Source organism: Medicago sativa, chromosome 3 (assembly GCF_051527215.1).
Source record: "Medicago sativa cultivar Bolivia chromosome 3, Bolivia_mono, whole genome shotgun sequence".
Taxonomy (NCBI): domain Eukaryota; kingdom Viridiplantae; phylum Streptophyta; class Magnoliopsida; order Fabales; family Fabaceae; genus Medicago; species Medicago sativa.
In genome coordinates this window covers 64,493,461-64,558,816 of record NC_140751.1, presented here as the reverse complement: position 1 = coordinate 64,558,816, position 65,356 = coordinate 64,493,461, and the positions used below count along the sequence as shown (strand labels likewise).

At 31.4% G+C, this 65,356-nt stretch overlaps 4 protein-coding genes and 1 pseudogene across 6 annotated transcripts; 1 reads left to right on the top strand and 4 right to left on the bottom strand.

Annotated features, from left to right (window-relative positions):
• Positions 1-5,204: 5,204 nt before the first annotated feature.
• Positions 5,205-18,119, bottom strand: LOC146939151 (Rab3 GTPase-activating protein catalytic protein). 2 transcript variants are annotated; one of them, XM_085752946.1, is made up of 22 exons: positions 17,946-18,119; positions 17,812-17,855; positions 17,313-17,376; positions 16,721-16,835; positions 16,566-16,642; positions 16,379-16,476; positions 16,125-16,296; positions 15,376-15,595; positions 14,635-14,746; positions 14,079-14,188; positions 13,856-13,948; positions 12,012-12,140; positions 11,726-11,859; positions 11,311-11,400; positions 11,111-11,184; positions 9,644-9,773; positions 9,473-9,544; positions 8,221-8,260; positions 7,406-7,692; positions 5,911-6,088; positions 5,632-5,843; positions 5,205-5,523 (listed from the first exon to the last, which is right to left on the bottom strand). In XM_085752946.1, exons 1-22 carry the CDS (start codon positions 18,045-18,047, stop codon positions 5,230-5,232), a joined length of 2,847 nt encoding a protein of 948 aa, XP_085609072.1. In that variant the 5' UTR covers positions 18,048-18,119; the 3' UTR covers positions 5,205-5,229. The 2 variants fall into 2 exon arrangements, with proteins under 2 accessions (XP_085609072.1, XP_085609073.1); XM_085752947.1 differs by having other exon boundaries at positions 16,125-16,285.
• Positions 18,120-19,807: 1,688 nt separating this feature from the next.
• LOC146939150 (Protein kinase superfamily protein) lies at positions 19,808-23,739 on the top strand. The gene is made up of 3 exons (XM_085752926.1): positions 19,808-20,528; positions 21,015-22,107; positions 23,225-23,739. The coding sequence occupies exons 1-3, from the start codon at positions 20,140-20,142 to the stop codon at positions 23,513-23,515; spliced, it is 1,773 nt and encodes a 590-aa protein (XP_085609052.1). The 5' UTR covers positions 19,808-20,139; the 3' UTR covers positions 23,516-23,739.
• Positions 23,740-25,793: 2,054 nt separating this feature from the next.
• On the bottom strand, positions 25,794-26,598 carry LOC146939149 (secreted RxLR effector protein 161 pseudogene; annotated as a pseudogene).
• Positions 26,599-38,242: 11,644 nt separating this feature from the next.
• On the bottom strand, positions 38,243-43,177 carry LOC146939148 (uncharacterized). The gene is made up of 2 exons (XM_085752945.1): positions 42,998-43,177; positions 38,243-39,984 (listed from the first exon to the last, which is right to left on the bottom strand). Exon 2 carries the CDS (start codon positions 39,357-39,359, stop codon positions 38,463-38,465), a length of 897 nt encoding a protein of 298 aa, XP_085609071.1. The 5' UTR covers positions 39,360-39,984; positions 42,998-43,177; the 3' UTR covers positions 38,243-38,462.
• Positions 43,178-44,965: 1,788 nt separating this feature from the next.
• On the bottom strand, positions 44,966-53,220 carry LOC146939147 (uncharacterized). 2 transcript variants are annotated; one of them, XM_085752944.1, is made up of 11 exons: positions 52,981-53,175; positions 51,434-51,489; positions 49,505-49,560; positions 49,136-49,241; positions 48,934-49,053; positions 48,740-48,832; positions 48,492-48,565; positions 47,530-47,715; positions 47,017-47,111; positions 46,875-46,940; positions 44,966-45,481 (listed from the first exon to the last, which is right to left on the bottom strand). In XM_085752944.1, exons 3-11 carry the CDS (start codon positions 49,549-49,551, stop codon positions 45,405-45,407), a joined length of 864 nt encoding a protein of 287 aa, XP_085609070.1. In that variant the 5' UTR covers positions 49,552-49,560; positions 51,434-51,489; positions 52,981-53,175; the 3' UTR covers positions 44,966-45,404. The 2 variants fall into 2 exon arrangements, with proteins under 2 accessions (XP_085609070.1, XP_085609068.1); XM_085752942.1 differs by lacking the exon at positions 51,434-51,489 and having other exon boundaries at positions 52,981-53,220.
• Between the last annotated feature and the right edge of the window lie 12,136 nt (positions 53,221-65,356).

Sequence of the window (65,356 nt, the reverse complement as noted above, 5' to 3'; positions counted from 1 at the left end):
TCTTGATACATATATTGATTTCAAATAATTTATATTCTAAATTTAAATAAACGTAAAATTGATTAAAGATTTTATGTATGGTGAGGAATAGGTCTTCTTGATTTGTCTAAGAATCGTTTGTTGTATATCGCTAGATGTGTTCCTTGCGGTGCGGTATTTGGAAAGATGGATGGAAGCGACATAGGAGGTTATTAGTTTAGGAGGAGGATTAAATAGGGCAATTGATGTATAGTCAATATTGATGTTCCCTCAAGACAAAGTATATAACATTTTGTATTGTAAGATGGCGTGGAAGACAAATGAGACTGGAATGTAACATTTTGTTTTCTATGAAAGACAAATGAGATTGAAATGTTTTCCATGTAACGAATACATAGTAAGCGGAGTCTATCATATGTTGTCTATTGTGGATTAGATTAATCATTATGGCAATTCTGATATTGTCTAAAACAAAGACGTCCCTCTGATTCACAATTATCATGTAATTATTCCATCTAACTCTAATACATATTCAAGTGTCTCCGGAATGAATGAAAGCGTCAACAACTTGTTTCAAATGTGAATTTCATAGTAGCAATAATTAGATATTTGATCTACAATTTCATTACATCACAAACATATTACTTTTTCAACACTAATTTAACACTTTTTTCTCTTTATTTCTGATGCATGAGGGTTTTATTACTAATTTAGTAGTATTTATTATTTCAGCTTAATCTTATTATTTGTTTGTTTTATTTTCAGTTTGTTATTTTTAGGCTCATTAGGGTTTGTTATTTCCCTATTTAAGTTTAACAATTGTAGCATAAGAGGATAACTTTTATTCCATCAATAATATTTTAGAGAGTTTTTATCAATTTCTTGTGCATTCCATAACCATATTTTCACAAGTTTGTATCTTGCAAACTTGTTCTTTTCTATCTAAATTTAACGTTTGTTAGCATACGCTTCCGCACTGCGTCAATTTCAATCTTCATATCACTACATCACATTTATTACATCACTTTTTTTATTTTCTTTCAACATATTTGAGTGTCCAAAAATAATGTATTAGATTGAGTAATAGAAGAGGAGGGAAGGGAATAGTGACATACATTTTGCACAGTAATAGCAAATTCACATGGTGGCCCCTCAGAATATGACAGGTTTACCATTCACCACCGGCGGTTCTCCACTCTTTTTCTCTCTGCTCATTTCATTCATTCTATTTCCCCACTCTCACAGTACTGTTTTTGTAATACACGCACTCTTTCTATTGGTTTATTTGTGAGTGTGTGCAACACGAATATAGTGTAGCGTATTGATTTTATTATTTGTTTTATGCGGATTTGATGGGGCAATAAATGGAGGGTCGTAATATGGTCAAATATTTCATGGCCATGTTTAACGATGGATCATGCACCTTGTACCTTCATTTTCGTACTCAAATGTTTTAATTAACACGTCATACTAAAATAATTATTTTTGTAAAAAAAAAAATAAAACATATTTTTCTACATTATCATTAAAAATTTTAAGTTCGTTACGTTAATATATACCGTAAACAGAAAGGAAAAATTGAACTATTTTTAGGGTTTTTTTTCTTCCAAAGATTGTCAAAATGATTGAGGAAACAACCATTTTGATGGTGTGATGTTAAATAGGATAATTATTGAATGAACAACCATTTTGATACATTTAAGGACATATTCAAGGATAAAATGATTATAATAAAATAGATTTTTTTGAGGGAGATAAAATAGATATTTGTAGATATAATTGCAATTTCGATAAGTTTAAGAAATATAAAGATAGTACATCTGATAATTATTAATATATAAAGAGTTTTACACCAAATGCTCGATGGAGATGTAAGATTTTGAGAACAAAAGGTTTAATTATTAGTGTATAAATAGACATTTTTCCTTACAAAAAAAACTGTACATTTTAAAAGTAAATCTTATTGAAACGCAAAGTTTAGGTACGGAATTCAGCTCAACAATAACGATATTTGATGTAGATTCAACATATGACTTACGTATCATAAAAGTATTGTAGGAGGACTAAGCTGAATGTGATGCTTTGTTTTATTTTGTAGGAGAAATTTATGCAATTGCTAAACCATAACGATGTTTTTACTTTTAATCGAGTATCTTTTGCGTACTACTGTAAAACTAATTTCTCAAGTCTTGTTTCATTTTCATGGTTAAATACGAATTCATGACATCTAGTTCAGTCGAAAGATATACATTTTTTAATAGAGTTTATTTTAAAAGAAATTTATGCAATTGCTGAACCATAACGATGTTTTTACTTTTAATCGAGTATCATTTGCGCGCTACTGTATAACTAATTTCTCAAGTCTTGTTACATTTTCATGGTTAAAGACGAATTCATGACATCTAGTTCAATCGAAAGATATAATATCTCATCTAAGTGTTCTTAGATAGTGACTACTATGTACATATCTATTACTCCATTATTTTTCAAATTTGTTATCATATATGTTTCATCGATTATGTCGCAATTTTGCGTATTGATGACACGGCATTGTTCATTGATTCATTCATGTAAAAAAGAAAACTTCCGATTGAAGGATATAATAAAAAGCTTCAACAAAGAGATATTTTTTTTTTTTTTTTAAATGTAGAGAGACATGTTTTCGGATTTTATTTTGGTGACTTTGAGTTTTTGTGATATTAATAACTGTCTCTATCTTTCTTTTAATTAATCATTATCTCTCATCTATATATTTTATTTTAATTATTTATCTATTATTTTCTTTTATCAAAATACATTAAAGTCTTCAAAAACATAAATTCACTCGAATATTTTCTGCAAGAAACATCTTAATTATATATAGGGTCATAAATTCCCTTATATATAATTAGCCCAATGCCGTAAGAAACATATCTTGAACAATTGATGCGTAAGGTATGCGTCGAGTATATGTAATGGAAAAGAAGCTGCCAAAAAATAATGTGGATATGAATATTATATATTCGTAAAGATACCTTATCAAATCTATTGAAATGACATTTTTATATATCTTCAATAAACAATTGATGTGGATTGAACCCTATTTGTAATTTGTACTATATTATTATATTATTATATAAATAAGCAAAGAAATATAAATTATTTTTATGATTTTGCGTCCGTGACTTTTCCATGGTAAAAATAAGTAAATTTACGGTGGTGGGATTATTTCTAATTTTTTTCTATTAAAAAATCTCTTACTGTTGTTCATGGGCCATACTATCTTGTTTTCTTTTGCTTTTTTAATATATGGAGTATTCACTATTCGGTGCCTCCAATCATTGCCTTCGTTTTTTTTATCTGATTTATTCATTTTTTATTTACTTAAAAACCTATGAATGAGAGACATAAGATTTAGATTGATATTTGTTTCTGATTTATTCTTTTTAATTGATTTTTTTTTAAATATAGAGGAGAATTTTTGTAACACACAATTTAAGTTGTGTCATTCGTGGATTTTACATCTTCATTTACCAAGAAAATGTACGTTGTTAACCATTTTTTTAACATGAATTTCATTAACCAAAAAAATGTACGTTGTTAACTAATTTTTTTTAATATGATGTTCGTTAACCATAAAAATGCAAAGCATTGACCATCTATTATATAAATATATGTACTTTGACAAAAAAAAATTAAACATGTAAAATAATTGGTCAATTACTTGAGTTTTTATTGTTAATGAAATAGTCAAAGTGATTATTGAAATTCATGTTAATAAAGTCGTTAACGACGTACATTTTTGTGGTTAACATAATAACATAGTTGTAAATTCGGTTAGGGACACAACTCGAATTTTGTGTTACAAAAATCATCCTTTATAATGAAAATAAAATTGACAAAAAAAAATAATAATATTAGTACTCCAAATGTCCCACTGCTGTCAACTATTTGTATTCAAATAGCATATGTGACAATTTTAAGTCCTTATTTGAGCTATCAGCTAGCTATATATTTGCTCTTATACTATAAAAAATAGGAAATACGAAGTTGTGTATGTTGCTTTTACTTTTTCAATTTTATCTTATATATAAATTACTTTATTTACAATTCAATCATTCATTGTTTAATTAAATAAAAAATAAATAAATGTCTATAGTTTTATATAAAAAGATACTATATGTAAAAAAAATATAAAAAGATATCTACAAAGTTTTTGTGAAATACTTTTATTTCTTCCAATTTCACAATTCACTCGATTTTTTTTACTATTTTATCCTCCTTTACGAATCAAATAATTTAATTTTAATTTTTTTTAAAGCGTAAATTATATAATTTATATTGATAAAAGCGTAAGACAATTACGTCAGTGCTAGAATGCTAATAAGTCCTAATTTATTTTCAAGTCATCTACTAATTTTATAGCATTTCTTTTTATGTTTTTGGTTTCAATCATTGATTTTATTTTAAATATCTAATAAAAATTAATAGTTCTTCAATTCTTTTTAAATTTATGTATGTTACTGAAAAAAAAACAATATTGTTGTTATTTTTCAATCTTTTTAAATTTTAGTCTATATTTAACAATTTTTATTCATTTTCTTATCTTGAAATCTATACTGTCCGATTTCAATCGTCAAGTCGTCAACACTCTGACTGCGTGACTGGCAGTGTTGTTTCCTTGACTACAAAAAAAAAAGGTTAATGTCCTAAATTATAAACTCGTACGAAAAAATGTTCACATCCTAAATTTTAAATGACCTGATTAACAAGCATACTATTTTGGTAAAAAAAAACAAGCACACTGTTAATCAAGTTGTTTCCTACTTAGCCTCGCACGCATTAACAGGAACTACTTAAAATGGAACAATTGTTCTATTACACCATTTAAATATATGTATTAGTAGTGGATCTCTGATTCTCATTACCTATGACTTGATGCATTGTTGAGAATAAAATCAATCTGTTTATCAATCCTTTTAATTTGATTATGATTTCAATAATTAGACTGTAATTTTATCGTCGTCCACTTGTCAATTCATTCTCCTTTAGTAAATAGGTTGTTTTTGAGATTTAATGCAATATATATAGCTTCAATTGCATTTTCATTTCTCTTGCGTATAATTCATAAAACCTCGTACCGTTTTTGGTTTTTATTCACTTGTGGGAGAGGATTTTGCTAACGGTTTGATTAGAGGACTAGATGCAATATGTGACTGATTCCTTAAAATTATTAAAACCATGAGTTTGAGACCAATAAACAACATCAAATTAATCACACGAGACAACCGAAAGTGCAACACGTAGGTCATTAGATGTTCCACATATATACATTCTGTAAGTTTCAATTTCTTGAGAAACACTGCCGCTACGAGCTGCATAGTGATTACCACTCACTCTATCGTGGAGCGAAAAAATAATCTCCCTGAGGATTGGTTCGTGACCATTGAGAAGATTTCCCATGCTCAAAACCTTTCTCCAAGATTGGTTAGCTGTGGGAGGAACAAACATATTTGACAACACTTCTCTTTCATGGTTCCTTACTGCTTGTTTCTTGTCAAATTCCTATGCCAGAAAGATAGATGAAATCCATGTCACTAAAATGGTAAGGAAGACTTATCTGTGGAATATTATCAAATCAACAAGTTGCTTCGAGTTATAGAAGCATTTTACCTTTTCAACAACCTCTTCTTTCAAGCTTGCTCCCATTGTTGGAATATAAAAGTTGTAGTAATCATTAAAAATTTCTCTTGAGAGCCGTGGTGCTCGTATAAGCTTGCGATGAAGAGAAGCTGCGACAGTCAGTAATTTTTCAACACGTTCAAAAACAACACACAATCGTCTGAAGTCTTCAATAGTCTCACTGTCTGCAGACAATCGATTTACTGCAACAAAATGTAAACGAGTTAAAAAAAGTTCTCGCATGAGCGAAATTAACAAATAACTAGTTACCTTGTAGAGGCCTCAAAGCAGATGCCATGGTAGGATAAAGTTGTTGAATCTTAGTCTCCATCTGTTTCAGTTCTCCATAACTAGTCTGACTTAGCGTGTCAGCTGCCGCTCTGAAGGCAGTAGCCACCATTTGTTCAAGCAATTGATGTGGTCGTAAGGTTTCAAGATAATGAAGAACCTGGAAAATTGAGAATATAAATATTAGTCTCTCAAGCAACCAAATACGTACAAGTAGTCCTTTTCCTTTCATTATGGCAGGCAAGCCAACATGGACACTTTTCCCATAAAACCACACATCTGCTTTGCCTTTCTTAATATTTCTAACCACTTATCTGTGCACTATGGCTTTATTAACCGAGCAGGACAGCATTCCAAGACAAATCGTCTTATATAAACACATGGATAGACCTTATTAACTCTTGCGATACCGATGCTACTTCTTATATCTTTGACCCTAGTCACTATTGCAACTAGGAGGTCCGCCCAACAATCACCACGGGGGGGTTATTTATGCCCTGACTGTGTTACGAGTTGTATCTCGAACAGTGGTGGAGCCAGAAATATTTTAATGAGGAGGCATTTGCTAAGTGTATATGTATTTTTTTCAAAATAATGGTTGTGTGACCCTGGTACAACACAAGCATTTTGCAATTTCTTATGGCATTTTAGCTTAAAAAATATATAAAATACAGTTGAAAAGGTAAAAAAAGGAGCATGGCAGGGATCAAACCCAGCCTCAAAGGCGTGCAGCTTAACCACTAGAGTACATCACTCACATGTTAATATGTGTGCAAAGACTGATATATAAACAAATATTTTACTAAAATATGCCTATATACCTATTAAAAATGAATTTTTTGGGATTTTGAGGAGGCCATGGCCTCCCTATGTCCCTACCTGGTTCCGCCCCTGATCTCGATCCAATACTTGATTGAAACCAATCAATACGAATCTCTAGTGTGAATCTATTGGGACACGAATCTCAACTTGAATCCCAATTTGATTATGATGAATGCTGATTCACAATGATGACCCATGACTCATTCTATTGAAATGATGAACCATGACTCATTCTATTGAAACAATACATAGGCTTAGTGTAGCCAACCACTATTTTTTTTTTACAACTTTGTATAATCAACCACTTTTCTTGTCTTTTGACATGTTATATGTTATATAAAATGAGAAACTTAAATTATTTTAAGGTCTATAGATGATATATCAACTTATGATTTTGTTGTGTCAATTGCATTCTTACTTAAAAATGACATTTTTATTGACAATGTATCTTACAATTCATAATAAGACTTATTCACGGTAAGGAAAAAAGGTCTTCCGATTCACAATTTGAATCTTGATTTAATAACCATGAATTTAACTGCTATAATTGGATATTCACCACTTCCCACATTGTTCGTAATTTATATGGTATAACAATATAGCAATCTGTTTCACAATAAAAAATAAAAAATAAAAATTCTTTTAGAATACTCACTTTTTCTCCTTCTCTATTTGGATCAAGAAGAGGCTTCTGTTCCGAAGCAGGAAGAGCAGGTGAGCTATTCCAAATCTTTCTCCACAAATTTCCGTGCTCCGACATTCTCTTAGAAAGCTTCCCACGTGGAGGCCAACTATCTTTCGACTTATTTTTTTCAAGAGAATCAGATGATGCTGATCCACTGCTCTCGGGATCATCATCTGCTTCCCAATCTCCAGGTGAATGCCACCGAATAAAGTCTTCAAAAGTAGCATCTGGATTCGCCGCTTTAAATGCTGACATATCTAATAGCACCAAAGCCATTTTTTGTCTGTCACATATATTATAGTATTGAACAATGTTGGCTTGCACTATAAACTATGAAGCATTAAGGGAAAAGTTTACCAAGAAAGAAAAAACGAAGAGTTTATTATGTATTCTATGTGGATTGGAATCCACTGGCACTAGCACAAAATAAATTTTTCGTCAAACCACTAAACGAGTTTCGTCTCCCAAAACATTCCCTTAAAATAAGTTTCATTATCAAGACCATGCCCTTAAAATTTCATATATTATAAAAACTATTTGTACTTTATCAGTTTATTATCCTACAAAAATTTACATACATAACTATTATAAAATGTCTAATTTTTCTGATATTTAATGAGTATGGTAGCATTTCAATTAGTTACTGGCGTAGGTATAATAACACCAATAAAAGAGTATATACATTAAGATTATTTTTTAATATCTAAAACAGCAGCTTCCAGAAATCAAAATCGACATGTTTAATACTTATATGTTGTGATAACTAAACAATATTAAGTTTTTACCTGAAGTTAGGATATCCTTTTCCAGCTGAGCAGAAAAATTCTGTACAAAAAAGGTGCAATCCTAATTTAAAATATGATATATGAAATAGAACGTATATAATTCAACCGCAAGTTAGAGTTCAAACTTCACAAGCGATGCATGCAAATGATCAACCAAATTCAAATGGGAAAGAAGCTTCAAAATGTTCAAGGATAAAGAAGGCTATTTTTTTTTTTTTGGTTACATAAAAAAAAAAGGCTATTTAGTCACAAAATCAACACACTTTCTGTATACATAATTGAATTTCATTTTCTTTATTTCTTAGTGTCCTTGCATTTTCATTAACCTCAAGACCAGACTTACTTATAGTGCTGTATTTTGCTAAATATTGAAGTGAAATAAAGGGAATCCAACATAAACATAACACTATATAGGTACATAAGAAATTCTTCGGCTTAGTTTCTTTATTTCACTTTTTCAGTCCTAAGAGGTTTAAACTATCCAAAGAATTTAACCGCATTTATTAAGTATATTCAACAATATTTAATCTATGATAACCTATGATACTTTCTATAAACATTTACAGAGCTACAACATCAACGACAACAAGTAATAGTTCCACTTCCACGTATCACTGAGAATTGTAGTTGGTTACAAAGAGGGAAAAATGAAAACTTCATACATGCAGGTAAATGAGAGGGAGGGGGGGATCATCCTTTTTCAAGAGAAGTAAAACCACCTTTTATGAAACAACATTATGAATTTGTAATTATTACAAAATGTTAACTCAATGGTCCTGTCGCGGGGGTGGGGTCATCCTTTTTCAAGCTAGGTAAAAAACCACCTTTTATGAAACAACATTGTGAATTTGTAGTTATATCTTTATTACAAAATGTTAACTCAATGGTCATGTCAGGGAACAACTCAAGTATGTAAACTATAATACTATATACCAAGAAATTGAGTGGCCTGCATCACAGGCACAGATAATTCATACTACTTTACACCAATGCATGTGTCAATAGATTGGCTCAAGTTGGTTGGTAACTAAGTTTAAGAAGCTATACAGCTGAACCTATACCACTGCAGCACCAATTTAATCTTTAAATTTAATATCAATTAACTGCTTGGTGTAACTTCGTTCAGACCCCTATGTGAAATCTGAGAGGTCTATGGGGTCTCTAAGGCTCTAAGATTTTATAGTCAATGATTAATATATATGCAATGCATAATTGAGCTTTCTGTCAAAAATAAATAAAAGTTTGAGCTTACAAATGAATCACCAATGGCTTCAACAGCTTGCATTCTCTCTTCATGCATGTCTTCTGTCATAAGAGGTGGTTCCTGTAGCATAGAAAACAAGATAAAAAGCATTATATTCTGCAACATTGGCGAAGAATACTACACTGACAAGGCCAAATGGTGTCTGGGTGTAGGAGAAACCTGTGTGTACGGGGCATGCATACTTTGATATGACTTGAGAAGCATCATAGAATCAACAATACCAGCTGAACCTCTCCTAGTTAAGTCTGAAGATTTTTTGTCTTTATACAGGTCTGTAACTTCAGGCTTTCTGTTAACAGTGGTTTTCTTCATTAGAATTGTGTAAATTATGAGCAGTTATGTCTACTATAAAGGGGAAAAAAACCAAAATATTTCCAAGAACATGGCACGAGTTTGTAACTTGAATGAGGTACAAAATCCATGATTATTCTTAACAGCAGAACAAAGCAAGAGCTACATAACATGGAGAGTGCACCGGGCACAGTGATTTTCGAAAATTTGGCAAAGGAAATAAAAGGCATACTGGCATATCAGTTAATGCATCATGAAAACCTGAAATATATCATTTTAATTATATTAGGTGCCAAAGATCAAAAGCTTACTGTTTAAGGTAATGTACCTAAATTCTGCTCTCTCTAAATTTGATAAAAATGAACAAAAGAATGGGGCCAAAGAAGCAACAATATATTCAGAATCAGAAGCCATGTTTTTGAAACTGGACGTATCATTAACTCAGTGAGGACACTAGTTCATGGTTCGTTGACTCAACTTGTGATAACTACATTTATAATTTTAACTATTTTACAATAAATTTGGTTAAATTCGAGGTTAGTAGTGGGGTAGCCCTCACGCCAAGAGCTTGCTTTTGGGGTTGGGTTAGGCCCAGTCCATATTTTAATATGGTGATAGGCCCATTAAAGGGAATAAGATGGAGAATGACAAATTGAAGGAGGGGGAAAGAAAAGGGAACATGAATATTGTGAAGGAAATTTGGGGCTAGGTTGAGTGAAGAAGCAGGGTGTTCCTCAGAAAAGGGTTTCAGCTATTTTCTTATTTCTATTATCACACCGTAAGGAGCACTGCTCCATTACATTTTTGTTTCTTGGTCTTTTGCTGTTTTTGTTTTCCATATTATAGAGAATTGAAAGTTCATTCTCTGTTGTGAGAAATTTATTGTTCAAGATTAATGTATTTTGTTCATCCTTTCTGGTTCCTATTAGATGATATGGTATCAAAGCACATCCTATATATGTTGTTGGGCCACCTGATTTTTTGGGTCACTTACTGATGTCGAGTCTGGAAAACTCTACACTAGATGTCCAGTCCTAGACGTGAAGAGGGAGGCTGAGATCTCATGTCGACTAGTAATATGACCAAATTAGTGGTTATAAGTGATGGGCAGCCCTCAGTCCAAGAGATAGCTCTTGGGGTTGAGTTAGACACTCAACCCATATTTTATGAGAAACTATAGAAATTTGATTCAACAACGAAGATTGGAAGTGATTGGTAACATGATAATGGAAGAAATAGCAATAAGAGAGGAAGCTGTTATCTAATAAGCAATAAGCAGCTAGATTCAAGTTATAAATTATAACAACCGAGCAGGTTCTCACTTGCTAAGTTCACCTGTCAACTTTCCCGGAAAAAATCTCACTGGGTGTCTGTATACTCAACAAGTCATCACCAACCACACTTTCTTCCTGCAATTTAAACAAGACCAGTTTACAATAATAACACAAAACATAATATAGAAATAGCAACAGCAACAGCAACAATACACCAATCAACCTAATCACTAAAATCAAAAGGAAAAAATGGTATGTGACCTCAGTCATGGAATCTATATGATCAACACTTCCGATACAGTCCTGATAATCTTCATTCATCTGACACTTCCTCTCAATGCATATTGAAAGCTGAAAAGAAAAGCATAAAATTGCATCACCACTTAGCCTTATCTTTATGTATTCTAGGCCAAGACATCAAAGGTAGGGAAAATTACATAACAAATATATATTTATAACTGTATTCAATATACTGATGAAAAAGAATGCAAGTCATTCCAAAATGAAAGAAAAGTGAGACAAGAATTGTTTTCTTGTAGCTAAAAAGTGGGTTAAAATTGTTCTAGAAAACACAAAAATCAATTTTAACATGAAATTTCATATAAAATATATAAAGCGTACAAGCAAACAGTGAGTAAATTTTAGCAAATATCCGTGCATGAAAAAAATAAATTACCATCTGAAGTTTCTGATTAATCAAACAAGTAGAAAGGTCGATTGATCCGTTAGGTGCCATCCTAGGTAATGGTTGTGACTCTTCCCAACACCACCTAACCTCTCGAACAAACTCTATCCATAGCACAGAAATGGCTGACAAAGAGAACGAAATTAAATAATACAAATGATAAATATACAATACAAATGTCATGTCTAAGAAAATCAATTCCACGTAGGTGATCAGTTCTTTCCTACTCTAGGTTTAGGCTACAGAACAAACAAACCCAAAGTCTTTTGGTACATACCACGTATATTGCAGTTGCCAAACCAAAGAGAATGTAAACAAAATTGTGCAAAGAGTGACTCAAGAGGTGCGCCCTTTACAGATCGCGAAGTCTTATTTCCCTCATCGGCAAAATCTGAGAATTGCACGCCTGCAGAGATTACATCACTTATTACAGTAAAATAATGTAAAAATCAAAACTGAATTCTAACCAGCAAAATATACCAGCATGTCTTGCAAAGAACGCCAAGGAAACATGAAATTCAAAATTATTCACTAAGCAGGTGTAAACCAGACCTTATGTTTTAATGTGATAAAGGAAAGGGCTTTTAAATTGTTAGAAATATTTCCCAGTTTATTTTTGTTTACATGGGAGACAGGCGAGTTTTCCTTTCAAGAACAAGAAAATAGTGCTCATAGTTGTTTTTTCTGGAATTAAGTGGTACCTAATGTTCTTGGAAACCAATGCAAACACATGTATACATGTTTGGTATTCTATTTAAGTTAGAGGTACACTCCCAATATAAATTTTAGAAAATGTCACACAAGAAGAATAACAATGAATATCTAAACAAGTATGTGTGTATTCAGAAATTTTCAAATTTAAAAATATTAAAAAAATAGAAAACAGAATAATATAAATATTCTATTAATATGATAAAGATAAACTCAATAAAATATTATACTAATGGTTTCAAAATATAATCGTAAAAAAGATAATATAATATGATTAAATATAATAATATTTATAATCATATAACTGAATAATCAAATAAAAGTTCAAAGAATACAAACTAATTATTTTTGAAGTAATAATATATGTATAAGTGCTATTTCTCATTTGATGCCGCTTTTTTCTTTCCAGTATGCCGATGGTGGACTTCAAAGTTCCACTTCCCAACATTGTTTTTCCATTGAGAACGTCTAATCAACCACACACACTCCTAACCATCAAAAATAAAACCACACCCCCACCTAAATTTCACTAATATCTGTAAACTGACCCTCCCCTTATCCCCTCTTTTATTTGTATTGGAAAGAACAGAGGCTCTGTTTTTCTGAGATTAACAGCAGCACTAAAACGAAAATACCTAAACTTGGGCCGTCCGAACGTGATTGACTGTTTATGCTCAAAAGTTGACGTGTGGTTGAAATAAATGTTTAGAGTCTCACATTAAATGTGATATGGTCTGAAAGAAGTATTTATAAGTAGTAGGCATCGTTCACCTTAAAAGCCGGATTTGTAGAGTTGAGTCAGACCCAATCCAAGTTCTAATATGGTGTTAATGACTATCGTAGATCTGTTTTGCTACCCATTACTAAACCACTTGGGTTACGTTCCAAATGTCCGGTTCTAGGAGTGAGTGACGTAGGTGTATTGAGACTTGAGATCCCCATATTAGGTGTGAGGTGGCTTGAAAAAATGTTTATGAATGTGGAAATCTTTCACCAAAGAGGGCGTTTGTTTCAGAGATTACAAATATATTGCTGGGAATCTAAGATTGGAATAAAAAATACCTATGTTCTTAGGAAATACATAATTGTTCCCAGGAAAGAATTATTACGGGGAACTTTTTATTACTGCATAGGCAGGAATATGATTCCCCCCTTATTTTTTTGGACAGTGGAAATGTTTCCAAGCTCTTCAAGCAATGATATTTTTCCACTGTCCAAAAAAATATGTTTTACTTTTTGGTGCCTCAAACCAAAATAAATTATATTTCACTTCACTCTTTGGTTCCCTAAGACACCAGTACCTTGTCCCAGTGGCAGATTTATTGAACATATATAGGATGTAACTGTAAGAACAGACTCTAGTGGTTAATAAAACTATCAACATTCAACAGTGTGAGTAACAGCCATTACCTTCAATAAACAGTTCTTTCAGCACACGATCTCTAACAGTCGGTGAAGGTATAACCATTGAGGATTTCAAATTATCGGAACCAGGATTTTCAGCTGCCACAAGCCAAAACAAGGGAAAATGCTGAATACTATACCAAAATTGAATAGTTATACTAACTAAGAAACATAAAGGCTGCATGAACAAATGAAATTTACTATATAATGCACCAAAACAAATTTGAACCTGAAACAAAATCTTCTATAAAGTGTGCCTCAAATGACATTTGCAATGCATCAACAAGAAGATGCAACTGGGAGGCAAATCCAACCCGACTCTCTTTAGAACCTTCAAGTCTGTATACATAACAATAATATAAAGAATTCAAATTGGTTACCAGTTTTCGTAGTAATTGCGTCTGAAATAAACTAAACATATTTATTTTTGCTACCATTAAACTATTGATGCTTTTTTAAAACGTGATATTATACAAGGACCCTCAGTAAATGCTTTTGAAGTGGAAATGAAAGGATGGCGATTAAGTAGATGTATAACCCACCTAACCATTACAATTCACAAGTGTTATATAATATTCAGTTTGACACTGATGAAAATGAAATTTCTGGGTAACATGTAGTTATAAATTGACAAGTGATGTGAACCACATACTGACTCTGATTATTATTTAATCATATACTTCAAGCAGCAGATAATCATTACAAACATAAGAAATAGCAATGAGTCATCATGTTTGGTTTTGATTCTACAGGGGTTTAAGCTTAATGTAATGTTTAGAGTAAACCTTAGAGAGATCAACCACTTCTCAGCTTCATGAGGTGAAGCATTTTCCAGTTCAGCCATTTCCATAGAACTTTCAACCATCTTCTCTGACCATATTGTGATCAGTTCAAAACCTGCATGCAACTTATCCATAAATTAAATGGAACTGGGATTGAAATTAGAAAATCTCATGAAAACAGCAAAGCATGGAGAGCTTTTATTAATTAAAAACAAAAATCTGACATCACCAAAAATGTCCCAAGTCATTAAACAAGGCTCTAAAAGAGACAAACAAAAGTATAGGAATTGAGATCTGTCTGAAAGGCTAGACATACAGAATGGGCAAAGTAGATACAGTATCCTCTATTTTCTAAATATTGATTATACTTCAGAAAATCATTAGCTCCTCGTGGACGAAATCCAAAGGAATCGTTAGACTTCCCCATGGACAAAAAGAACAATAGGTGGGTATGCAAACATTGAAATGTGCAACAAATTTAGCTATTTATTTGAATTATCAACATAATTTTTTAGAAGAACGTAGAAAGCAAGGATGAAAAATAAAATAGGTTTTTTTCTGAAACAAAACTGGGTTTGTCATACAAAGCATTGAGGGGGGTCGAATGTGGGAAAAAGTATCCCTTTCTCAATAACTTCAGAACACTCACAAAATACACATTCTATAGGAAAGAGCTAAAAGCACTTAATGTACTAACCGCTTACAGCTATTTCTAACAGCAAGTTCCTTTATCATAACAATTACCTTTAACAGGATCTTCTGCAGAATACCACTCACTCCAAGAACAATCATCATCCCATTGTGTCCCACTTGATGTCTCACCAGTAAGATTTTCTTCAGATTTGTTTATTTTAGAATCAAAGTCTTTCATATAGTCCTCATCAAAGGGGAGTGTTCTGAATGTTAGCTTCATTGCAATTCGGACTTTGAAATTATGAACAGATAGATCCAATGTGGAGTATGCCTTCAGTATCAAATGGAAATTAATTACAGGCAGAAGTTTACAGGACATTGCAGACAAGAAGTCAAAACTTTACATAGAAGAACAGCCTGGCTCTAGCATAAATTATTAGGTTGAGGTAGGTCATTATGTATGCAATTACAAAGAATTCAAGAAACACATTTGGGTAAAGTAAACCAGAATATAGAAAAGGAAAAGTAGAATACATCATACACAACTTTCTTAAAGAATACAGAGATCTCGGAACAAAATTCCAAAAAAATAGAAAACTGTTGCATGCTCACATTCTCCCCAGTAATATATAATAATTCATTCATATATCCACGTATTTATTTCATCTCAAGATGTCCCTTCCCTAGGGGAGGAAGTGGTAAGACTAATTGATAGACCAATTGTATCATAGCACTGTTGTAAAAGAAAGAAAAGTATGGAAGCATAAAGCAACAAGGGAATATCACATAAAAAATGTATGTAGTCCAACGTCAGAAAATTAAATGAAGATTAAATTAAACAACAAGAGACAGGAACTCACAAATTTGGATACAAATAATTCGTACAGCCCCTCCAAATGCATAAGTTTTATTGGAACCTGACTACCAATGCGATCTGCTTCAAACCTTCTAGTGAATACAGTGCCCATGCTCTGAATTCCAATATAAGCTTTCCGAGAAGGATCGTGAACTGGAACAAATGCTGGCCACAAACTTCGAAGCCAAAGTTATGAGAAAATAGTAATACAGAAAACGTTTCATTCAGTTCTAGCCACAAACAACGAGCAATAGTTACCTTGAACAATTCGACAAAGCAATCGCAACAGCACTCAACAGTTTGCTAGCCTCTGGTGCATCAAGAACTACACCACTTGCACTCTGAGGAGCGATCACCTAATGACATACATGACATTAGTGTTTTCTTATCCTTAGTGAAATCAATGAAATTTCAGTGAAAGTGAAAACACAACATTAAACCATACCAAAAATTCCTTTACACCGAAACATAACTGCAGATCGTGCAAATCCAAATTCCAATTTGCAGGCTTGCCTGCGTCATCTGGATGCCAAGATAGATTTAAAAAATATATATATCCTGAACCCAAACCTCAACCTACTAACCATAATAAAAAATTACCAGAAGGGTTGGTCTCAAAATAATACTCCATGCTGTAAGTTTTCAAGGCATACTTCGTCTCAGATGTCACCTTGTACAAATTGCCAGAATACTCCAAGAGAACTGCCCCTTTTACCTAGAACAAAGTTACAGGATGTCCGTTCAAGTCCAAAAAGAAATGGCATAAAATTATCATTTTTCAAGTTTCAACCAATGTTGTCAATTGCAAATTGCGGAAAAAATTTGATTGTTTAAATTCGGCTACGCAGTAGTGCTATAGCGCCATTATAGCGCCTATTTGATAACATTTTGTACTAAAAAGAGTACTATGCAACAATTTCGGTTTCTTCAAATTCGGCTATGCTATAGCAGTATAGCGCCGCTATAGCTGTGCTATTTAACAACACCGGTTTCAATAGGGACAAAAGTAACTTCAAATACAACATGCACACCCCACTATTTCCATCAACACAACGCCATACTTAAAAACAGTGAAGCAAAAACACAATTGAAGAAACCGCATCACAATTTACAAATATGTTTAGACGATTACAGTAAGATACGTCGGCACCGGCATTTCAATATACGAAATTTCATGACTTTCAATGCTTACCATTAGATTTTTTGGACCATCAGACATCCAAAGCCGGCAAACAGCCTCTATTTCAGAAATAAACCTACAAAAAAACAATTAACAACAAAAATAAAAATCAGATTAAATAAAATTCAAAATATAAGCTAATTCCATCTAAACTAAAGTAATTTAATCGAAACAAATTCAGAATACAAAAATATGAATCGGAAAAATTACTTTAGATCAAATTAATTTCATCAAAAATAAATTCAAACTATGAGCCAAATCCATCCAAACTGAACTTATTTAATCAAAAAAAAAAAATCCGAATAAACTAACTAAAGAACACAAAACTGCAAATTGAGAAAATCACAGACATCCAGAACCTACAAAAAGCCTCTATTTCAGAAACAAACCTATAAAAATATGAACTAACTACATCTAATTCAAATATGAACTAATTCAATCAAAACTAGACTAAATTCAAAACAAACTAAAGAAGAAAACAATGTAAATCACAGAAACATCAAACACGCACCGTTCCCAGGAAGAAGCAAGGGTGAAATCATCAAAATGCTCGAGCTGCATAATCAACAATGAAACAATCAGTTATAAAGTGAAATCAAAATCAAAATCAGAATCATAATTCGATTGGATAATTGAAAAACCTACGTCTTCATCTTCTTCCATGTCTTCAACTTCGGTGTGTTCATCGTCATCAGTAGAATCAGGTAGGATCTTCGTCTTGCCGGTGTTGGTGGAGGATGACGCCATCGAATCTCAGATATGATCGCAACGTTCACTCAATGCGCATCATCATCGTGTATGTACTCTGTGTTGTGTTGTGAAAATGATGATGAAACTTTTTTGGACACTTTAACTATTTTTTCGTTTTTCTTTAGAGTTGAGATCCGAATGTGAATCAATCAATCAAATAATTTTTTATTTTTTTAAAAAAAATATATGTTTTTTTCCTTTATATCCATTTTTCTTATTTCAAAATGTTTATAAAAAAAATTATTAAGTTCCTTAAAAAAAACCCTAAAAAAAAGTTCTTTCAACAACAATTTTTTTTTGTCAACAAATTTTATTAAGTTTTATTCCATATCTTTTATAAAATCGGATGTTTTTTCTTTTAGTAGATAGACAAAATAGCAATAGTCATTGAAACTCATATACACAAGTGGAATAATCGAAATTCAAACTTCAATCATATAACATCTGACTTAACAATGTTGATATTTTTATCAATTCAGTTATGATTAAAATTTGATGTTTTAAATTTGTACATATTGTTTAAAATCATATACATTCAACAAAATCAATGTGTTTCTTTCACCTTTAAAAAATATAGATTTTATGTTGAAAAAATCTAAAGATTTATTTTAGAGATATTTTGAAAATCAGACCATGTTCTCTCACTCTTATTTGTGACTATGTCACCTCTTTCCTTTAGGAAAAAAAAATAGATAAGTGATTTGTCTTTTTAAAAAATGATAGTTATTTAAACAACCATTTGCATGAAAATTCATTGAATAACAATAAAATTATAAATTAGAGTATCTCAGTTGTACAATCAACTATCAAGTACATATAACTTTAGTTGATTCCATTATAGTATACAACATCATTTTAAAACAATCGCTATTTTTTGCTTCATAGTATACAACATCATTTTAAAGCAATCACTGTTTTTTGCTTCAATAGTACAAGGACATATAGACTTGATTCCACAACTCTTTCTCTTACCCAAAAAAAAAACAAACAAAAATAAAAGAAGATAGAGATATAGATAAAATAAGGTGTTGAATGAATGTATGAAAAAGTAAGGTGTTCAAATATCATGATCCTAATTAAATCCTCTCAGCTAAAATTCAGTGACTTTATTCTTTGTTTTAATTTTGATGTATAGTGCTTATTTTTTGTGGGTCGAGTACCCATTTTAGTTCTCCCGATTTGTGGGTCAAACACAATTTGTACTTTTCTCACTATCTAAAAAATTTTGATGTAAAAAAAAAAGTACCTTTACATCGACAAATCAATGCTTCCTTGGATCGTGATAGTTTGTAGTTTGAGATCACACACTATATTGCAAGAGTTAATTTTCAATGTTGATTCGAGATCGGACAATCTATGTCATACAGTCAACTTCAGGTAGTGAAACAATATGAACTATCAATCTAGAGAAATGATATTTGTACAACCATTTTCTAACAACTTTTTGACAACTTTCTCTCTCATACTCACATTATCTTCTCATTCTCTCTTCCTTTTTCTCTCTCTATTATTTTTGACCAATCAAAGAAGAGAAAACCAAAGTTGTCAAAAGAGTTGTACCAAAAAGTTGTTCAAATATCAATACTCATCAATCTATATCAGACGTTTCAAAGTTATAGTTACATGAAGGAACCCACTTATGTGACATCTTACATAGGAACCAAGGTAGGTAATGTTTATTACTGTTACATTAAAACTTAAATTAATACAATAATCAATAATTTTCTATTAGAGAGTTTAGGAAGTCAAAGAAGATTGACTCTGTTGATAGTCGACTTACTTGTGGTTTCAACTATCGATGTCAACTCAAAGATCTCTTCGATAAATGATATGTAAATATCGTTGTTAGTTTTCGCCTATTGTTAGCCCTTGATATCAGACAACTTTAGTAGAAAAACAAGAGTCCTTCACTTGTGACTTCAGATTTCTTACACTCTTTTGTCAGCACAAAAAAACATGTCCAAATTCAGAAATCTGAAACAACCACCGTTTCCATAACCAACCACCACCACCTTCTTCTTCTTCTTCTCCTCCGCACATTCTTCCCAAATCCCTCACACACACACATTCATTCTCACTTTCAAGATCAATGGCTTCAGCATTGGAATGTTGGTCTCGACGCAACAACAACAACAACGAAGAAGAAGACATGGTAGAACAACAAGTCCTAATGGAAACAAACCCATCTTCACAACCCAACAACAACAACAACAACAACAAAGAATCTTCCATCATTCACAAGAAGTTCAACAAACTCACACGCAATGTTTCTGAAGCCATTGCTTCTCTCAAAAACACACTCAACATTAACCTCGATTCTTCCAAACACGACAACAACAACAACAACACTTGTCGGAGTAGCAACAACCTTGTTTGGGGAACTGTTGTGAGAAATCTCACTCAGCTTTATCCTGGTAGCCAGCTTCCTGAGAAGCTTATGTCCAACATTCGTAAGCACTATGATTCATTGCCTCCTAGGTACAAATCTCATTCCTAGATTCGATCTTAGCTTAAGGTTATAGTGTTGTTTTTGTGATGGGTTTTGCTTTTTAACTTTCTAGAACTTATAAAGTTTGGAACTTTTGAGTTGGGTTTGATCCAATCTGAAGACTCAATTGCATTGCAATGTTTTTGTTTTGTTTAAGGTTGTTTCAGTAATGGGTTTTGGTTTGTTTTTGGGGTTTGATTCTAAAATTTTTATTATAAAAGTGTTTCAGTTTGAATGCGAACCAGTGAATGTCAATGTGATTATTCAATTCCATATAATTTTGGTTGTGTTGTGTTTAATGCTGCTTCAGTAAAATGTTTTGATTTAGAGGTTTGAAAGTTTGATTTTTTTCAACTTGGGTTATGTTCTGATCTGAATTTGATTGCCATGTGTGGATTCATTGGCACTGTTTTATTGTGTTTAAGGTCTCTTTAGTACTGAAGTTTGTATCTTTGTTTTGTTTTTATGGGGGGCAGTTATTCTCAGGCCGGATTTGATGTTAAAGATGTGTTTATTCACATCAAGCTGATTGAGCAAGCTTTGGAAGATGGGCAAGCGGCGATTTTGATTGAAGAAGAGTGTGACGGTGATATGCAGCTTCAAGGATCTTTGTTTAAGTTGACATTTGCTTGCAACTCTCCAATTTCATGGCCTGCAATGTCGAGTGCATTGGATAGTTCTTCCATTTGCTGCAAGAAGATTCAGATATTTGAGAAGAAAAGTCTCACCCTTGGAATCGTGCTTCTACTTGTTCTTTCTGGGGCTGGTCAGGATAAGTTGGTAAGGACCAGGGTTGAAAGCGCGCTCAAATTTGCTATGAAGAAGCCTAAAGCCGGTGGTGTGAAGCTTCCTTTTGGGCTCTGTGGATGTCAAGAGGAGAATTTCAAGGGGAGAGAGTTTGGAGAGATTGAAGAAGATGGTAATGGTGTATACTGCGGAAACGGGTTTGAGAATTTGAGCCAAAAGATTCAGCTTGAAATGCCCTTGCCGAATTCGTCTTTTCATGTATCGGTAGATGAGTGGCAGACTATTCAGACAGATGCGGATGAGATACAGAAATGGTTGTTGAGCTCGGATAGTCTCGAATTTTCGGAACAGACTGGACACAATTCGTATAAGGGAACATACATGGGGAAAAGAGTTGGCATTGAGAAGCTCAGAGGGTGTGACAAAGGGAATTCATATGAGTTCCTGCTCAGGAAAGATCTGCTAGAATTGATGACATGTGGACATAAAAACATTTTGCCGTTTTGCGGTGTTTGTGTAGATGACAATCATGGTTTATGCGTAGTGACGAAATTCGTGGAAGGTGGATCGGTTCATGACTTAATTTCAAAGAACAAGAAGCTTCAGAACAAGGATATTGTAAGAATTGCAGTTGATGTGGCTGAGGGGATCAAGTTTTTGAATGATCATGGTGTTTCATATAGAGACCTTAATACTCAGAGGATTCTGTTGGATAAACACGGGAGCGCTTGCTTGGGAGATATCGGCATAGTCACTGCTTGCAAGAGCAACCAAGAGGCAATGGACTATGAAACTGATGGTTACCGGTGGCTGGCTCCTGAGGTATGGTTCAAATCACGCTTATTTTAAGTTAGTGAAAAAATTGCTGAGTATGAAAGTTTTGCTGTGCTATTGTGTCATAATTCATTTATGTTGAATTCTGTTTCGAAACTTCCATTCATACTTCTAATTATTTCCTACAGCGTTCTCTTGACAGAAAATTAAAATTAAAGATCTTACTTTGTAACCTAGAATCCTAATCTAAAGCCCCATAGCATTTAGGAAAGACACAATAAATGGGAATTAGAGATGTGTTTTAGGTTTTTAAGCTGCTGCTGCAGTAATTCTACCATTCCTTGAAAAATGTATCGAGTAGGCAATTTGATCATTAAATGTGTAAGGCATTGTCACTGTAATCCTTGAATTTATCGAAATTTCAAAAACGTCCCTAAGTGTGTCTTTTGTTAGTAATTTTATGGACCAAATTGATTAACGGAAGACACATTTGAGAACCAAACTAACTGATGAAAGCCAAATTTGAGGACCAAAGTGACCAACAAAAGACCCATTTATGTATATATTTTTATAATTTTGATACATTCATGGACTATTGTGACAGTGTCACACAAATTTAGGGATCAAAATGACTGTTTACTCAAAATGGATCAGATTTGTTTGTCGAATTCAACTCAAACCAGCATGGCAATGACAAATTTATTTGCTTGTGATATGTTTGTGTAGCCATAATGGCAAACACTACTAAATCACACAATGATTTCTGGATGTTCTATTGAAGACCAATTTATTGACTTTAAGGATGTTGTTTAGATCTGTTTCCATGTGAAACACAACACCATACTAGCCTACACTTAAAAGAAGCTTTATGTCACTTGTCTCAGCATCATTGTGTAAGCAGGCCTAGCATGTGATAATTGTTATTTTATTCTTTTTGCTTTCACCACTGTCTATAATTATACAAGTCTGTGCGGTTTTATATTGCTAATTATACTGCTAATTATACCTGAAATGATTCCATATGGACCCCGCACGCCATAAAGCTTTCACATGATATCTGTGATATGTCCTAATATTTTAGTTATTTGTCATTTTAATAAATCTTCTTGAAAGTTTCCATACATTTGCTGACTTGTTTTTCATTCCTCATTTTGGTTGAAAACAGGTAATCTCAGGCGACCCTGAGAGTGTCACCGAGACATGGATGAGTAATGTTTATAGTTTCGGTATGGTAATTTGGGAGATGGTATCCGGTGAAGCAGCCTATACTGCATATTCGCCTGTGCAGGCAGCAGTAGGCATTGCTGCTTGTGGCCTTAGACCTGAAATCCCAAAGGACTGTCCACAAACTCTAAAGTCTTTAATGACAAAGTGCTGGAACAACACCCCTTCAAAACGCCCCGATTTCTCCGAAATTTCAGCGATGTTGTTGCGACCAAACAACAACAATAGGTAGACTTTTGTTGGTCATTGCGGAATCTAATCTGTTGATAGTAATTGACTGATACCAAACATTCCTCGTCAAGGGAGTTTCATACACAATGATGAATCCTATATGCTTTTGTAACTGTTTGCAATGAAGATGTAAAAAAGTTGAATTTCTTTTGGACAATCTTGTACTTTTCCTCTTATGATGTTTTTGCCATCATGAATCTACTATTTTCTGTTTTGTGGTGGCAATTTGAATGATTGAAATATCTAAATAGTGTCGCATTGTATATTTGTGACTTAAGAGTATTATCGAGTAACATATATACACTACTTGATGGAAATTAGGATGATTTTGTTAGGAACGTTAAAAAATAATAATTTTAGGGGCTTATTTTGTAGGTTTCTATGTTTTTCTTGTTTGTTTAGTGGCTATCCTAAGGTTAGGGTTTAGTATGGGAAAGCAAAGTTGTTTTCATGATGGGAAAGTCTATGCAGGACTATTTTGTTTTTTATCGAGTTAATTAAGTAAATGGTCCCTGTAAATATTTAGAATTTTGTTTTTTGTCCCTATAAAATAAAATCACACTTTTTGTTCTAGGCCCTTGACGCCTTTAACACAACCCACCATGCTTCTCTGCTGTATCGTTCTTCTCCGTCTCTTCAATCACAGTCTCCAATCTCCATGATCGTTCTCGGCGCTTGACGGAAACCTACTTTGATTTAACGCACCGTAAGTAATTGAGAAACAAAGAGCAGTAGTTGAAACAACAGAGAAAATAAGATGTTGGTTGATATTGATCTCGTTGGAACATAAAATTAGAAAATCCACCGCCTTCCTTCCCACGTATCAGACTTTGAAATCTCTTGGTAGGTAATATCCGATTTCATAAAAATTCTAATAGACCATCTCCAATTTCGAAATCTCACATCTCTGGGAAGGGATTGCAATGCCTCGACGGTTGCAGCGAAAAAGGATAGTTTGCATTTGGCATAATTACTTGTTTCTAAAATGAATTTTTAATTCAATCAAAGAGATATGACATGGCTGAATTTTATTGGATGACCGTGTAAAATGCACTTTACACTGTCAGAGCACTACAATTAAGTTAAACCAAATTATTTGAACCTACACGATACCCTATGTAAAATTGTTGTTATTGTTCTTAGAGTTAATTATGTTTTTGGTCCCTACAAAATTGCGACCTTGTAAGTTTAGTCCTTACTTAATTTTAATAGCATTTTTAATCCCTACAAAAAAAAAATTACTTATAATTTTAGTCCCTGCTAAAATAAATTTTGTTTAATTATCCTTAAACTCTTAAATTTTTTAACGATTCTTTTTATACAAGTTTAGAACACTATGTATGGTTCATTTACTAAAATCTATAATTTTTTAACACGAAATAAATTAAATATGAATTTTTTAAAACGACAAACGTTTAATATATAAGTAACAAAAATATGGATGTAGAAATCAAATTTTTGCGATATTTTTTTCGGAGGACCTTTTAATAACGTTCTTAACACGCCTGTAAAAAATTGTTGAAAAACTTGAGAGTTTAAGCATAAATTAAACAAATTTGGATTGAGTAAGGACTAATATTGAGTGCAGAAATTTTTTGTAGGGATTGAAAATGCTATTAAAATTAAGTAAGGACTAAACTTACAAGGTCGCAATTTTGTAAGGACCAAAAACATAATTAACCCTTGTTCTTATAATTGGCGCATCTTACTCTATGATATTGAAATTTATTGCACTGTTTTTTCGTGATAATAATAGTCCTACAAATCCCTTCAAAAAAAATAAAAATAGTCCTACTGTTATAAAAATATATATTGATAAAGGAAAGAGAGAAAAATTGAGAGAAAGCTGATGAAGAGAAAGAGTGTTTTTCTGCTTCTGTCTGTGTGTATATATTCTGTCTTACAACTTTCCCTATTTATAGGGAAAATGAAAAGCAGAGGCAGTGGGACGAGCATATAATTGAGATGGTGGGACATCCATTATATAACACTCTCCCTTGGATGTCCACCGAAGATATGCCTCATTAAAACCTTACTAAAATAAAAATTAAAAAAATACAATATGAGTGAATAAATTATGTTTATATAATTTATTATAACACTCCCCCTTTGAAATATCTATCATGGTGCTCCATTGAAGTCTTGTTGAGGATAATTTGATTGGAACATATGTTGTCTCATTAAAAACCTTATTAGGAAAAACCCATTGGGATAAAAACCTTAATAAGGGAAAAAGAGTGCAACACTATGCTCCCCCTCAACCAAACACATGTTCTTCTTTAAAGGTCTCGAAGCTGACGCATTCCAATACTTCGTATGTGCTTCTTGAAAACTGATGTAGGGAGTGCCTTTGTGAAAAGGTCTGCCATATTATCACTCGAACGAATATATTGAATATCCACTTCTGTTTCTTTCAAGTTCTTGTGTGAATGAGAAGAACTTAGGAGGGATATGTTTGGTTCTATCACTTTTGATGTAACCTTCTTTCATTTGAGTAACACATGCAGCATTGTCTTCATACAAGATTGTTGGATTCTTATCAACTGTTAACCCAGACGCTCCTTGGATATGTTGCAAAATCGAACGTAACCATCTACACTCTTTGCTTGCTTCATGAAGGGCTATTACTTCAGCATGATTTGAAGAAGTTGCTACAAGTGTTTGCTTTTGAGATCTCCATGATATTGCAGTGCCACCATATGTAAATATATATCCAGTTTGTGATTTAGCAATATGTGGATCTAACAAATATCCTGCATCTGCATAGCCAAGCAAAACTGGTTTTGTATTGTTAGAATAAAACAAACCAAGATCAGATGTACCTCGTATATATCGAAGTATATGTTTTATCCCTTTCCAATGTCTATTTGTAGGACATGAACTGAATCTCGCCAGTAAATTCACTGCAAAAGCTATATCAGGTCTTGTACAGTTAGCAAGGTACATGAGTGCCCCAATGGCACTTAGATATGTTACTTCAGAGCCAATATCATTTTCATTATCTTCCTTAGGTCTAAAAGGATCCTTTTCAATGTTAAGTGTTCTTCCCATCATTTGAGTACTTAAAGGATTTGCCTTGTCCATGTTAAACATTTTTAACACTCTCTCTGTATAATTTGATTGATGTACCAATATACCATTTTTAGTATACTCAATTTGTAAACCAAGGCAGAACCTAGTTTTCCCCAGATCTTTCATTTCAAATTCTTTCTTTAAGTACTCTCTTGCTTCTTCAAATTTCTTTAGTAGTTTCAATGATATTTAAATCATCAACATAAACAGCAATTATTACAAAACCGGATATTGTTTTTCTTATAAAAACACAAGGGCAAATTGGATTATTCTTGTAGCCTTCTTTAAGCAAATATTCACTTAGACTATTGTACCACATGCGCCCGGATTGTTTTAATCCATATAATGATCTTTGCAACTCAATTGCATACATTTATCTTTATTTTGATGTATCATGCATCTTAAGTCCTTCCGGTATTTTCATGTATATATCATTATCAAGTGAGCCATATAAATAAGCAGTAACAACATCCATAATGTACATATCAAGATTATTAAATACTGATAAACCAATTAAATAACGAAAAGTAATGGTATCCATAACAGGAGAATATGTTACCTCATAATCAATACCTGGTCGTTGGGAAAAACCTTGTGCAACAAGACGGGCCTTGTATCTTACAATTTCATTTTTCTCATTTCGTTTTCTTACAAAAACCCACTTATACCCAACAGGTTTCATACCTTCAGGTATAGCCATAATAGATCCAAATACTTTTCGACTTTTAAGAGACTTTAATTCAGTATCTATTGCATCTTTCCAGTTTTTCCAATCATGTCTATTTTGACATTCATTAACAGTTATGGGTTCAGGATCGTCATTTTCATTTGTAATTTCACATGCAATAGAGAATGAAAATATTTCATCAATATTTATGTCTTTTCGACTTCACAGATTTCCCGTATTAACATAATTAATTGAAATCTCGAGATCATTCTTATTTTCAGTTTCATTATCAATGATCTCATTTTCATCATCTTGTGCTTTTTCGAGAGCACACATTTCATTTTCAGATTTATCACTATCTAGTGTCTTTTCAAGATTACTTTCGATCATATTCACCTTTTCTGTTCCTTTTCTTTTTCGGAGATTTTTGTCTTTGAAACCTATAGGTCGGCCACGCTTTAAGCGTGCCTTAGATGTACTTGCTACATCATTTAGTTTCGAAATCTCAATCCAAGCTGGGACATTAACAGCTGGTACATGTGACTTTGTCACCCTTTTCAAATCAGTAAATGAATCTGGTAACTGATTTGCTAAATCTTGTAAGTGTACTATTTTCTTCACATTTTCTTCCCATGATTTATCATATGGGTCCAAATGTAATAAATGTGGTACATGCCATGTTATTTCATTTTCCAATGGTTTATTTTCTCCCCCTAGTGTTGGAAAATTTGTTTCATCAAAATGATAATTAGCAAATCTTCCCCGAAAAACATCACCTGTTAAAGGTTCAAGATATCTAATAATCGATGGTGATTCATACCCCACATATATTCCTAACCTTCTTTGAGAACCCATTTTTGTCCTTTGTGGTGGAGCTATTGGTACATATACTGCACAACCAAAAATTCTTAAATGAGAGATATTTGGTTCCTTACCAATAGCAAGTTGATAAGTTGGTTCCTTAGACGTATGAGTGCTGCAGCATGTAAAATTGCATGACCCCAAACTGTAACTGGTAGCTTAGTTCTCATTATTAAAAGTCTAGCAATATATTGAAGACGTTTGATTAATGACTCAGCTAAACCATTTTGTGTATGTACATGAGGAACAGGATGCTCAACAGTAATTCCAATTGACATGCAATAATTATTAAATGATTCAGATGAAAATTCATCGGCATTGTCAAGTCTAATTTTCTTTATAATATAATCAGGAAATTGTGCCCTTAATTTAATTATTTGTGCAAGAAATTTTGCAAATGTCATATCACGACTTAACAGACATGTGACCATCTACTAGATGCATCAATTAATACCATAAAGTACCTGAATGATCCTGACGGTGGATGGATGGGTCCACATATGTCTCCTTGGTTTCTTTCAAGAAATGCAGGTGATTCTGTCTGAATCTTGCCTGGTGAATGTTTTGTTATTAATTTTTCAAGAGAACAAGCTTCACATGGTCTATCTTCTCTTGCAAGCTTTAAACCTTTCAATGAATGACTATGAGTACTTTCAACTATTTTACGCATCATTGTTGAACCAGGGTGACCTAAGCGATCATGCCATAAAGTCATAGTTTTGGGATCTTCTTTTACAATTAAATTACATTCAATATCATGTATATATGTATAACTAGCATGGACACCCGTGCCAAGCACGGGCTAGAATGTTGTTATATTTGATGGAGGGAATATTGTGATATATCAGGTGTTACTTAAAATTTTAGATGGAGTTTTGGTTGTATCATTATCACTTGTGTGGTTTCTCTTTATCCAAATTGTCGATCTACATCAACGTAGGCTCCCACAGAAAGCCCAACGGTGGTATCACATCCGGGTTCGACGTTGTGGGGGATTGAGAGTTGTTCTTGGTGGTGGACTACAAACACAAAGATCCTAACACTTATTGGAGAGATGTTAATGTCTCAAGTTTGAATTAAAATTCCGTATTGTATGCAAGAGTAGATGTGAGAAACATATAAGTGAAATGACTAATATACATAATGCCTTAAGACTTTGAAAGAAGATAGGATGTGAATCTCACTTCTGTGATTGATCTTAGCTTAATGTGATAATACAATCCATTGTAGGATCCTAGCCTAATGTGATGATTTGTTTCGTTATTTTTTGAGTGTCATTTGTTTAATTTTTCATCTTAAATTTTAGTTTTTGAATGTGATTAGTTTTCTTGCACCAAAAAAAAATAACCTTTGTCATTTCAAATTCCTTCACTTATGGTATTTCATGGGATCTTGCAATGGAAAAATGTATATGTATGATGAGTTGACAAAATACATATTCGTTAGACATTTTAAATAGATGTACATATTTTCAATAAATCTAATATTTTGGTAGCATAATTGCCCAGTAATATTCAACTTCTTCAACAAATCCATAAAATCACCAGCAATTCATTATGTTTCCTATGCTCTCACGAATAAAACGCACACTCCTTATTTATTTATTTTTCTCTTTTCATTTCTATCAAGTTCAAATTCATTTTTAATCTTCTTTTCTTTTATAATTTACTTTATCTCTTCTCATGAAAGAAAGAAACAAACACCACTTTATGAAACTGCCGCCAACCCACTTTTTTTTACCATGTCGTGTCTCTAACCTTATGTGATATCTCACCAGATCACATACATAATAGTTTCACACTTAAGGGATAGATGTTTATGTTTCATATGTGAGTTAAACTTGTGAGCAATAATATACATTGAGTAACATATAAGCAAGAAGAAAAATATACCTAATGTCTTAAGATTTTACGCAAAGATGTGATGTCAATCTCACTTGTGGAGTTTCTCATAGTCAAATGTGATGGTCCAACCCATTGTAGACTCCCTCAGAACTCTAAACATTATAGTGAGCTAAACTTGTGTGCAATAATATACTTTGAGTAACGTATAAGCGAGAAGAACAATATACCTAATGTCTTAAGATTTTACGCGTAGATGTGCTGTCAATATCACTTGTGGAGTTTCTCATAGTCAAATGTGATGGTCCAACCCATTGTAGACTCCCTCAGAACTCTAAACATTAATTTATTTATTTTTTTAGTTTTTGAATTTCATTTGTTTAACTTTTTATATCAAGTATAAGTTTTTGGATGTCATTTGCTTTCGTACAATTTTTTTATCCAATCAATATTATATCAAATACCTCCATATTTGGTCTTTGGGTGAGCGAACATGTGAATGTAAAAATACAAATGTGTTATGCTGAATTGAAAAAGTACATGATTATTAAACATTTTATAAAGATGTGGCGTTTTTTTAACCGAGTCTATTTTTTGGTGAAATATTTACTCTTAAATTTCCAACACTTTTTAACTGACCCATAAAATTGTCAGTAACTCGCTATATTTCCGATACTTCCATGGACAAAACACACACTATTTTTTCCCTTATCATTTCTTTCATGTTCAAATTTCTTTTCATATTCTAATTTAATTTTATTGTTGCTAAATTTATTTCTCTCGTTTCATGAAAGATGGGAACGCAAACTTCCCTCTGCAAAAACACCATTAATCCATTTTTTTTAACCATGTTGTGCCTTCGCCTAACCTTATTTGACTATTAACAAATTACAGACGCATTGAGTCTCACACTTTAGAGATATATGTTCATGTGTAAATTGTGACTTAAAGTTCCACATTATTGGATGCCAAAGTAGACGTTGAGAAACATATAAGTAAGATGACCGATACACCTAATGCCTTAAGGTTTTGGGTAATGATGTGATGTCAATCATAATTGTGTGGTTTCACTTAGCCTAATGTGATAGTCCAACCTACTGTAGACACCCTTAGAACTCTCAACATTACAATAAACGGTTTCGTTAGTTTTGGGATGCCAATTATTTAATTTTTATATCAAATTTATGTTTTTGGGTGTTGTTCACTTTCATGCAATATTTTTTAATCAATCTCTAAGATATTAAATTCCTTATCCTTTGATCTTTGGTGGAATTTAACCATAGATAAACACTTAAGTGTTATGCTGAGTTAACAAAATATGTGCTTAGTAAATTCTTTATATGTTGTTGCGTTTTTTTACCCGAATCTAACTTTTTGGTAAATTAATTTTTTTAACGCAATCTAACTTTTTGGTAAATTAATTACACAAAAATCTTCAACTCCTTCAACAATTTCATAAAATCACTTGCAACTTACTTCGTTCTTTATAACCTCATGGACAAAATACACAATTCTTATTTTTTTTAACCGGTATAAGTTCTCTCAATCTCAATCTTCTAATTTCTTTGATCTCTTCTCATGAAATAAAGGAACAAAAACACACTTTTAGTAAATTACCATTAATCTACCTTTTTGATCATGTTGTACATCGGTTTGACCTTATTTGGTTATGTCACGTAATAACGGACACAGAGAATGTCACACTTGAGGGAGATATGTTATCGTGTAAAATAAGAGTTAAAGTTCTACAATGAAAGGAATAGTAGATATTGAATAAGATATAAGTGAGATGACTCACAAACGTGTGCCTAAATAATTTGGGAGAAATTGTGGTGTTGATATCATTTGTCTAGTTTCTTTGCCTAATGCAAAGATACAACCCAATGTAGGTTACACTTGCAGTCCCGAAATTATGATGATTTGTTTTGTTAGCTTTTGAATGTCATTTGTTTAATTTTTTTATGTTAAATATTATATTTTGGAAGTCGTTCGCTTTCATGCAATTTTTATTGGTCAAGGCGATAACTTTTTTTTATTTAACCTCTATTATTTTAAGTTCCTTCACTTTTAGTCTTTAGTGGGATATGACAAAGGAAAAACGTTTATGTGTTATGTTGAGTTGAAAAATACATGTTTATTGTACATTTTAAACTGATGTGACATTTTTAATGAGTCTAATATTTTTGGTAGAATAATTACTCAGTAATATCCAACTCCTTCAACGAACTCATAAAACTACCCACAACTCACTCGTTTTCCTTGTCATTTCTTTCTAGTTCGAATAATTTTTCTAATTTAATTTATCTCTTCTCATAAAATAAATGTGAAAAAAAAAACACATCTCTATGAAACCACCACCAAGCCACCTTTTTTACCATGTTGTGCCTCTGGCCTTATTTGACTATTTCATCATATCATAGACATAGAGAGTCTCACGTTTAAGGGAGAAATGCTAATTTGTCATGTGTGAGTAAAAATTCTATATTGCCAGCAAGATTTGATATTTATGAACATATAAATGAGATGAGTAATATACATATTGTCTTAAGGTTTTGGATGAAGATGTTGGGTTTCTCATTTTGAAACACAATACCTTGGTATATGTTCCTCATCAATATTATTGGACATCCAACTTTAAATCTTAATTTGTGGTTTGAAATATGCAACTGTTAATATCATTCAAGAACTCAATTGAATACCATTTGCTTTGTAGCTTTTTATTTTGGTCAGATTGACAAACCAAATCAAAGCTAATATTTTCCTTCTCGTTTTCTGGAAACAACGATAGAATAATATTGTTAAAGTGCTCAAATGGGTCCAAAGTTTGAGCAAGTATCCCTCGCTCTTGATTTTTTTGGAGATCTATATATTTTCCAAATTATTTGGATAAACAAAGTCAATAAGGGAACACAATGAATAAGTTTGATCTAACCCACTTGTTTTGGCCTGGGACTACTTTTAAGGTCTCGTGTTTGATTCTCTCTGCTGCCTTCATATCAATTTTAAGGTCTCGTATTTTCTTTTCAAATCCATGTATCAATGCTTCATTGATTTTCAATGGAATATTGAAGGATGAAACGGTTGTACGAACACCTGGAATTAACATGTAAGCTATGACCCTAGGAAAAAATGGTCAAATTGATAATAGATTAGAGCCTCGTAAGTATGTGGATAGCAGTTCAATTTCTGCCTCATGTGTATGGAAAATATTCGGCTGAGATGAGAGAACTCGTCTTATGTATCTCACAGGTTTTCCAACTAAGATTAATCACTGCTAAGCGGTGATGTAAGCTTTATACCAATTTCATGATAACTCGAAAAAATATCAAATATAAAATTAGTTACCAAACTTAATTGATACATTTAATTAGTATATCTAATAAACAATAAAAATCAATATTTATTATTATTAATAATAATATAATAATAATAACAATAATATTTAAAAATTGATAATTTCAGCAAGCATTTATTTTGTATTATTTTCGACCAAAAATTTTCATCAATAAGTTAATCGATTGTTAGAGCATTCACAATGGACCTCTCCTTTTGGTTGCTTAAATGAGTCTTTATGTACATGTCACTTGCTCTTATAATTAATACTTAATAAGATTTAATCTTTCAAACTCTAGGAGTATATATGTTACCAGAATAACTCAAGGACTTTCTCTTAGTTCGTTCCTTTTATTTTTCTTTTGGTTTTCTTTACTTTTTATTTTTTTGTTATTTACTTTTTTCTTGGTTTGGTGTTTGCCCCTCAGCTTTTTGCTTAGCTTTATTAAGGTTTTGGTCCATCCCCCAACTCCTTTTGTTCTTGTTTCCTTTTATTTATGCATTTATAAAGTGATGCAGCTGGTTCATAATTGAACCCCATTTAACTAAAAAAATAAAAAATCTCTCAAACTCAACACTTCAAAAAATATTAAATGGCTCTTAGTAATAAATAATTGTTGTGCATTTTATATTAAATGTGTAGTTTTTTACTAAATAATTGTTGTTTTCAATAAGAAGTTATTACTTTCAATTGCTTTAATATGTGCAATATTGCATCTAAAAACCCATAGGTCTAGCCACTGTATATGTTCTACACCTAATTTTCTAGTTCTATCTAGTGGAGGTTCGGTTTAAAATTAACATAAAAAAAAAATACACATTTGTTGGCTAGTGCCCCTTTTAAAATAGATATATTTTGATTAACGTGTATATACACTCTTTACAACTTTGTTTGTATGAGAGGTAGTACAATACTTATATTATTGAGTAAACGTGTTTTATTCAAAATATTGATTGTTATAATAATTTTTTTAAATTACCATTTACATGCTCTTCAAAGTCAAATGAGGTTTGGGTTTTATCATTTTTTAAAAGTGAAAACGAACCAAACTGAATCGATGGTGTACGGTTTGGTTCGACCAAAACTGCATTTAAATAAAAGAGGAATTCCCTCAAAAAAAATAAAAGAGGAATTTTTTTTTCCTTCAAATGTTTGTATTTATTTAATATTGAAAATAAAATATATAAAATTCCGTGAGAACACATAATTCAGAAATAAAGTTGCAATAAAAATTTAGATTTTTTTTTTTAGCAAAATTCAGAAATAATCATAGTAATAAAATTCAGAAAAACTTTTGCAACATAAGAATCTAGAATATGTCAAAAAAAATTTTTAAGAACCCACAAGAGAAGCTGCAACAAAGAAAAATGACACCCTAATTCAAAATTCTTATAATGTAACACTAATCCAAACAACACAAAGAAGAAAAATAAACAAAAGCCTTAAAAAGACTAAAATACATACTTATTACATATGATTCGTGGTATAAAATGAGTAAATGAAAAATTACCAAAAAAACTAAAGTTTGGCCCTGACAGTTAATATAGGATGCGCGACCTTGAATTGAATATATAGATAGGAAACTACTTTGTTCTCAATATTATAAAGGTCTATGCAAAATAACGAACACATTGTAAACAAAACCGATAAAAGAAATTTCAATAATGTTGAGTTTCCTCCCAATTAGAAGAAACACAACAAAACTGGAAGGAATTAAAGTCGATTAAACTGAGATATACTTTTGTTATAAATCCGATAAGTTCTTTGTAAATTTGAGGAACATTGAGTAGCAATATGGTCATCCGCAAACAAATATATGGGAAAATAAATATGTTACATTAATAGCAAAAGAAATTTAATGAATAAGATCATATCGTTATATGATGAAAATAATGTCTCAAATGAAGTGTTTTCAAAAATGATATATAGTAGACAATTATTTGGAACAAAATATAAATCATGAGAGAATTGGAACAAAATATAAATCATGAGAGAAGATTCAAGATCCCTTTCGTTTATGCCTTTCTTCAGCTTCAAAATCAATTTCTCAACAAATTATTGATAACTAACATTCTCCCTCTTATTTTCTCCTGTACAGCTAAAAATCCAACTATTAGCAATAAAATCCTAAACCATGGTCACAAACCATGATGAAGGGGAACAGTCTGATGCAATCAACAATAAAATTTGATGAAATTGTAGGAATTAAAGGCGTTCTTGATCTTCTTACCGTTCTCAAAACCATTTTTGAAAAATAGTAATAGTGATGAGAATAGGATGGGAGATAAAGATCTGAGCTATTTTATTTCCTTTTTGTGACAAAAAGAATCATTACCTTTCACTATTTTATTTTGGTTTTAATTTGATTTTAATAGGTGAGAAACAATTCAACGATAGTCTTGAATTAGACCAATTGTCAACATTCTTTTTTAGGACTGTTATAAGTGTTGAATAATTTGAATTTAATTTCATTAATTGGCAGTTGCTAGTTTCTTGTTTGATTTTTTTATCGGCAGTTTCTTGTTGATTTGATATCAGGCAATTAAATTTCTAGATATCATTTTGATCATAATAATAAATCGAATGATTTCTTAAAATAGAGGCAGCATATGGAAGTATGTGTTGAGACTGAAATACCAGGTGCTAAGCATATACAATGTAATGGAAATTTGAATTTTTCTAGCATTAATTAGCCTGACATTGATTAGAATGAGACTACAACACGCCACATGTACTTTTGAATGAAAACGGTTTCACTTGTTTATATTGTAGATGTAGATGTAGATGTAGATAAGGATACGGATAGAGATATTGATAGTTTAGCCGAGATTGTTGTCTTTTTTTTTTAATATAATTTTAAAATAAATAAAAAAATATGGGTATGAAATAAAGGCAAATAAATATTATCGATGTTGATGAGTGACTCAAACAACCATAAGTATGTGTTTTATCATGCAATTTGTAAAAAAATTAACAAAGAAGTTTCAGTATGTGTTGATGGCAGAAATAAATAAATATGGGGAGATAAAAATGGAATGCTTGATTAGGTGATAAAGAGTATTTGATGCATGTGAACTAATTTATCAAATGAAATGAATGGATGAGATTTGATGTTAAAATAATTTATGTGAAATAATATATATCAACGCCATGTTTAGTGAAAATGAGTGATTGACAATAGAAACGAAAAAAACTTAATAAATTAAATCAGTTCTTTTGAATAGGAGCAAATGAAAATAATAAAGAAAATAGTGAGGTTTAGATAAAATTCATTGAAACAAAATAACTAAAATAAATTTTCTACATTTTCGCAGGGGTCGGTCTTGTTCTACAACATACATGAATAGTTTGCACCACAAAAATGTAAGATAAAAATATAATATCTTGAGAACTATCAACTAATATGTTACCCAAAAATACTTGAGAATTCTCTTTTTTTTTAAGGAAGAATTCTCTTTTATATGCACAACTCCAACGTTGGAAGAACAAAACATTGACATGCCTTTCACATATCTCTCATTATTAATAGTGGCAAAAAAAAATAGTTTTGGAATGAAGAAATCTGATTCAAAACGTCTTTCAATTACGTCGCTTCAAATTAATAGAAAAATAATGAAATTCATTAAAACGTGAAACAAACTTTTTCAAAAGGTAAATATATATGGGGATGAAAACCCTAAAATTAACAGAGCCGACAGCTAAACCTATAAAAGGGAATCAAAATCCGGAAGGAAAAAAAAGGTGCCTAAATCAATTTGATAATAATGAAATCAATAAAATTGAATTGGTCAGGAGGTAGAAATATTTTCATTTCAAATAAATGATATTATAAACAATTTGTACGAAAGGAAGATGCATATACAAATGATGAAAGACAAATTGACTATATATAGGAAAAAAAACTCAAGACTGACTAACTTAATATGATGATGTGTTGATTACAATTTGATTGGATGATAATTCAGAATTATGTACCAACATGTAATTGGTACATATCTTGTCATAAGCTGTTAGAACTCGAGGGTATCATAGGATGAATATGTGAATTTGAACAAAATACATGGATATATACAACATGTAGTGGAGTAATATCATAAATTGAATCAATTTTTGAAATTAGAGTGATGAAAAAAATATGTTAAGAACAAAGTGTTTCAATAAAATAAAAGAGAGATTTTGAGAATAATTTTAAAATTTTAGTATGAATTCTAAATGATGTCAAGATGTTTGAGACGGACAAACAATATTTATAGGAAAAAAGAAGCAAGTAAGTCACATCAATTATGCCATTAATTTAGTAATGAAATTAGTAACACATTAAATAGCAAAAATAATTTGAATAAAATATTCCATTTATTTTTTTGTCATTATAAGCCTTTTAGTCAACTTGCATAATCATGTTAATTACATAAGTCTTGCACAAATCACATAATATGTACCAATTACACAAAATATTAAATGCACCTTTCAATATAAGGATGCCATGTGTACTATCAAAATAAAATAGTGCAAATATATATAATAGAGATGTAATCCAGAAGGCAATTTTGGTAGTTTTTCTAAAAATTTCTTCTTTCCCAAAATATTAGTAGTAATATTAATGTATTTCATATTACCTTCGGTTGTAGTTTCAGTATCATATCCTTGACTATATATGTCATTAAAACTTAACAAATTTCTCTTTGATTTCGGAGAGTATAGAGCATTATTAATGACAAACTTCGTCCCATTTGGTAACATGAACATAGCATTACCTGTTCCTTCAATTAAACCTGCAGGACCTGAGATTGTGTTTATTACACCTTTAGTAGGAAATATTTTGGTGAAATATTTCTTACTTTTGAGGATCGTATGGGTAGTTCCACTGTCTGGAATGCAGATGTCTTTGCCAGGATCCATTTCTAACCTCTTAAAATAAAAATAAGATTAAAGAAAAGATAGGGTAAAGCAATATAACATATGTAACAATACTATTTTATTTAGATCATGAAAATATTACATAGTCACACAACATGCAAATTATTAATTAAGTACATATTAAAAATATACACAACACACATTACATATATATATTTTAATTAATCCATATTAATTTCTTCTCCTATGAAATCAGCAGCCTCAAGGCAGGTAGTATCATTCATTTCATTAAAATTAACTTCCCTTTCCTTTCCATCTACAGATTCTTTGTATCTTTTGCACAGATTCTCTGGTGTCCTGCATGCTTTAGACCAATGACCTTTCTTTCCACATATATAACAATGATCATCATGATTCCTAGAGGGACCTTCTTGGATGTTTTTACCTTTACCTTGATGATTCTTGTTGGTTGGTCATATTTGAGAGGCCTATAATTCATATAACCTCTTCCACGGCCTCCACCACGAAAATGGTTTCGACCATGATTTCTGCCTCGACCACGACCACAAAAACGAGCATGACCACCACGTCCTCTTTGGCGACTATAACCTCCATGCCATTGATTAAAACTTGTGGCATTTATTTCAGGATATGTCATTGTTCCAGTAGGACGCAAGTGATGGTTTTTTATGAGTAGCTCGTTATTTTGTTCAGCCATTAGAAGGGCTGCAACCAAATCAGAGTATTCAGCAAATCCTCTCACTCTATATTGTTGTTGCAACAACACCTGAGATGCATGGAAAGTTGAGAATGTTTTCTCCAAATTTTCCTCTTCAGTTATAGTTATGCCACAAAATTCTAATTGTGCTATAATTTGATGCATAACAGAGTTATATGCAACAACAGTTTTATAATCTTGGAACCTTAATTTGTTCCTTTGATCCATTAATGAGGGCAGTAAGACTTTCTTCTGATGTCCAAATCTTGCCTTAAGTTTGTCCCACAAGATCTTGGGATCTTTTGCATTCGAGTACTCTGTTTGTAATCCATCATCAAAGTGGTGCTTGATTATCCGATTTACTTTTGATTTTTTCTTTGCCAATTCCTCTGGGGCATCTCCCAAATCGTATCCTTCAAGAATCTTGTCGAGTCCCTCACATGCAAGATTGTCATACCCCAATTTTTGACCTAAGGTACCACATTCATACGCCATTTGACCCTGATTAGTCTCTGGCTTTTCAGTGAAAAATTCGGCAGAGGTATTTTAAATACCTCCTGTTTAGTTCCGAGTCGGGCCCCGTTCTCTCTATTTTTATTTTATTTTTATCTTTTAGTCTTTTAATTAATTTCCATCTTTTAATTTTTCTTTTAATTTTCATTTTCATTTTTTAGTTTCAATTTTAATTTTAACTTTTATCTTGATTATTTAGTCATTTAGTCTTATTTATTTTATTACTTTCTATTTTAGTTTTTTCTTTTACGTATTGTCAAAAATATGTCCAAAGTGTCCAAAAACATAACGTGTCCGAGGTCCAATATTTTTTTTTGTATTATTCAGCTGTGCCACAATCACAGGAAGTTAGCTTCTTCTTTCCTAAATAACACAAAACGCGTTCCAGACATTAAAACTGTCCTTAAACACCATTTAACCGTCATCATTGTCCTTAACACAATTTCCATCTTTGAGAAATCAAGAACCCTTTAAAACAGAAGGGAAATCAGTAGCAAAAGGGGAGCCAATTCTCAATCGAAACCTGCAGTGTCACACAAAAAACTTGCACCCAAAAATTCTCCCAGCAAAACACAAATTCCATCGAAACCTGCAATCACAAAAAAACCTGCAAAGAAGTGTCAACACAGAAACCAGTTTCGAACCCACAACCAATTCATTCGAACCTGCAAGCAAGAAGGCAGTTTTCGACACACAATCACAACATCAGAATCACGTATCAACAATCCCAATTTCAATCCTTAGTTTTTCAATCCAATCCCAAACTTCATAACAGTCAACATAAACCCTCAAACCCTTACAAAATCGTAACCCCAATCAAGTCATAATCACCAGGTCGAACCCACAACAAACCGGATCCAACAAAGGTCCAACCTTTATCTTTTTTGTTTTGTTTATTTAGGTAGCATTTTTTTTTTTTTTTGTGTTAGAAAAAAGAGAAAAAGAACCGTAAAAAAAATAAAATAAAGAGGAGTGATATTTGTACAACCAATTGTTGTACAACTTGTGTGACAAGCCCTTTCTCTCTCTTTTTATTGGATAAAAAGAATAGAGAGAGAATGAAGAAGAGAGAGAATAAAAACACATGTGAGTATGAGAGAGAGGGTTGTCACAACAGTTGTCAAAAATTGGTTGTACAAATATCATTTCTCTAAAATAAAATAAAACAAGGGTAGTGTTAACTTGTGCCCTTAGGGCACAAGTTAAGGTTCTAAAAAGGGAATTAAATAATAAATTATATCTTGAAAAGAGGAGATTTTAATTTTCTAGAACATTAAATGCACAATTTCCAACAAAAAGTTTCTATCTTTGATTTCTTAACTTGTGCCTTGAGGGCACAAGTTAACATTTCCCATAAAACAAAAGAAAGGAAGGAGAAGGAAAAAACGTGAAAATGAAAGAGAGAGAGGCGATGGGGTTATGTATATAACCCTAAGATCCAGTGCTCACTGTCCCCTTGATTTTCAATCCAACAGCCTGTGACATTCCATTCCATGAGCAGATCTGGCCTGTACGATCTCAATCAGATGGCCCAAATTCTTCCCCTCGATCTGATGCGCCCCAGCTTCTTTTGTTTAGCCCATTCTGTTTTTTTTTATTCCTGCACCCCCCATACTACTATCTGCACCCCTGCATTTCATCTTTATTTCTTTCTTGCATTTTTTTTAATTTCCTTTGCACTTTTATTTTATTTTGCATCATATTTTATTATTTACCATCATCATATGCATATTTAAGTTTCGTCATCTATTTTTATTGCGTGGATTTAGAATGTAATTAGGTCAATTGTACAAATATAAATGAGAAAAAGTGTGTGTGTGTCTTTTTATTTCTTTTACTGCTTTATATATCCAAAAATGCAAAAAAAATTAGATTAGAGATTTTGTGGTGATCCAACGTCACTACAAAAATCCACACGTTTTTATTTTTATTGCTCCGTTAGTTTAATTTTCATTTATTATCAAAAACAACAAAAACATTCAAATAATCAAAAATCACAAAAATATTTTCATAATAAACCTTGATTTTCAATCAAGTGATCGTTTTTTTTATTTTCTTAATCAAATTTCAAGCAATTTAATCATACATTGAGTCCATTTTCTTTTGAATTAAAAAATACAAACCAAATCTTATTTGCCACTTGGCTTTTTATTTTAAAACCTTTTTTTCAAAAACCAATAAAAAAATGCAACCAATTAAACGTCAATTTCTACCTCGAACTACGTGATTTTGATCCTTCACGGGTACGTAGGCAAAGGACACTCGTCCTCTCAAATCAATAAAATGTAGATAATTAGGTCTTCCTTTTTTAATCATTTCAAAATTCCATTTTTTTTAGAAAAAGCAAGCAAGTTTAGAGGACAAAAATTTAAATAAAATCAAGAGGTTCTCGTAGAGTACTACGAATATTTAGGGTGCTAATACCTTCTCTAAATATAACCAACCCCCGGACCCCCCAATTTAAATAAATTTTTTCAAAGTCGTGAAATAAAAAGTGAGTCAAAAGCTAATAAAATAGCCTTGATCTCCGAAAAATGACGCGACAAAGATACTCAATTAAATTGTTGTTCCAGGTTATGTAGTTGTCTCCAGTTATGTTTAAAATTTTGAATTGATGCTTAACATTTGACATGATTGTATCTAGAATACAGAAGAGCATAATCAACATATATACTATGACAAAAATAAAAATATCATTTTATTTAATAGCAACGATTACAAAAACATGATAATATAATATTTTAATCTAAGCCTCCACCAAAACAAAAAGTAATCACACAAGCTATGCCTAATAATGGTAAAACGCAAATTATAGTTAATAGTACAAAATCTTCTCATATTTCTTCAATATGGGTGAAAAAGAAGAACACATTAACCACAAATAGAGTGATGCATAGGAAAAAGATTTTAGCCATTTTGTAAGTATGGGTAAATATTTTGAGATGTGAAAATTATGAATGAAGGTGAGATATTTATAGAGTGAATTTTGTAAAAATGACCGTTATTGTTACCGTTTGAAACACTGTTCATAGCCATTAAAACACTGTTCATGACTTCTTTTTTTTTTTTTTGTCATGACCGTTAATTTCACTGTTCATGACCGTTGGATAATGAGAAAAATATTTTAAATGTTAAATATCATCTAATTTATGACACACGAGTAGTAAAAAAAATTATAAGACAACATATATAGTAAATGAATACATATGATAATTACATTAAATTTTATTTATCTGTTTTATGAATCATTATAAATGTGGTTTTAGACCTCCATTAAATATAAAAGTTAGATGGGGTTTTAGACCTCCATTAAGCATGTAAGTAAAAATTAGATTAGATGGGGGTTTTTAGACCTCCTGTAAGCATGAAAGTAAAATTAGATTAGATGGGGTTTTTAGACCTCGAGTAAGCATGAAAGTAAAATTAGATTAGATGGGGTTTTTAGACCTCCATAATAATAATAACAATAATAGCCACTCTTAGTTATAAATCACTTGACAGATTGCCAGTTTTTCTATAACCGGGACAGATAATAATAATAATATTAAAACGATAAAGATAAATGATATACATAGTAATATTAAGTAATGAAATTAAAGTGATGAGTATAGGTAACATACCTAGCAGTAGTGTAATAAAAATATATATTGATAAAGGAAAGAGAAAAATTGAGAGAAAGATGATGAAGAGAGAGTGTTTTTCTGCTTCTGTCTGTGTGTATATTCTGTCTTACAACGTTCCCTATTTATAGGGAAAATGAAAAGCGGAGGCAATGAGACGAGCATATAATTGAGATGGTGGGACATCCATTACATAACACCTACCAATTTAAATAATTTGAGATTTTAAGTTTAAGATATTTTATTTTTAATTTAAATTAAAGACAATTTTTCTGCGAGCACTCTGTCAAGTGATTCAAACTAATTCTAGAACAACAATTGTCAGTTTTTCTGAGATGGTGGGACATCCATTACATAACACCTACCAATTTAAATAAATTACAGAAGGAGCATATAATTGAGATGCTAGTTTGAATTACTCCTTCTGTACCTTATTATAAAAAGTAAAAAAATCATTAAAATCAATGCAATTATTAATTAATGTAACTTTTTGAATATTTTTGCAAATATACCCTCAAAAAATTTGTGATGCATTACACACTAATGTTAAAAAGACAAACATTAAATTAGCGGTAGAAAAAAATAAAGAAATAACTGCACCTTAAAAGTTGTGATATTTTTTTTATAAATATGACCAATTTTTTTTTTTTAATTTCTTCTTCTTCTTCTTCTTATATATAGGACTAGAGACAATATTATAATAGATATATAAAATTTGTGTTCGTCCCCCTAAGCTTAGCTGAGTATTATAATAGATATATAAAATTTGTGCTCATCCCCGTGAGCTTATATGTGGGGATCGGGGTTGAACCCCAGACACCCCACTTATTCTCCTTAAAAAAGAGAATTTCTAGCCGCTAGACAACATGAGCAAAATATATAGGGGAATTAGTCACTTTAGTCCCTGAATGGGGAACGATTCGTCAATTTAGTCCCTGAATGCAGATAAATTGCAAAATAGTCCCTGAATGTAGACTTTGTTAGTCAATTTAGCCCCTGAATGCAGACTCCGTTAGTCAATTTAGTCCCTGAATGTAGACTTCGTTAGTCACTTTAGTCCCTGAAATTGACCATGCAGGGACTGTTTTGCATATTATCTGCATTCATGGACTAAATTGACGAATCGTTCCCCATTCAGGGACTAAAGTGACTAATTCCCCAAATATATATATATATATATATATATATATATATATATATATATATATATATATATATATATATATATATATATATATATATATATATATATATATATATATGCGTTCCTATTGGTTGAGGAATGGAAAAGTTGCCTTTGCATTGGAAGGGATCGATATGCACACACTTTTAGACTTAAGTTTGAAATTAAATTAACCAAATTCGTAATTATTACTTCCTCCATTTCAAATGAATGTCCTTTAAAGTTATTACCAAATTATCCCTGTTAGTCATCGATACTAACATAAATGTAAAGTAAAAGTAATGTTTTTGGGAGCAATGTATATAAGGGTACAATTGAAAAAGTTTGATTAATATTTCATTTGAAATCAAGATTGACATTCATTTTAAAACAATTTTTTCCTAATGATACTCATTTTAGAAAAGAGAGTATTAAGGAAGAAAAAAAGTGAAAATAAAGTGTCAATCGATAAATTTTCAGCTATTGCCTATTGCATCGAACTAATTAATAGAAAGAAGTCAAGAACAAAAGCAAAAGTGAGTTAACCGTGCAAAGTTATAATTTGAGTGTTTAAAACAGCAAAAACATAAAAGCTGGTGTAAATAAACTTAGGGTTCATGTGCAGCCCTTGCACCTCTCACACCTTAGTAGTGTAACTTTGTTTGGATGAAGAAAGGAAAGAAAGTGAAAGGAAAGAATGTTTAAGGAATGAAAGTGGATAGAAGATAAATGGAAAGTAAGATGATTGTTTAGTTGTTTGATATGAGTGAAAGTGATAAGAAAGTGAAAGGAAAGAATGATGTGTATTTACGAAAATGACATATATAGCCTCTTATTAAAATGAAATAATATAATATATAACAAGTGACAACATGTTGCTAAATGAAACAAATAACAATGCAAAATAAAAGGTATATATATAACATAAAAACAAATTAGTAATGGCAGCATAAATCCATGTGGTGGTGAAGCAAATTAATTGGAATAAAAAAAACAAAGCACATGACGTGATGAAAAAATATGCATAAAAAGCAAGGGTTATTTGGTCATTTTGTTCAATTGGATGACCCTTTCCAACTTTCTTCTCAACTTTCTTCTCAATTCTGCGCGGAAAGTTTTTGGACATGGGACCCACTAAAATAAAACAATCTTTCCTTCCTGACAAATAAACCAAATTATGGAAAATGTTTCTTTCTTCAATCTTTCTCTCCCCCCTCACAATCTTTCCATAGAAACAAACAGAGCCTAAGTGTTCCTATACCACTCATAACCAATATAACCGAACTTTTGAGGAGACACTTTCCCGTTTGAAACTGGATTACCTGGCGAGAAGAAAACAAAAAAGAACCATCAAGCATCAAATTAAGGCCTTCTACATCAAGAAATATCTACATCAAAAAATATAGGGAAAAATACATTAACATCCCCTAAGGTCTACTTAAATGTAATAAACACCCCCTCTATTTTCTTATAAGACACAAACCTCCCCTACCGTTTGTTCCATCCAACTTCTGTCAATTTATTAGTTCAAAAATAAACAGAGCACTCATTTGATATGTAGTACCCAGAATCTTCCCATGTTAAAACTCTATTTTATTCTCTGTTGCATGCTAGGCTGGAATCATTTTCAACCCTTTTTACAAGATTGAGCTGTGACCACACTCTTAACTTGTGTATGTACAAGACGTGTTCTAATTCTAGTGTTATCTACATCCAAACATACCTTCAAAATCTAGCAATTCGTTCCATTCCACACAACAGGCGCACCGATTATAGTTATGGCATCAATTTTTCCTTCAATTTATAGTTGAGTTTTCTTATTTAACGTTATTTTTTTCTTTTTCTTTTTTCCATGCATTCATTTACATTTTATTAGAATAAACTGACTCTCAATTTGATGATGTTTCCCTAGCCCAACCTTGAGAACTTCATTTGACAGAAGAAGAAGACCATTTCTTTGACTGCTGTCACAAGACGACCAATCTTTTGGAATCTAGGGTTTGATATTTTGATTTGTAGAGTTGGATTTGTTTTTCTTTGTAGAAGATTTCATATGGAACAAGCACGGGGGAGTTGTCATAAACACACCCTCAAAGCCAATGAGTATCTCTACCATTTTTATTATTTTCAGATAAAATCTGCTTTCAAAATCTTCAGGTATCTATTTGTCTCCACTTAGTTAAGTTAAATACCAATCTTCTCCAAATCCTCTCCATGATACTCAACGCTTGCACCTATATGATATGCTATTATGCTGACAGAGACTTTGAATTCTAAAAATGGGGAAGAGGATGGGATGGCTGGAAGCATGGAATGATATGCTTAGGGAGTGTTAACCACCGGATTCAAAAAGCTCAGAGATTTGGATAGGAAACAAAATACCAATTAACCTCATCATATTCTACTCTCACCTTTTAGTTTTAATCAAGGAATTTGTGAAACATGAAAAAGAAATAAAAGAAAATGGATTTCAATTTGATGATTGAAAAATCACTAGTTCCGTGGGAGGAATATGAATTCAACTTCACCTGTTACTATCTTAACGGAAAAAATAACGGGGTTAAGGGAGGTATTTACCTATTAATAAAAACTTAAGGGAGGTCATTGTCTATTTTAAAACTTGAAGGGGTGTTTGTATCATTTGAAAAGAACTCAGGGGAGGTGAGTGTAATTTTCCCGAAAATATAATATGCTGTAGAAATAGAAAGATATTACCTCCATACAGTTCCTTCGAAGGTATAGAAAATCTGTCTGGAAAAACCATCCTAATTCCTGCCGCTTCTGAAATTCAAATAATAAAAATAAAAAACTAAACCTTGATATTATTATATAAAGAAAAAAGGAAAAGTTTTGGAACCTCTAAGTTTAAGAGCTTGTTCCTCTGATAGATTCACTCCAAATGTCCAGAAGGACCAAGAGAGGGAGTAAATTTTTTTTCTGGCGCTTTTAAAACTGTAAAGAAAAAAAAACAAACTCCTCACACAAAATGCTCAAATCAAAAGCTATAGGACCAAACTAACTAACTAAAGAAACATAAGCAAAGGTCTACCTTTAGGTTTGGAAGTTATCCAACAACTTATGCATTTTCATGCTAAATACAAAATACAATTCCTAAAGACATTAATCCCCAAGTCGTTCCAATTTGACTTATGGTTTCCCATACTAACTAATGAACTACTTCATATTATGTATACTAGCTCAAAGTCACATCCATACATAACCAGAAATCATGCCTATATATACACAACAATCAAGTGCATTTTTCTTAACACACTTAAATTACCAACCTCATAACAATAGTTAATCATTAGGCTTAACTTCAGAACCACACACGAAACTTAGTTCACCATAAATTATAGGACAAGTTTACCTTCCCGTCACTTCAGAAACTTTTTTTGTGCAATAGTCAAGAAATAATTTTTCTTTTCCCAAGAAATCTTCTGGCTCATCAAGAACGATGACCCAGTGAGTGAAGTCGAGCCCAGGTAGTAGTTTGAATTCATCGGGAGGATGTTTTGACCACTTCTTAGTGAGTTGAGAGGAACTGAGGGCCCATCTAAAATCACAACAGTAACATTAGTATCGGTGCTAAATGCGAAGATTCATATACATATGAACAAACAAGGTAGACAAAATCGAGATCTTAGACAAGATCGGGGCAGGATAACAGTATCGTGAATCGGGGGATCGTCACACGGATCGGAAGATCCTACAAAATTTATAGTATTGCATATAGATATAAGTTAGTAAAAAAACCACACATAAATTTCTTACCATTAGAAAAATATTTTGGGAAGGTTTCACGAATTATTGTCTAGTGGAGTATTGGGAAGGTTTCCAATATAGTTATTAATCAATAATTATTAATAAATATTTGAAAATTGGTATAATAGGTAGAACAGATCCGTTTCATTCATGTGCCAGTCAACAAAAAAAAAAGAGTTTTTTTGGAAGGTTTTCAATACAATTAACTAATAATAAATTGGTTTAATGGGCTAAGAAACAAATCGTTTCATGTGATAGCAACAAAAAAATATTTTTTTTTTGTTTCTGAAGTTTTTCGAAACCGGGTCGCGGATCCGACCCGCAAACCCGGGATTTCAAGAAGACAATCAGAAACGGCCGAAACGCACGATTCCACCGTTTCCATGCGTTTTCGCGGCAATTCCGGCCGCGCTCACCAATTTCCGATTCCATACCCAATCAAGCACGCAGATGGTACTCAAGATCGTAGACTCTTGCGTTTTTACGAGTCAGATCGCGATTTTGTCTACCATGTGAACAAATATAACATGCTGCCAACAAGAGAATTAATACTCATTGATAAATTACTTGGTTCGCTCACAGTTCTTGGGCTCAGCACCTAGGTCCTGCTGCCGCCTAGTCTCAGCTTCTGCTTTAATTACCTGAAAATCAAGATATCCACATGGTAAGAAACCAATTGGATAAGTGGGTTCACAAATCAAATATAAATCTGATGGCTCCATAAAAAGACAAATCTGATTTTTTTGAGCAAGTTTTCTATAAATAAAAAAAGTTGTTATTCAGTTTATCTGTTTTTATCAATACAATAAGCTTACCTTGTTATGTTCGTCCTTGTCAAAACTTTCAGCACGTTTAAAAGTTTGCCTCCTTAAAAAGGTCAACATGCACCATGTTTCAATTTCTTTACTCTGTACAAATAAAAAAAATTCACAAGTACATATTTAAGTAAGCATATGCAAACAAAAACAAATATTATATTATAAGAGAATGAGTCATAATCCATAATAACCTGAGGTTTAGAATGTATTAAAAAATCAAAGAAAGATGCTCCCCGACTTAGTTCCATTTCATGCAGATGCTTTTTTAAGCAATCAACTTTGACCACAGAGGAATAATTAGTGTGTTTCACCTTAGAAAACAAAATAGAAAATTAGACGAATAAAGGTTACAGTATGATTTGTGAAAACCAAAAACAAAATAGAAAATTCTACCAAAGAATTCCAAACATGTGTCATTCCAGGTACATGATTTCTACCAACAATCGCCACAACAGATGAGCTATGTTGAGCTGTGTTCCACATATTTACAGTTTGGAATCTGTTTGATGAAATAACAAAGTTTATAAGTTAGTTGAAAATATGAGTTGAACTATATATGTGATAATTAAATGAAATAAAATGTTCATCACATACAAATCATAAACCCATTTCCATCTTTTATGGGAACTCAATGATTAAAAGAGCTCCGGTGATAAAGAGTAAACATAGTAGATAGAGTTTTCATAGAGAAGATAAGCTTTGTGAAATATGAGTTTTTATTTTGTTGTTGAAAAGTCATATTTCACAAAGCTGAAAACTTACTCATCTCTAAGAGTAACCCAAGTATTAATCTCCGCAATGTCATACATAGTTTGTGCCTGCAAATAAAATGCACCCGTTAATTTAATTTTATGTTTGTTTGTTGATTGTTTATAAAGTAATACAAGTAATACAAGGAGTATTAAGTTTACTTCATTTTGGCTACAACTATCAAACATTTATATTCCAAAAGTGTATTAAGTTTTCAATATCTAACACAACATTCAACTCAACGAAGACATATCAAGAGCTAGTGAATTACAACTTTGAATTCCTTAACCTTCCACCTTGAAATTTCCCAAAGTTATGTTTCTAAATCTAAATTACTTATTCTCACTACTAGCACTCAGAGAAAATGAGTCATTAACTATATGACTTCAGTCGATATCAAGACATATACAATGCTATCAAATCATAGCCTCACTATTACTCACGACCTACATGATATCCTCACACACCATTGATAATAAAATGAAATAAAATAAATCCATTCTACAAGCTTTAATATCAATTATTCGATAACCAAACAAGTTTAAGCTAATTACTCTTCCACCCGGAACTACATATTCTATCTTATCCAAAGTCACTTTCTTTCCTTAACAAACTGGATCCAAAGTTTCTTGTATATAAAATAACTAATCTACAATAATTTTATTTTTTTATTTTTTTATATCTATAGGGAATTAACTCAATATCTTACTTTCTTCCTTTTAAATGTATGCCAAGATCTCTTATTTTGAGATGTCTATACAACATTGCATAAATTTAACAACTCTCCAGTGTATGTTATCTCTCAAGTCTAATAATAGTTATAGTCCTCACCATACTGGAAAAGGATTTGCTTACATGGCATAAATATGGAAAGGATAAATGTCACCAATTTAGTCCTCTCATGACTAATCAAAACAGAAATAATCATTCAAGATATAAGATGAAATAGAAATTCATATTAGGTTACACAAGACAGCCAATCAAGCCATAATTACGGAACCTAACTCTGTTTTCACTTATCCATGAATCATGATTCTATTGAATTAAAATATTCATGATTCTATACAAACTGTGTAATACTAATGCATCTAAACATTAGCTGATGGTTGAACGACAATTAATATCTATATACAGTACAGATTACTAGTTTTCAATAATCTCTTTTCCTTTTAAGTACATAATCTTATATTTTGGAACAAAGCAGTAGCATACAAAATGAGAACGAACAAACTATTCACATTCCTAACTGAAAGTGGTCATAATAACTGAGGTTAGTTAAATAAATGTCACAATATAGTTAACACATGGTGGAAAAATATTTCTCATTTCTCACATTTAACCAGTATCAAAAGTTGTGCACCATAGTTCCCTGGTTTGCCACTAGTTTTCAAGTTGTAAATTGTTCAAACTAATAATTCAAGTCCAAATCCGCTCAAATTTAGCATGTAAGCTTAGCTTGTTATTATTATTATTATTATTATTATTTTATTTTTTTTTACCTAAACCTGACGGAATGAGATTTAATTCAAAAACTTTGCATGTGCAGTGTTAATGCAAAGCCTGACCTCTAGTTTCTTAAGCTCTCAAGTCTCTACTTGGTGGAGATTTCCTACTTTGAATACAATAACCAGCAATCAGTTTTAAAACTATTGATCCTCATCATGTAGTTTTTTTTCATTTTTTTTTTTCATCATTTCCTTGAGTCAGAACCATCAAGAGAAAGTTTAAAATCCACAAAAAGAAACAAAAGTTGAGCAACTAGAACGAACATTAAACATCAATTGCTTGTCATGTCATAGACTTGGGCTATTGTAAAAGTTCTTGAGGTAAGGCACCCTGAACAAAAAGGAGCAGCAAATCCCAAACATTTCATGATGAAACAATCAATATGAACTATTGACATGCTCAAGATCTTATGGAATGAACAATATCTACCCTTACCTTTGAGGAAGCCCCACTAGATTTACCAGCCCTTTCTATTGCCTCAACACTTGATCCTATTGAAGGTTCCAGAGAAGAATGTTATTCATGCTTTTTGCATTGATAACATTAGGACATTCAAAGGTCCTTACAGCTTACACCATGATTCTTTTTCATATTCCATTTTTCATTATCAGCCTATACATTCATTATCAGCCGGTTTATATGGGACAAAGATTAACAAGATTCTTGACTCTAAACATCATAATGACCTTCCCTTACCACATCCAACCAAAGTGAAGACTGGAATTTTGTCCCCAACCATCAACACATACTATACTAGACTTCAACATGATAGTGGTGATTAACAGTACTTGCTTGTAAATTTTTCCTTACATACAAACTAGAATACTATTCAAAAATAATCCTAAATTGATGCAGCTATATGGCCTACCGAACCGGGCCCTGATACCAACTTTGTCACGACCCACCTTTGAGCCATGACCGGGGCACAAGCCAACTCTAACTCATGATAAATTTAGCCTGGCAAGCCTAATAAACTATAACACTTACACCTTCCTAAAATACTGAAATTTTGGTAATGACACACAAACTTCCAGAACATTTCAAAATGCAAGTTTTCACCGGTCTTAATCCAAACAATTTTTAAACTAAAAGTTTCATCCTTTGAAAGCTGATGCATGTTAAAAAAAAAATATACTTGCAATATCCAAGTCAACACTATTCGACAAAAATCCTTCGCATGAACCAATGGTTAGCCATACATAAAGTTCTACAACCACATGTTCAAATAAATAAAAAAAAAACATTTCAACACAGCTAATATCATTCATCTCTTTTCATTATTTGTACATAAACCACATTATCTATTCGTTGTGGTGAACGGGGATATACCACATTATCTCATCGTTGTGGCGAACGGAGATATACCACATTATCTCTTCGTCGTGGCGAACGGAGATATACCACATTATCTCTTCGTTGTGACGAACGGCTGTTATCTTAAATCACTATGAACACATAATTCATAGGCTGCATTATCTCTTCGTTGCAGCGAACGGTCATCCTAATTACTATGAGCATCTAACGCATAGGCTGCATTCTCTCTTCGTTGAAGCAAAAAGAAATTATCTAAATAGTTACTATGAGCATATAACTCATAGGCTGCATTTTCTCTTCATTGCAGCAAAACGGCTAACATTCAATTGTATACGATATCACTTTTAAGTATTTGAAATCAAATATGTCACATCAGTGAACTTTCAGTCACAACTACAATTGTATTTCATCTAAAATGTTTCTCAAAACAAATCAAATATTAGCTCACATAAATTATAGCTTGAAAGGCAACTAGAAATATAATTGTTCAGGTATAATAATAAATTGAAATCCACAATAAACATGCCTTTTCATTTTCCATCTCAAATGACCCATGTATCATAAATCGTATCAAATGAACATCATGAGGGTAATCTAAATCCCTAAAAATCAAAATTTAAACAAACAGTTCATATCAAGAAAAACGTTTTAGGAGCTGATAAAGTCACCTTAAGATTTTATAGAATAATCCAAATTTCTCTTGATGATGAAACCCTATCTTCTTCTCCTTCTCCATGGAAAATCCCTCTTTTCCTTCTATAGCTTCCACCTTCTTTCTTCTTCTTTCATTATCGATTTCTCTCCCTCTTCTATTATCTCTCGCTCTCTCTGTTTTTTTTTTCCTCTCTCCTTCGTATTCCTTTATTTTTTTTTTCATCGAACAACATGGTTATCAAGGTAAAAAGTTTGTGTGAAAATTCTTCCCTTCCGAAGCTTCTAGGCTATGAAGCCCGGATACTCCAAAACGGAGACGTACCCGTACCGAATACGTATCGGATACCGATACTCTACGGATACTCGCGGATACGCACCCACGAAGTATCCGAATTAATTATTTAAAGGGTTAATTATGTTTCTAGTCCCTATAAAATAGCGACCTTGTAAGTTTAGTCCCTACTTAATTTTAATAGCATTTTTAGTCCCTATAAAAAAAATTTACTTATAATTTTAGTCCATGCTAAAACAAAGTTTGATTAATTATCCTTAAACTCTTAAATTTTTGAACGATTTTTTTGAGACAAGATTAGAACACTATGAAAGGTCCGTTTACTAAAATTTAGAATTTTCTGACATGAAATGAATTAAATATGAATTTTTTAAAACGTCAAAAGTTAAAGATAAAAAGTAATAAAATCTGAATGTAGAAATCAAATTTTGCGATAATTTTTTGCGGACGAACTTTTAGTAATGTTCTAAACATGTCTGCAAAAAATTGTTCAAAAATTTAAGAGTTTAAGCATAAATTAAACAAATTTGAATTGAGTAGGGACTAATACTCAGTGCAGAAAAACAAAATTAGGGACTAAAAATGCTATTAAAATTAAGTAGGGACTAAACTTACAAGGTCGCTATTTTATAGGGACTAGAAACATAATTAACCCTTATTTAAATTTTAAAAAAATATTTTAACGGATACTTATACGATACTCCGCAGATACACAAGGATACTTATAAGATACTTCATAGATACGTATCCTAGAAAAAGATGAACAGGAAAAAAGTGAGACAATGTTGTAAACATTCGGTGGAGATATATATGATTCAATTTTAGATATGCATCACTAGAATTGTTTCTCGATGAACCGCTTAAAATTATACTTCTTGTGAATGAAGGTAACGAGAGAGATGATTCAGTTAATCAACATTAGATAAAATTTGTGTTGAGTTCTTTTAATCAATGTTTATTTTCTTCAAGTATTTTACATACATATAAGTTTTAGTATAAAAATTTTGTTGACGTATCCTAGCCGTATCGTATCCTAAATTTTAAAAAATTTGCGTATTCGCGTACCCGTATCGTATCGTACCCGTACCTGTATCCGTATCTGGGCTTCATAGCTTCTAGGTGGTCCTTTTATCTCCATACTATTATTATATCCATATTTCATAGTTTATTTAGCAATATAATTATCTTTTTGGCTTCCTCCTATAACAGTTGAAAGAGAAATGAATCCCCATTATTTTCCCCCAATGTCAATTAACTTCATCTAATTACAATGCAGAAAAAAAATATTTATAATCACACTTTAAAGGTTCTCAATATATATATATATATATATATATATATATATATATATATATAGGGCATATCAAGTGAGAGGACTTTTTAAATGAGAGGATGAGAGGAGTAAATAATAACCCTTGGATCTAAATCAATGATTGTAATTGAGTTTAAGTTTTCTAACTGCACCTCATAATATAATTTCTTTCTTATTAAATCTAACTTGAAATTGCACCGCAACCTGTTTTGTAAACACACGCGCGTGCCTCTTCTCCTTCACTCTTCCCGCTCAGAGACTGCCTACCTACCCCTACATCTTCTTCACTTTCACTTTTTGTTTGTTTGTTAATATGCAGATTTTTTTTCCAAAGGAATTGAAGTATATTGAAGCTTGAGGTGTAAAAACTAAAATCTGAAATTTATTGAATTGATTATTTATAAAAAAACCAAAAATTGATTGAATCCACTGCTCTTAATACCCAGATTTAGATTAAATAAAAAAAAAAAACCAGAAATTGATCCAGTGCTACAAACACAAATTAACTCACAATCATGTAAAACGAAATGATTAAAAAGAAAAATCGATGAAAAATTGATAGAATCCTTCAATTATTGTTAAATTCCTTTCAACAGAGAAGACTCCTGTAATTCAAGACTTGACCATGGGATAAGTAAAACCACAAACCATTGAATGAAAGATTAGCAAAAAGTTCCGTTAGTTGCTTGTTGATTGTCCATGATGGAACACAATCCTTACATCCCAATTTATTAATTTAGGGTTCTTCATGTTTGCATTAGATTCGTACAAAAAAAAATACCATTAATTGGGAACAGGTGAGTGAGTGAGCGAGAAATTATATTATGAGGTGCAGTTAGAAAACTCAATTACAATCATTGATTTAGATCCAAGGGCTATTATTTACTCCTCCCATCCTCTCATTTAAAAAGTCCTCTCACTTGATATGCCCTCATATATATATATATATATATATATGGGATTTGCTAGAACACACCCACTAGTTTTTATGTGGGAGTGTTTTAGCAAGCTACACCTTAAGGTGTGTTTAACTACTTTTTAGTTATAACTTGCTAAAACACACCTTCTAAAAAATAAGTGGGTGTATCCTAGCAAATGCCTATAGGAGTTGCTAACATACACCCACTTATTTTTTAGAAGGCGTGTTTTAGCAACATTCACCTTAAGGTGTATTTAACAACTTTTTAGTTATATCTTTGCTAAAACACACCTTAATAAAAACTAGTGGGTGTATCCTAGCAAACCCCTATATATATATATATATATATATATATATATATATATATATATATATATATATATATATATATATATATGAGTCAGGATCCGTTGACACCAGGTGTCAAAGGATTCGTTAACACCAAATCTAAACCGTCTATTTTTTTAATCCAAAGGTCCATAATTGTTTGTTAAATTTACTTGTCTGGTCTGTCGTCACTTGATTCCCACTCGTTTTAATTCTGCCAAGAAGGAAGGGATGTGTATTCTACCCCCCACCGATCTCAATCAGCAATCACAACATAGTTTCTTCTATATGAGAATCGGCAGCAAAATATTCAATCATGGATCTATGGTTAAACATATAAAATTCCAGCAAACTCATCCAATCCAAATTACTCTTATATCACTATCGTCATCTTCAATTAGGATCTTTATCATAAACTTGGAATAAATTGTTTTAATTTTACTGCAATCCATACAAGAAATTAACCAAGAGGGGAAGGAGATTCATACAAGAATTGTATCAAAGAGTGTGTGGGGATAATTAATCTACAAGCTGTCCAGAAGATTGCATCTCTGTTCAATTTCACGTTAATTTCACAATTCTATGTTAATTCAATTTCACGGTTCCCTTCTCTGTTCATTCAATTTCGCGGTTTCCGGCACACTTTCGACGGTTTCCCTTCTCTTGTAATTGCATCTTATTTTCTTTCATTGCATTGCAGTTTTTCTACGCTTAGAGAATACAAAATTGGAACTTGGCACCACAACAAGATTAGATTGAATTTATATTACATAATGTGAACCATGAATTTTAGGTCGGATGGTATCGTATTAGAGAAGAAGGGGTAGAATAGAAGAACAAAAATTCTGAGATCTCGTCTTGAGAAAGACCTAAGGATAATCCAGTGAGGGTGATTCACATGATATTCTAAATGAACAAATATAAGCCTTCCGATCAAAAAAATCAACGGTTAAGATTTGGTGTCAACGAATTCGTTGACACCAGGTGTTAACGGATCCTAACTCTATATATATATATATATATATATATGGGATATGATCAAATGACATCATAGTGTCAAACTAAATTTTGACACCAAATCTTAACCATCTATTGTAATTCAATCTAAGGCCAGAAATTACTTGGTGTATATGCTCTCTATTTCCTTTTTTTGGAGAGGCAAAACAAATCTTTTTTATTTATTATCAGATCACACATTTACATTACTATCTCTTTCTCTCAACTTGTCTTGCATCAATGTCTCAATGATGATGAAGAACAACAACAACTAGGTATTTGGATGGTTGCTAAATGTCTAAAACATATCCCTGGAACACAAAGTCTTATGAATTGTAATCACTTTAATTATGGAGTTCCCTAAAAAAAAATCACTTTAAGAAGTTGAAACAAGACCAAAATAAAATTAAATTGCTAACATTGGAATTTCAAATTAAATGTGATTTACTTGGCCCATAAAATTCCTAAGTTTTTTAATCGAACCATTTTCTAAATGAATTGAGAGGATGGAAATCCCATTTTCTTAAGTTGATGCTAAGTGGTTAAAACTTGATTAATTTTTCATCATCGTAAAACAATAGAAAGCAATATATTCAAAAGAAAGAAGAAAGAAATAAATGATCTCGTAATGAATGAAAAAGATTTGTTTTGCTTCTCCTAAATTAGCAATTTATTTATTTTTATTATTATGACTACTATTTTTTTTAAGGATATTACAATTTTACAGGTTATGTATAAGCTATAGGTTGTTTTCATATGCTATCTAAGAGAACTAATGAAATTAAGCTGAAAACAACTTATGAACATGTCATATGCCGTTTTCATAAACTTCCCTAAAAAGTCTCACAAGTGCTTATGTGAACAAGATTCCCCTAAGACATACTTAATAATTCACTAAGCTTTTCCAAAATCTACACATCGAATTCTAGTTTTTTTTAGCCAAATAGAAAGGTTATATAATTGAGTTCAAAATTCAATTACAATCATAAATCAGAAAAATAATCAAAAAGGTCAAGAATGAAGCAGAAGTAAATGAAGCATCGGTTATCAAAAGTCTGGGTCCATCGTTGGTGAGAGTTGTGTTTCATATCATTAGGAGCCAAATATCCAATGCAGCTCTAACGGTGTGAGTGAGTGAGCGTTGGAAAGACATTGTATTTTTCAATAACAAAGATAAAAATAGAAAATACCTGTCCCCTAGTTGATGATCTACTGTATTGGTGAGCATAACCCTTGGTTTGAGACAACATCATTTCCTGTGATAATATAATTTTTTTAAATAAAACAATATTATATATAAGAAAACATTTATATAATTAAATGTTAGAAATTTACTTACAATTACTTCCATGTCTCCCATCACAACTTTTGTGTATTTTCTTGATCGATACTTTGGGCTTTTTGTCAATAAATTTGCGGCCCCAAACTCACATTTTATCTTAAAAAAAAAAAATATTAAATGAGTATGTATGTATGTCCATGTATGTGTGTGTATATGCATACATAAATAATTTGTTTTTGGTAAATAAACAATAAAAAAAATTACATCAGTTAAGTTAGACTTGCGGAGTTGGTCTAGTTCCAAAAACAAGACGTCTGGCATAACCTTCTCCGTGAGGCGTTTGACAGCATGAATAGAATGCTGAAGTGCAAGTAAACTTATTAATAAAAACAAAAAGAAATATAAAGAAAAGGGAAACAATAAAAATCTTAATTGGTAACACAATAAAAAAAAAAAAAAAAACATGCCTCCTCCCCGTGTAACACTGGCATTAGGTAGACGTGACAAAGTTTTTCCGGAACTGAGGATTGGCATGTCAGAATTTGCACATCTTCTGTTAGCTTATTCTTTAACAATGATAGATTTAGTCGGGCTCTTGCCGCGGCTAAACTATTCCAATTCATTCTACAAAACTAAAAGGAAAAAAAACTTCATTAAAAACAATTACCTACGAATATGCAAAGTAAATGAAAAATATATTGCAAAGAAAAAACAAATCTGTGTAATACTATGAAAGATTGAATGTTATTTAAGATTGCATATCAGACAATGCTTTTTGCTACTCTTCCTCCAAGTTATAGCTAGTTATAGGTCTCACATATTCACATCAAATATTTAACATTGAGTTTCTTTATTTACAACAGAAAACATAAGGAAAGGGAAAAAAAAAAATCAAGCAACCCATAGTCCCATACCACTGCCCAAACAAGCAAACTGGGATACAACTTTGAACTTCCAAAACGCTAACAAAACACACAGAGAGAGAGAGAGAGAGAGAGAGAGAGAGAGAGAGAAGAGAGAGAGAGAGAGAGAGAGAGAGAGAGAGAGAGAAAGAGAGAGAGAGAGAGAGAGAGAGAGAGCACCTTGCAGTGAACGTTTAAAGGTTTTACTACGACGAAGTTGTAAATATATTTCAAATATTTGAGAGAGAGAGAGAGAGAGGAAAAAAAGAGAGAGTGGTGCGTTTGGAGTGTGAAGCGATCGAATAAGACAATTTTTATTGTAACAAACTTTTTGTTGTGTGAAAGGTACGTACATACACCACACTAAACCACGACTTGAGTGAGTAAATTATTATGCTGCAAAGACACTAAACACTTTTCATCATCCAAATTTACTCCTTTAAATCCTATCTACATTTATTTTATAAATAAATAAATGAATAGTTTTTAAGAGAGAAAGAAATGTGTGATGGTTGGAGAGGACAAGGAGTGAGTGTAAATGTGCATTTGAAATGAGTTGGAAATAAAGAAAGAGTTTGTACAAGTTTTTTCATTGTGGCATTGGCACACTTGAAACGAATAAGACAACAACAATTACTATAAAAGATTTTTGTGAGCGAGACGTGCATACACCATGCCATTACCGATTTCGGAAAATAGTTATTACGTACCGCAGCTGTTATGCTACAAATGCCCCCAAATGCACTATCCATAATCTACACTTTTCAGTGAATGAATAGTCTTTGCTATATATTGGCAAACATAAAATCTGTATAATTAATATTCTGAAACTTGAAAGACAAATCTTCAGCTATGAAACTACATTGAGAAAGAGGGAGAGGGAGAGAGAGAGAGAGAGGACCTGAAAAAGGAGACTGATTGTGATTATGGTTTTCCACCTTGGTACTACATTAGCACAGCAAAATCAGTATTTGAAGGATGTAATGTAAGTGTGCATTACACCAGAAACGGCAATACCACAATGGGTAAAGAGTCCATGGCAATCCCAACACGCCATGCAAGTGTACTATATTTTATCCCACCAAATTACCTAATAACCCTTTCTCATAACTCATTCTCCCAACTCTACTTTTTTATTTTAGATAATAAAAAAAAATGGTTAAATATAAATAGGAATTAAAACATGAGTCTGACGAGTGGTCGGTCTAATGATGAAATTATTTATTAAAAAAAAATCAAAAACTTCAACTTGTAATGCATTAATTATATAAAATTTAAGAAAAACTATTTTTTTTTGTCGTCTGACGAGTGGCCGGGGTTCGAACCCCGAACCTTGCATATTTTAATATTTTATGCATTGTTCCTACCAACTGAGCTAAGTTCACAAGGACTAAGAAAAACTATTTAAGGCTACTAATCAGTGTAATAAGGAAATTCTTTAATATTTTCCTTAAAATATTAACAAATTTTATTCAACTATCCAATATTTACCATTATCATTTTCAAAAAGTGGACATCTACTTAATATTTTTGTAAATTAACCAAGTGATATGGCTCAAATGATTAAAATGTTTCAATAATGAAGAATTGTTCGTGATAATCAGATTCAATTCTTAAATTGAACAATTTTATGGCAATGGCTACGGTGCATGACCTTCATGGGGTCTCCTAACGGTGCATGACTTGATTTTTATTTTTATTTTGTTGTAAAATGGATGTGATCCATTGGGTGCAAGTTGAATATTTTCAATGGTTGAGATTAGTAAGTTAAGTTAAGTGACACACACACACACACACATATATATAGATTTAATAAAAGCAATTGATTTTGAATTCAATTTTCAAAAAGGGTGTTTTTGTCATTGTTGAAAAATCGAAAAAAAATTCCCAGCAACCTAATACGTTCCATGTTTAGTAAAAATCCCAGCAAGCAATGTTCATATTCAACCATAACCTCCTTATTAAGGATTAAAGAATTTTTTTTTCATCCATTCTTTTGTCTTAATAAATAAAATTGCATATTTGAAAAGTTTGACCACCATCGTGGTTTTATCACTAGAGTTAAAATGGTTATTTTTGGTTTGATACAACCAATGTATGAATCTAACTGATGGTTTTCATGGAAGTTTTTACAAAATAAAAACTCATAAAGGAAATTTAGTGTTATTTGGTACTAACATACACCCAGAAGACTAAATACTTTTCTAGAATCAGATTTATATTTTTTGTTTATTTAGAATCTATCCCTGAATTAAACTAAGAATATTTAAATAATACATGAATTTTTTATCTTTGCATTTTATAGGGATTATTTTGGAGGACTGAAAATATCCATTTTTTGTAAAATAATTTCAAAATAAGGACTATTTTTAGAAACTATAATATTTTCGATGACTGAAGTTACCATTAAAATTTTAACCCAAAAACTCATGATCTTGTAGGGACTAAAAACATATATAACCATTTTTTAAAATTCTCAAATTAAAATGTCTTATTTAAAATATTACATGCGTATTAGAGAAATGATTGGAAATATTGATTTTAATGGTAAAATGTATTTCATTTACTTAAACATCCTTATAAATTACTTCCTCCTATCCTTTTTGTAATAAACAATGGGTAACAAAAGTTAATTTATATGTCCAAACTATTAACCAATTTATTTTTTATCAAAATGACTGGATGAAGTATATTTAGTATGGTAGTTAGATTATTTTTTTAAAGGGTGGTAGTTAGATTATTGAAATTCAATAAGATTAAAAGAATATTAAAAGTTTTGCTATTATTGTAAAAGACACAAAAATTCGATTAAAAAAACAAAATGGTATGCATCCATTTTCCATGAGAATCTCTGTAAGATTAAGTTACTAAAAATGAGAATCTTTCAAATACTGATTATTCAATGACTTGAGAATATTTGTAAAACTGACATACGAGAGATGAGAATTTTACAAAGAATGATTATTCAATGACTTGAGAATCTTAAAAAGGCTGACATACTAAATATGAGAATCTTACAAAGATTGATTATTCAATGACTTGAGAATCTTACAAAGACTGACTTATTAAATATGAGAATCTTTGTAAGACTGACTTACTAAAGAAGATAATCTTACAAAGACTGACTATTCAATGACTCGAGAATATTTGTAAGACTGACTTATTAGAGATGAGTATCTTACAAAGACTGACTTACGTACTAAATATGAGAATCTTTGTATAACCTACTATCTATGACATTAGTCCATACTTTTTAGTCAACTCGTGTATAACCTTAATATTTTTTAATAATTTTTTCCGAAAATGTGTAGAAAATTATGAATAGGATTTTCCCAAAATAAAGTAAATTTTATTAACAAATCATGATTTTAATATAAATTTTTTAAGCACCGAAAACATAAGAACTCATATTTAATTAATTTTTGTTTAAATATTCTATTTTTTTTTTTGTAAAATATTCTATAAGGACTAATTTCATGCAAGGAAAATTTAGGCGGGATCAAAAGCTAAGAAATATTTTAGGCGGTCTAAAATCAAATGTTGGTATATTTAAAGGGATCATTTACATATTTAACCCTAAATAAAAATAGTTTTACATTTATTAAATAAAAATTTAATTATAATTGACAAGACTATATAGTTACTCTGTTCGGTCCAATTTATTATAGAAATTTTGGTCAACAAAAGTTAATGTATATGGTTAAAAAATCGACCAAACACATTCATTTTTGTTGACCAAAATGTCTTTTATAAATATGACCGAAAAAAATATTTTATAATTTACGTTTATTCTAAATACCATTGGCTTCACATTGTAATATGAATAAAATTGGGATTGCAAGATGGGTGTATCGCCTTAATCACACAACAAACTGGATATGGCTATTTTAATTAAACTGAAATATCCAAATTGCCTCCATAATTATGGTAGTAACATATATTTACAATAATAATTTCTTTAATTTCAATAATAAAGATTACCCACTATAAAAAGGTAAAACATAAGGCCTGGACGAACAGCTGAAGGTAACATAACAAAAAAAAATCATCTCGCATGCATATGAGACCCATGCCGATCTCGCACAGGAGACGACGCCCAATTTTATACTATGTTTTATTTACCTTTTGACCAAAATGAAGTGTTAACACAAAAAATATTGTATACTAAATTTTCAAAGAAAATGAATTGAAGAGAAAATAATTTTCAAAGCCAGTAAATTTAGTTGTTTTATTCCATAATCAGGTTCAAGCCAAATAAACTCGACTTCTATTGGTTCAAAAATGTCACGTCATTCATAATTGATCATACGAAATTAAAATCAAATCATTCCTTTAAAAAAATGGTCAAGTAGTCTAAATTTCACACATTTTAAATGTAGAGAAGTGAGGTGTTCGGGGTTCGAACCCCGACCCCTATATATGATATACATTATCTCTACCAACGAGGATTATTTCACACTATACTAATATTGTTATTTAAAAAATATGTTATATTTGTGTATTCTTTTTTTTTTTACTAGTATTGTTATATTTGTGTATTCTTTTTTTTTTTACTAGTATATTTGTGTATTCTTCTAATCTTTTTTTCACTATAGTTTAATGAACTTAATTTAATAATATAAAAACTATAAAATTTGATAACTAGTAGTGCACTGATGCACAGACGCACGAGTTGACGAGTTGCACTCTGTTTTTAAGAAATGACTTTAATGGATAGTAAAATTTAAATAATATTGAATGATATAATCGAGTTTAAAAACAATTTTTATGAATAACTAGTGGAAAGACGGGCACTATCCGCTCTTTCCACTGTGCTAACGCTTGTGATTATTTTATTATGCTTGTTTGTATAATTTTGATTAAATTTTAAAATATTAATTTATAAACAAAATATTGTCAAGACATATAATAAAATTATTTATGAGTTCAACATGTTTTAGTTTGTCAGCATATAAAATGAAGATAAAATATTGATCTTTTATTGTTTATTCTAATATTAATTAAAAAAACCACGGTTCTCTTTATATAAAAAATGTCATACTATCATAGTTTGTATAAGCAATTATAAATCAGCAAAGTCAAATAATCCTTAAAATTAATCGTAAACAATTTGAATCATAATCACTTATAAACTAGCAAAGTCAAATAATGTATAAAATTAATCGACTTTTATTAGTTATAACATGAAAGAAAAAGAAAAAAACTTACAGATTAATTCTAAATTGTAATGCATGGTTGAGAGAGGTTCAAAAAAACTAAACAATGCGGGAATGAACTATGAACTGTGAGACCCCTACTTATTAATATTTAATGTTTAATATAGTGCTAACAAATTTTTTTCTAAAATATTTTGAGTCCTAATATTTTTTTAGATGATTTAAAGTCCAATCTTTAACATATTTTTTTGCTCACGTTTGTTACTAATATTTTTTTTATCCAGTCTTTAACAATATTTTTTTCTCATGTTTGTTACTAATCTTTTTTTTAGAGGATTTAAATTCGAATCTTTAACATTATTTTTTGCTCACATTCGTTACTGATATTTTTTTAGAGGATTTAAAGTTCAATCTTTACCATTATTTTTTGCTCACGTTTGTTACAATTGATCAAAGGCTAAGGAAGAGTAACCTATATTAATAATATAAAATAATAATATTAATAAAATAAAATAATAAAATAATATGGAAATACCGTTTTTTGTGTAAGGGATATGAAAATACTTGTCAATTATATTGAGAGGAACAACATAGATGTACAACATTTTTTTTTTGAGGGAAACACATATGTACAACATAAAAGCGGTTGATAAAAAAGTAACACGAGTTTTTGTTTTGTGTTAGTTTTTTGTGAGTTTGATCTATGGTTACGGAGGTAAAAGAGGGTTAATGGGCTCGAATAGTGGCATGGATTAGTAATCTAGCTACATATTATTTTATAATTGGCTAATAGTAAGAACAGTTCATAAGGAACTGTGTGTAAGTTTTCTCCTTAAATTAAATTTATTGTTAATATTTGTTACATGTTTTTTTTATATTTAAAATTAAAATTTAAAATTAAGGGTATTTTTGGAAAGAAAAGTCCAACCCAAATGTGTGCTGAAAGGGGTAGTTTTCTTATATATAATATAGATATAGATAAATTGTTAAATATAAAAAGGAAAGAAAATTATAATATTTCAAAAATGAATTGGGTTTCCGTGTGTTATTTTTATCTACTAAATTTTCAAAGAAAATTAACGGAGGAGAAATTAATTTTCCAAACCAAATAAATTTAGTTGGCTTTTTCCATGATGTAAGTAAAGACCATACCTTTTTTTTTTTTTACAAAAGTAAGACCATACATGTTATGCCAATAAATTTT

Excerpts from the sequence above, each read along its gene's own strand:
- LOC146939151 (XM_085752946.1), bottom strand. The coding sequence starts at position 18,047 with ATGGCGTCATCCTCCACCAACACCGGCAAGACGAAGATCCTACCTGAT. Across the intron at positions 11,401-11,725 it reads TTAATCAGAAACTTCAGATG|CTTTCAATATGCATTGAGAG; the intron begins GTAATTTATTTT and ends TTTTCTTTTCAG. Across the intron at positions 8,261-9,472 it reads AAGCCATTGGTGATTCATTT|AATTTTTCTGCTCAGCTGGA; the intron begins GTAAGCTCAAAC and ends TTTTTTGTACAG.
- LOC146939150 (XM_085752926.1), top strand. The coding sequence starts at position 20,140 with ATGGCTTCAGCATTGGAATGTTGGTCTCGACGCAACAACAACAACAAC. Across the intron at positions 20,529-21,014 it reads TATGATTCATTGCCTCCTAG|TTATTCTCAGGCCGGATTTG; the intron begins GTACAAATCTCA and ends TATGGGGGGCAG. Across the intron at positions 22,108-23,224 it reads ACCGGTGGCTGGCTCCTGAG|GTAATCTCAGGCGACCCTGA; the intron begins GTATGGTTCAAA and ends GGTTGAAAACAG.
- LOC146939147 (XM_085752942.1), bottom strand. The coding sequence starts at position 49,551 with ATGTATGACATTGCGGAGATTAATACTTGGGTTACTCTTAGAGATGA. Across the intron at positions 47,716-48,491 it reads AAGAACTGTGAGCGAACCAA|ATGGGCCCTCAGTTCCTCTC; the intron begins GTAATTTATCAA and ends TTGTGATTTTAG. Across the intron at positions 45,482-46,874 it reads TTCGAAGGAACTGTATGGAG|GTAATCCAGTTTCAAACGGG; the intron begins GTAATATCTTTC and ends TCTTCTCGCCAG.
- LOC146939148 (XM_085752945.1), bottom strand. The coding sequence starts at position 39,359 with ATGGCGTATGAATGTGGTACCTTAGGTCAAAAATTGGGGTATGACAAT.